The sequence below is a fragment of the Pelmatolapia mariae genome, linkage group LG4 (genome assembly GCF_036321145.2).
Source record: "Pelmatolapia mariae isolate MD_Pm_ZW linkage group LG4, Pm_UMD_F_2, whole genome shotgun sequence".
Lineage (NCBI taxonomy): Eukaryota > Metazoa > Chordata > Actinopteri > Cichliformes > Cichlidae > Pelmatolapia > Pelmatolapia mariae.
In genome coordinates, this window is record NC_086230.1 from 6,490,205 (window position 1) to 6,562,293 (window position 72,089).

General features: G+C 41.5%; 3 protein-coding genes and 1 long non-coding RNA gene across 6 annotated transcripts in view; 3 read left to right on the forward strand and 1 right to left on the reverse strand.

Moving 5' to 3' along the window:
* Positions 1-6,441: 6,441 nt before the first annotated feature.
* Positions 6,442-8,300, reverse strand: LOC134625251 (uncharacterized). The gene is made up of 3 exons (XM_063470455.1): positions 8,076-8,300; positions 7,649-7,931; positions 6,442-7,521 (listed from the first exon to the last, which is right to left on the reverse strand). The coding sequence occupies exons 1-3, from the start codon at positions 8,165-8,167 to the stop codon at positions 6,850-6,852; spliced, it is 1,047 nt and encodes a 348-aa protein (XP_063326525.1). The 5' UTR covers positions 8,168-8,300; the 3' UTR covers positions 6,442-6,849.
* A 15,236-nt stretch (positions 8,301-23,536) lies between these two features.
* On the forward strand, positions 23,537-24,370 carry LOC134625710 (uncharacterized). The gene is made up of 3 exons (XR_010093751.1): positions 23,537-23,632; positions 23,929-23,988; positions 24,311-24,370. It is a non-coding gene; the product is annotated as an uncharacterized LOC134625710 (long non-coding RNA).
* A 283-nt stretch (positions 24,371-24,653) lies between these two features.
* Positions 24,654-35,927, forward strand: LOC134625708 (mucin-2-like). Its single transcript, XM_063470961.1, has 10 exons — positions 24,654-24,762; positions 25,029-25,064; positions 25,325-25,357; positions 28,684-29,352; positions 31,213-31,230; positions 31,513-31,530; positions 31,878-31,975; positions 33,666-33,707; positions 33,903-33,950; positions 35,383-35,927. Exons 1-10 carry the CDS (start codon positions 24,654-24,656, stop codon positions 35,470-35,472), a joined length of 1,161 nt encoding a protein of 386 aa, XP_063327031.1. The 3' UTR covers positions 35,473-35,927.
* Positions 35,928-70,418: 34,491 nt separating this feature from the next.
* Positions 70,419-72,089, forward strand: part of pih1d1 (PIH1 domain containing 1) — a 23,617-nt gene continuing 21,946 nt past the window's right edge. The window contains exon 1 of one of the 3 annotated variants that reach the window (XM_063470457.1): positions 70,419-70,745. The gene's annotated coding sequence lies outside the window, so the exon portion shown is untranslated. Of the gene's footprint in view, positions 70,746-71,350; positions 71,421-71,458; positions 71,522-72,089 lie in introns of those variants that run through there. The other 2 variants (XM_063470456.1, XM_063470458.1) reach the window with 2 other exon arrangements.

The following is a 72,089-nucleotide window of genomic DNA, read 5'->3' on the forward strand; positions in this document are numbered from 1 at the left end:
GGTGTGAGTGAATGTGAGCGTGAATGGTTGTCTGTCCCTGTGTGTCAGCCCTGCGACAGACTGGTGACCTGTCCTGGGTGTACCCTGCCACTTGCCCTATGACAGCTGGGATAGGCTCCAGCGCCCCCCGCGACCCTGAAAAAGGATAAGTGGAAGCGAATGGATGGATAGAAATTTGAAACGTGGGAATAGTTGTTGTTGTTTCAAGACTAACTGCCACAGCTGCTCTGACTTGGTGAAATCATTCTTCAGAGTCTGTTTTAGTGACAAGGACACATGAACACAGTGATAAACACAGATACGTTAAAAAGATAGTGCAGAGAGCTGCATCTGGTCAGAAGGAAAAACACAAACTTGGAAGGGTTGATTTGTATAAAATGTCTAGTTGTGTTTGGGTCGTGATCTTATAGAGATGATGGAGCCAAGTAAGTATTTGGAAGTTCCATAACTTTCCAAAAGCGCATCCCAATTAATTGTTAAAAATAAATACATATGGGTAGTCTATTTAAATAGGTCCCGGGTAGTAGTGTGGAAACTCCGGAGGATGACGACATCTAAGACTATATAAGCTGAAAGTGAAAGTAAAGATGTCAGAATGGCTCGGCACCTCTCCAAGGCAAGGTAGGCTGCAGAGAGCATTCTGCATTCTGTGTGTTCAGTGTGTGTTGCTGAAATGTGCCGTCTTTAGCTTTTCTGCGAAATCGCTTTTGCCTGTCTTAGTTGGACTGTGGTGACAGAGGACAGAAATGTGCTTGAGCTGTGGTACAGAGGTGCTGTGAAGCCTGTCAAGTTATCTTGTGCGCAGCGTGACGGACCAAAGTAATGTGGAATTTGCGCAAAGGGGCGACTCAGACATACGTGTGCGCTGTGAGCAGAACAACTTTTTAGTCAGCAGACCATGCCTGTGTTCAAGGTCAGCTGTTTCTCATGTATGTTAACCCGTGGTAACTATCTGTCGATACACACACACACACACACGGGAGCGCCAGGAGCAGGAGGGGAAGGGGTAAATCCCGTTGCCTTTCACCGTTAACGATCGAATACACGTACAAAGGATATCGGTGGGTATCATAACTACCAGCATGATTATCGCTTCCCACGTGACGCACATACGTGGTGAACTTGGTCACCAGCAGTGTTCGAACAATCAGTTTGGGGTCAGGTCCAAGCGGTTAAAGCAGTAAAATCCTGGCACCTCAGCCACGTTTGTCCCGCGAGTTTCCCACATCCTTTACATTCTTGTTGTTTCAGTGGTCTCCCTAGAGGAATTTGCTGACCGCTTTGAGTCCTCATGTCAAGGCAATGATTAACAATCACTGAGTGATACATTAAATACGAGCAGGGAAAAGTACTTATCTCTTGTTGCCGAAACTTGGTCATCAGCCAAATTGGTGGCATTGGTGGTAAAACTGGGTGTGATGGAATTTGTCAAACACACGGTATCAACTCATTTTGAGCCAGAAAGAACATTTCTGTCACAGGTTAGCTGCAGTCCCATTGGCAATGAGAGTTGCGGAAAGGAGCTCAAATTGCTGGGAACAGTAATAAAAACATATTCTTAGTGACCAAACAGGATTGGGTTGATTACAGTGTAGCACATAGGACAGGTATAATAACACAGAACAAACAATTGCGTTATTATTTATTATAATATTTATTTAAAAGCTGATTTTTTTCTCTTTGTGAATGAAAATTTTCTTTAGACAGATATCTCGCATGTCCAGGGTAACGTCCCCCCGCCTTTCGTTATGGTGCGGTCTGTGTCACTCACAAACAGCACACTTACAGTTTTTCTTCCTGTTGCAGCCTTGTGGGAACTGATTACTGCTGTTTACAGAGTGCTCTGCTGTAATTAACGTGCTAAGCAGTAGCGGTTTTTGATACGGGCGACACGGGCGGTCGTGGTGGGGGCGGCATCACGGGCATCGGCAAAAAACAACAACAACAACAAAATTGCTGGTACTCATGCTGACCCGACATCAGCCAGCGCATATTGGGAATGGCATAGGCACCGATCGGTTTTCATTTGCTGGGAGTAAGGGCGCCTGCTACTTGCGGCACAGGGAGGAATGGTAAATGGTAAATTGAGTGATTCTTATATAGCGCTTTTCTACTCTCCCGGAGTAGCCTACTCAACATGCCTCATTCACCCATTCACACCCACTCATACAAGCACTTCTAAACTCAAGTGCAAATTAAACTACATTCACACACATTCATACTCCGATGAACGCATCGGAGGGCAACTTGGGGTTAGTATCTTGCCCAAGGATATTTGGCATGTAGACTGGGGAAGCCAAGGATCGAACCACCAACCTTCTGATCAGTAGCTGATCTGCTCTACCACCTGAGAGGGCGGGGCGGCGGGGGTTTCACTGGCTGGCTAGAGCAGCATCTAATAACCAACTCGCAAAATAAAACAAAATAAAAACAAACCAACAAACACGAAAACACCAGACATCATGATACTGACTTATAATTTGTTTTTTTGAAATTCTATACGCGAAAAGTGCGCCTGCTTGCTGCTGAAGTCAAAGTAAACTTTATTGTCATCTCCGCTACATACAGTCCAGTATATAGAGACACGAGACGACGAGGCTCCAGTTACAGCAGTGCAAGTAAACAAACAATAAATATAAGAAGAGTAAGAAAATAAATATACACTTTAGGACCAGGGGTAAAGGGATCAATAACAATTTAAAATATATAATTTATAGTTTGATGATTTAAAGTCTCACACACAACCCGCTGAAAGGGGAGGGAGACCTGCTGCTTCCAAATAGAGCACATTTCATTCATAATGCTGTAAATCCAAGCCCATTATGTATTCATGATTTGAATCCTGGGTTGTGTGAAATCCCAGATATAAACCCTAGACAAAGCGAGTCTGTGAACTAAGGTGTAGGTTTATTAGGTTATGTTGTGGTGATCCTCGAGTTGGGGGATTTGTGTTCATACTGGAGTGCAAAATTAAAACCAATGGAAGAAGGACAAGAAAAGTGTTCGCCCCGGGGCGGCAAACAGGCTAGGACCACCACTGGTGCTAAGCATTTGAAGGAAGACTCCTCAACTACTCTGCGTAGATTTATTCAATTATCTGTAGAAAAGCACAGTGAAGACCATTTTTAGTTATCAGCAAAAGGTCAAAATTCACCATATAGTGGAGCTGCAGGCTATGCTGGTGGGGAGGAAAAGGGATTTTTAGATTTCAGTCATTGCTTCTGAAATGTTTGTAAATGCAGTAACCAAGTAAGAAATTTCAAAATAAAGTACAGCTGTTGTGAAACAAGGTTTAATTTTAAAATTCTGTCCCAAGTAAATTTTATGTAGGTGTAAATGAGGATTCTTCAGCTGATCTTTGCTTGTTTAACCTCCTAAGACCCGAACTCTTCCACTGCATGCATTTTTAATTTCTCTTTGATATTTGGGCATATTGGGGCCCGATAAATGTATAAACAAAGAATTACCAGATTTATTTTTTTTTTACCTTATTTTTGTTTTTATGAAAAATCAGAGCCACATATGAGGATATTTGTTTAAAATTTTGATAGAACAGTAGCAGTATAATGTCCTCGTAAATGGATATCAGGCCCTTGAAGAGCAAAATTGAGTATTTTGGTCTAAATAACCCAAAATGTGATGTCCACATATGTGGACGCCAGGTCCTAGGAGGTTAAGAACAAAAGTTTATGTGATGGTCGATTAAAACCCCTCAAACCAAAGTTGGGACTGATCTTTGCCAGTTACTGATCTGATTTACACAACAGAACAAGGAAAAAAATGTTTAAACTGAGACATTTCACTCATTTTATTTATATAGAAAAAAGAGCTCATTTGGAAATTGATAACTACAGCGTGTCTCAAAATCGTTTGGACAGTGTCATGTTTACCACAGTATAACATCTGCTCCTCTTGTAACAACAGTCTGGGAACAGAGGAAGCAGATGCTGGAGATGAATGTTGTCCTGTAGGACACAAGAGTCCTGGAGGATTCTAGCTGCTCAGGAGTCCTGGGTCTTCTTTTATGCATTTTTGGTTTTATGATGCTTCAAATGTTTTGAGGTGGTAAAAAGTCTGGACTGCAGGCAGGCTGTTCTTCTATTATGATGCCATGCTGCAGTGTGTGTGGTCTAGCATTATCTTGCTGAAATATTCAAGGCGTTCCCTTAAAGAGGCGTCACTGATGGGAGGAGATGCTGCCCTCAAAACCTGCATATATAGCTTTCAGCATTTGTTTATTTATAAGGAACCCCCTTAGCTTCCACAACAGTGGTTGCTAGTCTTCCTGGGGCCCAAGCCATGAAATACAATCAAATAAAATATTACGCAATAAAGTGGATGCAAAATATCCACATAATTTGGCTCTTACATCCACAGTCAGGTTTTACAATTTGGAAAATATGAGCATATAAATAATAATAACTCTGATACAAAATACACAAATTTCTATTACAAATCACATTTCCCTCTTACAATATTTACAACAATTAAAAGCTGCCTAAATATGCTTTTAAGTGATTTTTGAAATTGTGAATAGAAGCCAATTCTCTAATTGCAGTTTTTCAAAAAAGTTGCTTTTAACTCGAGGAATTACTAAATTGCGGTTTGTTAATAATCAGTATGATTATGTATTTCATCTGGATGCTGCAACTGAGCAGAAAAAAATGTGGTGTGTTTAACAGTATTGCTTTCTTTAAAAATAAAACTAAGCCATAGTATAATTTAGCTTGTACTGGAAGCCAGGAAGTTTATCATGCATTTTATTGATATTTGTATAGTATGAACACCTTAACACTAATCTGGTTGCCTTGTTCTCGACTAACTGAGGTCTGTTCAGATCTGTCTTATTAGCTGCTGACCAAATGATGGAACAGCTATGGAAAGATTTAGTTGTAGGCTGCTGAATAAGCGTAATCTACTTCCAATTAACATAGATTTGGATTTAGATACGTTTAAAATCATGTTGTTTTTACTTATACAGCCAAACACGTTCAGCAAATCTTGCTGTGATACGTCTGTGGTGCCATTCAACCCCCACACCCCATTAGAGATGCAGACTCGTGATGTGTGGAGTGCAGAAACAACAAAAACAGCCTTTAGTCAAAACCCTGACAGGGAGGACATTTGTAGCACAAAAACACATCGATGCAAAGTAAAACAAACACATTAACATTTAGTGGCGTGTGGTGCTGTGGATCCCAATAATGAATGCCTTGATTTACTCTGTCATTAATTTATAAGCAGTGATTTACCAGCATAGAGACAGATGTTAGAGCTGTTCATGAACTAATTAACACTGATGAAGGGGGGGCATGGATCACTTTATTATACTGAGCACACGGGCGGTCCTAGCCTTCAGTGAGAGACTGAGATGACCAAAAAGCACCACTGAACGACACAGGAAGTCATTCCTGCCTGTGGCCATCTCCCCGTACAACTCTTCCATCTAACACACTGTAAACACTGCAATAGTTACATCATTTTTACACACGCTATTTTCTACTCTGTAATGTCATGTAGAATCATGTAGAGACATTAGTTAACTCACTGATGTTGTCTGCAGCTATATCTCCTTTTGCAGAGACATGATTATCCCTTCAAAGGTTGTGCATTTTTTCCCTAATAACAAACCATGGTCTTCAAAAGCTCTTATGAGGCTGATTCATGAAAGGAAAAAAGCTTTTATTGAAGGGAATATCTTGAAAGTTAGAGAAATTAGGAAGGAGATCAGATCAGAAATTAAAAAAGCCAAAATAAAATACAAGGATAAGGTAGCAATAACTTAAGGGTTGCCTGGGCAGGCATGAAACACATGACTGGTCACTGTTACAGTGACTGTAATAAGATAAGTCTCTCTGGTTTTAGTTCAGACTCTCAGTTAGCCAATGAGCTGAATAGATTTTATTTGAGATTTAATGATAATTATAATTCAAGGAATACACTTGATTTCTTAATAGAGAACACCAGAGCCCCCCCCCCCCCCCCCCCCCCAGCTTTGTTCTTTGATGAAAGAAGGGTGGGAAATCTTTTTAAAATGAGTAAGACTAATAAAAGTCCAGGTCCTGATAATATATGTGGCCAGGTGCTTAGAACATGCGCTGAGCAATTATGCAATATTTTTTATTACATCTTTCTTTTATCTCTTCAGCAACAGAAGGTTCCAGAGGTATGGAAAAAATCAATTATTTCTCCAGTTGCTAAGACCACAAAACCTACATCATTAAATGATTTTAGGCCTGTCGCTTTAACATCCTTAGTGATGAAGTCCTTTGAAAAACTTGTCAGGAAGGAGATCCTGCAGCAAGTAGAGAAGCTTATAGACCCACTACAATTTGCATACAGGCCTCGTAGAGGTGTTGATGATGCAGTGGTCACTCTGTTGAACTTCCTTTATCGCCATCTTGATGGCGCCAAAGCTCATGCTCGGCTCTTATTTATTGATTTTTCTTCAGCTTTTACAGTTTTTCTCGATTGCTAAAACACATTTCTTGAAACTACGCCTCATATCCGCACAACAGTAAACACAAATCCATAACATCTCACTCAATTCCCCAAACATCCTATTTCCAGGTCAAAATGAAGCTCTACACCCAAAACTATTCACTCCTGCTGAAAAACCGAACTTTGCCCTCAGACATCAAACACAAGCCCTCAAAAACACACACACTACAACAGAGTTTTGCACACTGGTACAATTAATTCAAAACAATAGTTCCAAAACAATTAGGTTGCTTATGGTTCTCCCCTTCAAAACCCTTGTCACATGATAAACACAAAAGACGCAACCAATGTATGTACAGTGGCACATTGTCATTCATGTACTATACAGTACAACACACACCAGAAACATTATCCCACCACAGCATCTTGTCTTTGGTCTGGGTCAGGCCAGAGAATCTCATCCACATCACAGGCTATATTGGCCCCAGCCAGGCAGCGGGGGTAAAATCCTCTTGCATGCCTGATCCACCCCTGGCATGCATCTACTGATATGTCTAGGCAGGCCTCTTCCATGGCCTGAAGGAGGTGAACACGGACATAAGGTTCTCGGTCATACACTTTCCACCGCCATGCCGAAAATAACTCCTCTATCGGGTTTAGAAAGGGGGAGTATGCAGGCAGAAAGATATTAGAAAACCTTGGGTTATTGGTAAACCAGTCACGAACCAGAGCAGCGCGATGGAAGCTGACGTTATCCCACACAACAACGTAGTGAGGCTGCTCTGGCTGTGCTGGTTCCCTGTAGTCCAGCTGGAACATATGTTGTCTTAAACCATCAAGAAAAGCAAGGAGAAGCATAGTGTTATAGGGTCCTAGTACGGCATGGCGGTGGAGTACCCCTCGTTGGCTGATGGCTGCGCACATAGTGACATTCCCCCCACGCTGACCAGGGACATTTACAATAGCCCGATGGCCAATTATGTTCCTCCCCCTTTTCCTTCTTTTGGTCAGGTTAAAACCTGCCTCATCCACAAAGATCATTTCATGGGGAACAGGCCGTCCTTCAATCTCAAAGATTCTCTGCAAAACACATAACACAGTAGCATCAATCGGTACCCTGAACCAAAGTTCAAGAGTGCTGAAATGGCAGCATAAACTGCCATGCTGTGATGGTACACAATACCTTATACAGTATCAAAACTCATACCTGAACATATTCCACACGTTGGTTTTTCACTCTGTCAGAGTTTCGTTCGAAAGGGACTCGGTATGCCTGTTTCATCCGGAATTGATTCTTTCGGAGGATGCGGTCAATTGTGGAGAGGCTGATGGCATTTATGCCTCGAAAAAGATGATCATCCTCAATCACTCTCCTTTGAATCTCTTGCAGGCGGATTACATTATTTGCAATTACCATGTTTACAAGTTCCCTCTCTTGCTCCTCCGACAAAAGCCTTAACCTGCCTCCACCAGGTGGTCGTCTCTGTGTCCTACAAAAATAGAAGCACTCATTACTGTAACTGTCACACATTCATTTTACAGGAAAATAATGGAAACATACTGAAACTCAAGACACATAAATTCAGTAACTTAAACGTTACTGTACAAAGCAGTCTTACTGCAAGTACACCTACCTGTTTTCCTCCCTGAAGGTTCTGATGATGGAGGCAACAGTGAAGCGACTCAAATTTGGTTGTACTCGTTGCCCAGCCTCCCTCATAGTCATCCCATGGACAAGGACATGGTCAACTAAAGTGGCTCGAATTTCATCCGAGACTGACTGTCTTCGTGCCCTTGCTCTTCCCCTTCCTTGTCGCCGTCGTTCTCCACCTCCACCTCCTTCACCACCTCCTCCTCCTCTTCCACCACGTCCTCCTCCTTCACCACGTCCTCTTTCTCCACCACGTCCTCCTCCTTCACCACGTCCTCTTTCTCCACCACGTCCTCCTCCTTCACCACGTCCTCTTTCTCCACCACGTCCTCCTCCTTCACCACGTCCTCTTTCTCCACCACGTCCTCCTCCTTCACCACGTCCTCTTTCTCCACCACGTCCTCCTCCTTCACCACGTCCTCTTTCTCCACCACGTCCTCCTCCTTCACCACGTCCTCTTTCTCCACCACGTCCTCCTCCTTCACCACGTCCTCTTTCTCCACCACGTCCTTCTCCTTCACCACGTCCTCTTTCTCCACCACGTCCTCTTCCTTTGCATCTCTTTGGATCCATTGTTTCAAACCTGAATGAGCTGACTTTGGCCCTTTTATCTATCCATCGCAGGTTCTGATTGGTGTGTGCTAAATTTTGACTCCTAGTGTTTCCACCTGGTTAATTGTGTGCTAATTGGGCTCAAGCTATGCTGACTTACGTTAACATTATTGCATGCTAGTGCTTTCTACATGACTACATGGTGTAAGCACTGTAAAATGTAGGGATTTGTGTGTAGAGTTTTGCAGTACCAGTTCACCAAATTTGAGTCATGTGTCAAAGCAGGGAATAGTGTTTATAGTTCAGGGAAATGGGTGAGCTTTTTGACCAATAGCGTTTATGGTTTTGAAATTTTAGTTTAGAGGCCTGGTTATAGTGTTTAAGCAATCGAGAAAAACTGTAATACTATCCAGCCACATCTTTTAGTTGATAGACTTCTTAACCAGTTTAAACTTGATTTTAATCTCGTTGGTTGGATTTTAGACTTTTTAACTGACAGATCTCAGTGTTTCAGAGTAAACGGTTGTTTTTCCAAACAGCTGAACTCTTCTACTGGCTCACCACAAGGTTGTTGTCTCTCTCCTCTACTGTATATTTTGTACACTAATGACTGTCGCAGTACACAGGCCAACAGGCATTTCATTAAATATGCAGATGACACAGTCATTGTAAGCCTCCTTCATGGTGAAGAGGATTCCCATGGGCCTGTTGTGGATGAGTTTGTTTCGTGGTGTGATCAGTCCTTCTTAATGATTAACACCTTGAAAACCAAGGACATGGTTATTGACTTCAGGAAGACATCCCCCCATCCTGCGCTAACAGTGGTAAATGGTGCAGCCATTGAACTGGTGGACAGTTATAAGTATTTGGGGGTTGTTCTTGATAAGACTCTGTCCTTTGAGTCACATCTTGCTGCTACAGTGAAAAAGGTTCAACAAAGACTGTACTTTTTAAGGAGATTGAGAGGTTTTAATGTTTCATCTGAAGTGATGACTCTTTTTTTATAAAAGTTTTATTGAATCTGTTTTAACTTTCTGTATCATTGCTTGGTACGGTAATATGTCCCTGAATAATAAGACCAGACTTAACAACCTGGTTAAAGTGGCTGGTAAGATTTCAGGGAGGTCTCAGGTCCAGCTTGTGGACTTTTATAACAGGCAGGTGCTGAGGGAGGCAACCTCTGTCCTGTTGTGTTCAGATCATCCTCTCTGTAATGATTTTCAACTGCTTCCATCAGGTGGTCATTATAAAGTGCCTGCAGTGAAGACAAAGAGACATAGATTGTCTTTTGTACCTAGTGCTATTATCATAGTTAATAACACTAAACCATAAGTGTTGTTGCCATTGCACATTGCACTTTTTTGATGAAAAATCTAGGTTGTTTTCTCAGGCTTATATTATATTATTTTGGTGTGTGTATGTGATGTGTTGGTTGTCTGTTTGTTTGTTTGTACGGACATACTGCAAATCAATTTCCCGTTAGGGACAATAAAGTTACCATTGACCATTGACCATATTCTCGTCAATTTTCTTGATATTTATTTATAATCACCTCTGTTAATCCTTCATATTTATAATTGAGTGATGTGCATATATTAGTGCTATTTCTCAAATGTGTAAAATCTGTAACATAATGTATTGTTTGGAGTTTAGTCTGTTACTGTTAATATTTTTAGAATTTCTTCTTGGAGCAACTGTAACCCACGTAATTTCCTTAGGGATTAATAAAGTATTCTGATTGTTTCAGGATACATGACCTGCCATTATCCAATGACACATCTGTTTACCTGTATCTTTTGCTCATTTCTCCTCCTTTTCTTTTCTCTTTTTTCTAAACTGAGCACCTGATGGCTTTGAACTTTTCTTGTCCATCTTTCATTGGTTTTAATTTTGCACTCCAGTATGAACACCCATCCCCCAGCCCCCCAACCCCACAACATAACCTAATAAACCTACACCTAGTTCACAGATTCACTTTGTCTTTATTTCTGGGATTTTGCACAAACCAGGATTCAAATCATGAATACATAATGGGCTTGGATTTACAACATTATAAATGAAATGCGCTCTATTTGGAAGCAGCATGTCTCCCTCCCGTTTCAACGGGTTGTGTGTGAGACTTTTAATCATCAATTTTTTTATATAATTTAATTAATAATTAATCATTTTATTAATTTTTATTAATAATAATTTTATTTAATTATAAATTTTAAATTGTTATTGATCCCTTTACCCCTGGTCCTAAAGTATATATTTATTTTCTTACTCTTCTTATATTTATTTGTTTGTTTACTTGCACTGCTGTAACTGGAGCCTCGCCGTCTCGTCTCTCTATATACTGGACTGTATGTAGCTTAGATGACAATAAAGTTTACTTTGACTTCAGCAGCAAGCAGGCGCACCGAGGGTTGCTGATACCTGTGATGCCGCCCTGGACAACCGCCCATGTCGCCCATATCAAAAAGCGCTGCTGATTGAGCAAACTACAAGTAACCACCAGAATGTTTCACATATCTGCTTTTTTATGTGTGTAAAAACAAAGATAAACTTTCATTCGAAAGTGTTGTGAAAGCAAGACTCCTGCCGGAGTGCATCGGCTGCTTGGCAAAGTACTTAGAAGCCAGTCCTGTCATGTGACATAAAACAATGATAATAATAATGTACAGTCATGGCCAGAAGTTTTGAGAATGACACAAATATTAGTTTTCACAAAGTTTGCTGCTAAACTGCTTTTAGATCTTTGTTTCAGTTGTTTCTGTGATGTAATATAATAACAAACACTTCATACGTTTCAAAGGCTTTTATCGACAATTACATGACATTTATGCAAAGAGTCAGTATTTGCAGTGTTGGCCCTTTTTTTTCAGGACCTCTGCAATTCGACTGGGCATGCTCTCAATCAACTTCTGGGCCAAATCCTGACTGATAGCAACCCATTCTGTCATAATCACTTCTTGGAGTTTCCCAGAATTAGTGGGTTTTTGTTTGTCCACCCACCTCTTGAGGATTGACCACAAGTTCTCAATGGGATTAAGATCTGGGGAGTTTCCAGGCCATGGAGCCACAATTTCAACGTTCTGTTCCCTGAGCCACTTAGTTATCACTTTTGCCTTATGGCACAGTGCTCCACCGTGCTGGAAAATGCTTTGTTCTTCACCAGACTGTTGTTGGATTGTTGGAAGAAGTTGCTGTTGGAGGGTGGTTTGGTACCATTCTTTATTCATGGCTGTGTTTTTGGGCAAAATTGTGAGTGAGCCCACTCCCTTGGATGAGAAGCAACCCCACACATGAATGGTCTCAGGATGCTTCAGTGTTGGCATGACACAGGACTGATGGTAGCGCTCACCTTTTTTTCTTCAGACAAGCCTTCTTCCAGATGCCCCAAACAATCAGAAGGAGGCTTCATCGGAGAATATGACTTTGCCCCAGTCCTCAGCAGTCCAATCACCATACTTTCTGCAGAAAATCAATCTGTCCCTGATGGGTTTTTTTTTTTTTTTTTTTGGAGAGAACTGGGTTCTTTGCTGCCCTTCTTGACACCAGGCCATCTTCCAAAAGTCTCCGCCTCACTGTGCATGCAGATGCACTCACACCTGCCTGCTGCCATTCCTGAGCAAGCTCTGCCCTGGTGGCACTCCAATCCTGCCGCTGAATCCTTTTTAGGAGACGATCCTGGTGCTTGCTGGACTTTCTTGGACACCCTGAAGCCTTCTTAACAAGAATTGAACCTCTTTCTTTGAAGTTCTTGATGATCCTATAAATTGTTGATTTAGGTGCAATCTTAGTAGCCACAATATCCTTGCCTGTGAAGCCATTTTTATGCAAAGCAATGATGGCTGTACGCGTTTCTTTGCAGGTCACTGTGAAATACACTCCACACACGTACACACACGCAGAGTACTTTGTCGCCAGCGGCCACGTTTATTTACAGATTTAGGTTTGTTATGACAGCACACAGTCTGACAGCTCCGGTCTCAGCTGAGTCCCGGCTTCCTTTCCGCTCCTCTCCCGTCTCACTAAAAAGGCAGGAAAACTGTCATTAGTCCAAACGCCATCAGCTGTTCTCACCTGCCTCTCCAGCACCGCCCCATCGAGCTCACTGCGCCACTCCTCCCCTGCAGCCGCGCCCGGGACCACACCTCCGCCACACACCCCCACCGCCCGACTGAGGCCGGGGAGCCGTCCGGCCGAACCTACTCCCCCCCCCGCGAGCGAGAGAGGAAATCGGCCACAGCCATCTGCGCCCCCGGCCTATGGACCACCTTGAACTTAAAGGGCTGTAAAGCCAGATACCACCGGGTGATCCGGGCGTTGGCATCCTTCATGCGGTGGAGCCACTGCAGCGGGGCATGGTCCGAGCAGAGGGTGAACGAGCGCCCCAGGAGGTAATAACGAAGGGAGTCGACCGCCCACCGGATAGCCAAGCACTCCTTCTCCACGGTGCTGTACCGGCTTTCACGCTCCGTCAGCTTCCGGCTGATGTAAAGGACGGGACGGTCGGCCCCCCTTACCTGCTGGGACAAAACAGCCCCCAGCCCTCTGTTCGAGGCGTCAGTCTGCAGAACAAAAGGGAGGGAAAAGTTAGGAGTGTGAAGCAGCGGCTCTCCACAGAGAGCTTTTTTTACCTGCACAAACGCCGCCTGGCACGGCCCCGTCCACTGAACCAGATCTGGAGCACCCTTCCGGGTGAGATCGGACAAGGGGCTGGTCAGCTGCGCAAACCCCGGCACGAAACGACGATAGTAACCTGCCAGCCCCAGAAACCGTCTCACCTCCTTTTTAGTCTTGGGGCGCGGGCAGGATGCGATAGCCGCCGTCTTCTCCACCTGTGGACGCACCTGCCCGCCCCCCAAGTGGTACCCCAGATACTGCACCTCCCTCCGTCCAACCGCACACTTCTTCGGGTTGGCCGTGAGCCCCGCCCTCCTCAGGGACTCCAGGACCGCGGCCACCCGCTGCACATGCTCCGCCCAGGTGTCGCTGTGGATGATCACGTCATCCAAGTAGGCGGCAGCATATGCAGCGTGCGGACGCAGCACCCGGTCCATGAGGCGTTGAAAGGTGGCCGGGGCTCCGAACAAGCCGAACGGAAGCGTAACGAATTGGTACAAACCGTACGGAGTGGAGAAGGCCGTTTTCTCCCTGGACTCGGCAGACAAGGGAATCTGCCAGTAGGCCTTGGTTAAATCCAGTGTCGTGAAAAAACGGGCCGTGCCCAACCGATCCAGGAGCTCGTCGACCCGGGGCATGGGATAAGCATCAAAGCGTGACACCTCATTCACCTTACGATAGTCGACACAGAACCGTATAGACCCATCCTTCTTTACCACAAGAACGATGGGGCTACACCAGGCGCTGTGCGACTCTTCTATCACTCCCATTTTCAGCATTTCTGCCAATTCCCTCTGAACAATTTGCCGCTTATGCTCTCTCCACGCTTTAAGGAGATTGAGGTGATAAATCTGCGTGGCCCCTCCCCTGTCCGACCGAGCGACCTCATAGTCAACGTCCCCAACTCGCCGTGTGACCACAAAGGGCCCTTGCCACTTGGCGAGCAACTTTGAGCTGGAAGAAGGGAGTAATACAAGCACTTTGTCTCCCGGTGAAAATTGCCTGAGCCTAGCCCCTCTGTCATACAGGCGTTGCTGACGCTGCTGAGCCTGGAGCAAATTCTCCCGTGACAACCTCCCCAAAGTGTGGAGTTTTGCTCTCAGGTCCAACACGTACTGAATCTCATTCTTAGCGGGGCTCAGACCTTCCACCCAGCTTTCTTTAATCAGGTCGAGCACCCCACGCGGCTTCCTGCCGAACAGCAGTTCAAAGGGAGAAAATCCCGTGGAGGCCTGGGGCACCTCCCGCACTGCAAATAACAGAGGGTCTAGCCAGTGATCCCAATTGCGTTCATCCTCAGTAATGAACTTACGAATCATGGACTTTAAAGTCTTATTCAGCCGCTCCACCAGCCCATCCGTCTGAGGGTGGTAGACGCTGGTCCGAATGGATTTAATGCCCAATAATTCGTACAGTTCCCGCAGTGTGCGAGACATGAACGACGTGCCCTGGTCAGTCAGTATCTCTTTCGGGATACCGACTCGAGAGATGACCTGAAACAGTGCCTGCGCCACACTCTTTGCAGAGATGTTGCGCAGCGGGACTGCTTCCGGGTACCGCGTTGCATAATCCACCAGGACTAATACAAAGCGGTAGCCGCGTGCGCTCCGGTGAAACGGCCCGATGAGGTCCATGCCAATGCACTCAAACGGGACCTCTATGAGTGGGAGCGGGCGCAAAGGCGCTTTTGGTATGGCCGGCTGATTAACCAGTTGGCAGTCCGGGCAGGACGCGCACCAGCGGCGCAATACCGCGCGGATGCCCGGCCAATAGAATCGGTCCGTTATTCGCTCCAGAGTTTTTTCATATCCCATATGCCCCGCCATAGGGTTATAGTGAGCCGCCTGGAAAATCGTTTCCCGGCGGCCCTGTGGCACTAACAACTGGGGGTGTGTTTCCTCCGTGCGAGCGTCACAACTCACTCGATACAACCTATCTTTTAATAAAATGAATCGCGGGTAGGTCCGCACGGCTTCAGGGCGCACCACGTGACCATCAATCTCAATCACTTGGTCAAAGGCTGAGCTTAGGGTGTCATCACGAGACTGCTCCAGTGGGAAATCACCCATGGGGGAAATTGCCGGAGCCGGCGGGGCCTCCCATGAAGGACCCGCCGTCTCCCCCTCCCCGGAGTCAGTGTCGGACGACCCCGCGTCACCACTGAGCGCCGCGCAGACGCTACATGCTACTAAAGGTCGTGATCGCATCCCCGCATACTGCCCTAACAGATGATGAAACCCCGGCCAATTCGTGCCCAGAATTAGGGGATGCGACAGCCGCGGGCTAACTGCAGCTGACACTCTATGCGTTTTGCCCTTATACTTTAATAACAGCGGCACTATGGGATACTTGTGCACGTCACCATGAACACACTTCACCTCCACCCAATCTGCCTCCAACAATGCCCCGGGGCGAACCAAGCTTTGGTGCACGAGGGTCTGCGTACAGCCCGTGTCCACCAAAGCATGGCGTATACCCCCTCGAGTCCTTACCGGAATGCTGTACGTCCCTCCTGGACCGGGAGAGGGCGCTGGGGCACCGGCAACGCGAAACACCTGCCCCACCTCCATCAGAGGACAGTCCCTCCTCAGGTGTCCCGGCTGCCCGCACTTCCAGCACTCCTGCCCCGGCGTCTGTGCCGCTCTCCGTGGCTCAGGGGCGGCACTGCTCATGTCTGATCCCTGGGAAGGCACAAACGAAGCAAAAGGATTAGTGGGGCTTAGCACAGGCGCCCGCTCTGCCTGCGCCAGCGCAGGTACCCGGCGCCTTGGTGCCGGTACTGGGGCATGTCTGCCCGGTTTCCGGCCGCCTTCCCCGGGCTCCCCCGCTCCGGCGGCAAGATGGTCCTCCGCTAATGTCACCGCGACCTCCAGACTCGCGGGACGGTGGCACCGGACCCATCTCGCGGTCTCCACCGGCAGCCCCTCCACGAACTGCTCCAGCACCACCTTATCCACCAGCAGCGTCTCTCCCTCCGATGAACCCGGCTGCAGCCAGCGCACCGCCGCGTCGTGTAGCTTCCGGGCTCAGGAAAACGGCCGATCCTCCGCTGTCAGCCGACAGGCTCGGAACCGCCGGCGATGATCCTCCGGGGTGAGCCCCATCCTGTCCACCACCGCCCGGCTCACATCCTGGAAGCTGCTCCGCGAGGTCGGCGGCAGACTCAGGGCCGCCGTCTGAGCCTCCCCTGACAGCAGAGGAAGCAAACGCAGAGCCCACTCCACCTGCGGCCACTGGCAGGCCTCCGCCGTGGCACGAAAAGTCTCCAGGAAAACCTGGGGGTCGTCCCCGTCGCCCATCCGGGGCACCGCCACCGACAGCGGGGGGGTTTTTGGCGGCGCGGCCGCGCCAACCAGCCGCTCCAGAACCTGGGTCTGCCGGTCTGCCTGCTCCTGCAGCTCGGCCAGGTGATCGCGCTGGGCCACCGCCTGATCCTGGCTCATTTTCGCCATCTCCGCCAGCATCTGCGCCAAGAACTGCAAAGGCTGGGCGGGCGGCGCAACATGTGGGTCAGACATCCCCACGTAAAGAGGGTTTCGGCACCACTGTGAAATACACTCCACACACGTACACACACGCAGAGTACTTTGTCGCCAGCGGCCACGTTTATTTACAGATTTAGGTTTGTTATGACAGCACACAGTCTGACAGCTCCGGTCTCAGCTGAGTCCCGGCTTCCTTTCCGCTCCTCTCCCGTCTCACTAAAAAGGCAGGAAAACTGTCATTAGTCCAAACGCCATCAGCTGTTCTCACCTGCCTCTCCAGCACCGCCCCATCGAGCTCACTGCGCCACTCCTCCCCTGCAGCCGCGCCCGGGACCACACCTCCGCCACAGTCACCATGGTTAACAATGGAAGAACAATGATTTCAAGCATCACCCTCCTCTTAACATGTCAAGTCTGTCATTCTAACCCAATCAGCCTGACATGATGATCTCCAGCCTTGTGCTCGTCAACATTCTCACCTGAGTTAACAAGACGATTACTGAAATGATCTCAGCAGGTCCTTTAATGACAGCAAAGAAATGCAGTGGAAAGGTTTTTTTGGGATTAAGTTAATTTTCATGGCAAAGAAGGACTATGCAATTCATCTGATCACTCTTCCTAACATTCTGGAGTATATTATAAAAACTTAAGCAGCAACTTTTCCAATTTCCAATATTTGTGTCATTCTCAAAACTTTTGGCCACGACTGTACACTTTATTGATCTCCGTGGGGAAATTCCTCTCTGCATTTAACCCATTTACTCAGTGAAGCAATGGGCAGCCATTGGGCGCCCGAGGAGCAGTGTGTTGGAGCCTCTCTGAGATGTGGTCTGTTTATCTTGGGGATATTAAAGGAAGAGAAGGGTTAGTCTGTACCAGGTAAGTCTGATATGTTTAGATTTTGTTATATGGCATCTGAAAAGTCTTAACTTTGCTATAATCAAAGAACAGCTCTAACTCACCTTGTTGATGTCACTTTAAAACAATACAGAGATATTTCAGACATGCAGCTACAGCAGTTGTTTGTTCAGATTCTGTTGATGGCTTTAATTCATTATTTTGAAGTTATTTTTAAACTGATCGTTTACAATAAATACCTTTTAAAAGATTTTGTAAGTAGGCAGTGCAGCTGTGTGAGTGCTGTGGACCTAAAAGTGGCAGGTGAAGTTGGTTATACACAATACTTTAAGATTTGCTTTCAGCCAGTTTACTGATAGCGATGCTGTCCCTGACCTGTATGATTTATTGATTAATTAAAGTCTCGGATGTAGATAACAAGGAGAACTATGCTGGAAAGATTCATTTTGTGTGTTTCATTAGCATAAACATCTTGGATCTGAGGTTTGGAAAACCTTTCAGGCAGGTGCGTGGGACTGCGTATAGTCCTAAAGGCTGAGAACTTAACGCTGTCGCATGTGTCAGTTGCTTGCTTACGAAGTGGTGTGTGTCCGCCCTAACCCCACAAAAACCAATCAAACAAATTAAAAACCCAGAATAATAAATAATAGAAAGCTTAAAAACAGGCATAAGTCCCATTTTCAATCTTATTTAAAGTAGGACTTGCATGTTTTATGTGGATTTCTACTCTGTTTAGTACCCAAAATGCATCATATGAGAAACCTGACAGTATTCAATCTAATCATCACTGAAAAAGGTTTGCGAGAGTTCTGGATTTTTTCCTTTAGTATGATCTTTGTAAACCTATAAAACAAAGGCCAGAATGATCTTTTAATGTTTGTTATTGGCCTTGTTGACGACAAGGTTTTACTTAATTAACTTAAAGCTTTGGCTGGTTTCTTTGGCTCTGAATTCAAATTTAAAACCAGCAAGAATTCTGAGCTCAAAAACTCAAACAAGATCATGACACCACAAGGTTTAATCCTGGGTGCGTTCTTTTTTGTCAACGTTATTTCTTCTGCTGTGATCCTTCAATCTTTTAATGACATTTTCTCATCATTTTTATGCAGATGACACTTAGTTACACATGTCTTTTAAGCTTTGCCGGCTGGATTGGCTGTCCATCCTTGTCCACTTTTGCTGTGTTTTAAACTCCAACAAGGCCGTGATTGTCAATCCTCCTGAATTACATACTAAAATCAATTTAGCACTTGCTTCTGCTTAGTCTACTGTTTAACATCTTTAATAATATTTGAGTCCTCTGAGGCTCTGACTTGCATTTAAATTCTAAATGTCTTTCATATAAGGAAGGAGTGTAGACTTATTGGATAGTCTGTCCTCGGTCACTGTTCATCGCAAATGACTTTTGATTATCCTTTCAGGAGAAAAGGGCCTTTCATAAGATGCACTGCTGACAGGCAATGCCACAGTTAGAGAGCTTGAACAGTTCGAACAACATGATCTGAAAAACTCCCACACTGTGGGAGAGCGGTAGGAACCATCACTCTTTGCAAGTCTGAGACTTGTCAACTCTGAGGTATTTCAGACATCAAGTTATGAATAATTCACATCATCAGAGCTGCAGTAATGCATGTCTGACAATAGGAGGTCAGGCTAGAAAGGTGTTTTTTCCATTGTGCCCATCATGCAGTCTGTTGCTGGGGTGAATACTTTGATTCTGAACATTTGCTTGCTGCTTGGGGATTCATGCTGTCCAAGAGTAGAAATACGTTTTGTTGCTTCCTGCATGGACTGTTTTCAGATGTGTTGGGATGAGATGCCACTGTTTTCGCTTCTGCACAATATCAGTCGGCAGGTCATCGAAACAATGATCATTGCGCTAATGAACCGTAGGTGATTCAGCCTTAGATCAACAGTTTTGCCCCAGTATTGCCCTACAGCATTGAGCATTGCTTTCTGATGAGATATCTCTCAGCACACACCAAATACCAGCCCACCTATCTGTGATATATGTCTACAAGACCAATGTGGCACTGCAGTTCACTTGGTCCCCCATTAAACATTTGTAAAGAGAAGAAATTTGGATTTTGCTAAACATCAACACTTCACCGAGTTCTTTTGATTCCTCAGAGGCATCCGATGGAAGACAAAACACTGCTCAGTAGACCATTTAACACTTTATTTCTCGAGATGCGTCCTGCATGACACATTGCCGCAGATCTCAAAATGGTGGTGTGCCCCTGACAGTTTTATTACAGAAGCTCTCTCATTCTAATCTAAACAACAGTGTCTCGGTAACTTTCTACTAGAGAAAGTCCCCTCTTATCTACATTTTCCCAGGCAAGCGTGAGCGAGAGTCTCCAGCTTTCTACTCTCCATGCCTTTTATTTTCAGGGCTGTGTCCACTTAATACTACACTATATACCTTTTTAACACTTATTAATAAAAAAGCATAGCATTATTGAGTAGGGATGGTTCTTGTTGAGAACCGGTTCCCACTGTTTCAATTCCTTGGAATTGTTTGCCATTTTTGCAAACGATTCTCTTATCGATTTCAGTCGCCCCGAATGACGTCACCACGTTGCGGAGCGTCATTTACCTGGCAGGAAACATGGCGCCTAACGCTCAAAAGTTTGGTTATACTTTACGAGAACGGATGACAACTGGGCAAGTTGCAATACTTGCAAAGTAGATATTTCATTTAAGGGAGCAAACACTACGCATATGCAAAAGCATTTGCTCACAAAACGCGCGATGACCTTAAATGAATGTCATGTTTTTAATTCCGCTCCGGACTCGTGAATCTCAACCCAGCAGCAGCGGTAACATTTGCACGTCCTCTCCCGTTAATGCGGCAGGTAAATAATCAACTAACAGTGCATATTATGTTAGCGCGATCTGCCTTATTACAAAACCTGCCATTACTGTGCGCTGCATTTAGGTGACCATGATGAGAGAGACAGAGTCTGGCTGGCTCAGATGCTGGCAGTTGTCGCTGCAGTCTACCGGTAGCGTCTCCTTTCAGGCCAGGATAGACGAATGTCACCGAGCAGTGACTAAGTTTGTGGTAAAAGGCTTGCACCCATTTACCACAGCAGATGCCCCCGATTTTCGGTAAGTGAATGTGTTTAATTGTAGGCAGGGACATTACTGGATATTCTTGTGTAATTGCTACAGAATAATTTATGTTATACTTTGTTATTGCTACAGAAGAATATTTATTTTATTATTTTACATTTACAATTTTTTCCCCGGGGACCCTGTGACACCCCATTGAAGAGCCATAGGCTGTGGATCTCTTAAGATCTCACTGTTGGGTTTGTAAGGCCATGTTACTCCTAAATGTATCTAAATTTATCTTAACTAATCTAAATATATCTTGTTCAAAGAGAAGATATAAAACAAAGTTCTAAGCTAATCAACCTTAGTGTTGTCCTTTTTTAAAAATAAGAATCTATAAAGAATCGAATCGTTAAACAGAATCGAAAATGGAATCGGAATCGTGAAAATCTTATCAATTCCCATCCCTATTATTGAGGCACTGCAAAGTATTTAATCCCAGCAGTCCCTCAACAGTATCAACAGTAGTGTTGATCAGATCAGGTCGACACTACTAAAAGTCATGAAGCATCATCATGTTGTCTTCAGATCCCCAACAGCCCTGTTAACCAACCTTACTAATTATCCTCGGATAGAAGACACACCACCACAAATTACACAACTAGCTGTAAAACGGATAAGGAAACCCTTATGGACATAATACACCCCTTCCATTGCCCAAGGACAGATGCCATCCACTCCTCCAACGGATTATCAGTTCCAAATATTCATGCATCTATTCTATTAATTTTCTTAAATGATGTTCTGAGTCTTCCCAGGGCTCTAGTTACAGAACCATCTGGGGTCGTGTTGTTGGGAATGAAAGTGCAGCACATCTCTCCAGACATTACACGCACCCCCTTTTTACCCACTAGGTGTCAGTTCTCTATGCTTTTCCCTCTTTGGCCCTCGGTCCCCCTTTAACTGCTGGACCATATATGGGATGACTGCTGTGTTTGGGCAGTTTTCATAACATGTTTATTTCCTGCTTCACCTCTGTAGTCTCAGATATTTTTGCACATGCGGCTACATTTTCCTGAGCGTGTACTATATTTATGTGTTATTGTAATTAGTCTGTGGAACTAACTGCAGTTTTAAGATTCTGAGCTCTGACATTAAAAACAGAACTCATTGTGTTTTAACTGGGATTTCTTCCAATTGTAATATCCTCATGAAAACTGAGGAAAAAGAATCCTCCCACATCAAATCCTCCTTCAACTTTTTGTGATTTCCTTCATTTTCAGAGCAGAAAGAAGTCACCCAAACACCAAAGATATCAACTGAAAGCCCAGGATGTCCTCTGTTTATTACATCAGGATTTAGTAGGGTAGCACAGATAAGTCAAAAGATGTAGGCCAAAAACAAACACCCATTACAGAGGACATAAATGAATTGGCTGGTTTTCAGGAGGCTATCCCACAAATCAAGTCAAAATAACTTTGAAGGCATCAAAGAAAAAAACACAAAAAAAGTCTTTATTCTGGTAATATTCATTCTGTGTGAACGCCGCTCATGCAGCTGTGCTGAATTTGTCTAAATGCACATACAAAAAAATTGCATGAACTTCAACAGTGCACTGGAAAAAATCCTCTTTGCTAAATTAAATCTGATAAGCACAAGTTTGTTCATTGCATTTTTAAAGCGACATTGCTCAATACTCATTACACATAATTCAAAATATTATTATCATTTTTATATGACACAGCATTTTCTTTTCCAACTTTTATTGAACTTCTGACATTTTAATATGGGGACAACTGGGAATAATCTCAGGGAAGTGTGTCTCCTCCCCTCTCTGTTCCTGGCTGTATCATCTCTTTGGCTCAGGATTTTACGCCTGTTTCTTCTTCTTCCGCTTGCCTCGGTTCAACTTGGACTCTTTCTTTTGCCTTATCACCTCTTCCTGTTACACCATCCATACTCACTCATCTGTTCAGCCTCCCTGATCCCTCGTCCTTGGATGAATTCAGATTGAACATGTGTTTTATGTCTTATATGATTAAATGATTATATGATTTAGTTTTGGATGTTAACCACAGGTTTCAGCCTATACTACAGCCCGATACAACGTGAAATGATACACATGAACTGATTGTTTCTCTCCCCTTCTTGCAGATAAATGTAAATGCTATTTTTCATGATTTGTGGAGCTGACTACACTTACCTTTAAGCCATTCTCAGAGTGTGACAGTCAGCTGTCTGCGCTAAAACAAGAAATGCCTGCAGTGCATAGCTATCACAGTGTATACTTAAAAGATGCTCTTGCAGAGCACTCAGAGTCACTTGCTGTTCACAAAAAGAGAAAGCAATTTGGAGAAAAGCTGTGGTGATAACATCATGGGACATATTTAGAGATCATATTCAGTGTTATTGTAGCTCCTTGGTCAAAGCGCTAAACTTTAGCTTATTTTTAATAAACAATATTTATCATGTACAAGACCAGTGGAGCTCCCCCCTGCGATGGGATGGTGGGAGAGGGAAAAGGTCTCAGATATTGTTGACCTGCCTGTTGATCGTGTCATCTGAGCTTTTGTCTATTAACTGCTGATATTTTACTTTCATGAAATCAGCATCCTCAAAGACAACTGGTTTTCATAATGGCCTTCGTATGGCACATCAAATCCTACTTCTTCTCTCAACGACTTTCGAAATGGAAGTCGTTACAACACTGATCTAACCCTACAGCCTTAACATGTCATCAAGATGATGTTTAAAATGTGAACACGTGTGCATTTGCAAACCACTGGCCAGGGAAACAAGTTTTATGGGTTTTGTTTTGTTATTATTTATTATTATTTAAATATTTTTAAATCTTCTGTGTCTATGTGTCCATAGACACACCTTTCTCCTTTTTTTTATTTCACTGTAGTTTGCAAAGATCACAGAGGGCATCATGATGTCACACGGCTGTTATCTCTGCCTGTTGCTTTTAAGTGTGAGTGTTCTCTTTGCAGTTTTACTCAAATTGTTTTTATATAAGTGTTGTAAAATGTGCTCTTAGTGATCCGCTCATAATAGTTTCAAGAGGAGCTCGAATATTTTTAGATGTAATGTTTTGTTGATTACTGTAACTTCTGATTTTATTAAAAAGCTATGAGACCTAAAGTACTCATTTTTAATTTTTTGTGTAGACTGTCCTTCTTAAGTGTAGTTTATATAGTATTATACATGTTATGTTCATTATATGGTGGTAATTCTGTCCGTCTAATTCAACAACCTTTTGTCTACCAGGTAATCCTGATCGAGCCATCACAAGCAGGCTGTATGGAGCACTTCGAAAAAGAAGGATTGGTAAGAAAAAAAAAAAAAGTTCTTTTCCCTGATTATTTAATTTCTTAATAGGCCGATCTCTAATGCTGGGTGACAAGGCTGCTAAGATAAAAGGTAATATGAGGCATGATATAAATCAGATTTGGATGTTGGGATCAGGCTTTAGACAACCAGCAGCCCTCTAGGAGCCTCCAACCCCAGCAGATTTGTGTTCTAGCAGCCAGCATATGTGACACTCTTTGGACATGTTGCAGTTTTAGTTGTGATGATCACTGACTAATAATAAACAAATATATAACTAATGATGTCTTTTGCTTCTTTACCATCTCTCTGTACTTGGAAGCGAAAGGCATTAAGTACGCTCCCAAAGAATATTCCTGTCAAAATAATGAACAACCCCGAGGTAACTTTGTGAAACTTTGTTTAAAAACTAGAAAACTAGAAAATGTATTTAAATTTATGTTGCAGTGACTTATATTTGGTAAATGGTAAATGTGCCCTTGTTTCATTGCAGGACATCATTGTATGTAGTTTCATGAAACCCGAAGACTGTAAAAACGAAGAAGAAACCTGTTTTCTTCATGAGAATTGTTTTAAGGCAAGGAAACAAAAATCTCATCTCCTCCAAGTTTTGTTTGTTGTTTTCTACTCCTGGTCAGGTTAAACAAGGATTATATCTGATAAACATGTCGTTTGTTCTGCAGGGCTATAAACCGCCATGTAACAAGGATCAGAACATCAGTGTCCCTAACTTCCACTTCATGTGCTTGACAGATATAACCAAGCATCTACATGGTATCACCTCATTTTGATACTTGTCTAACATTCAGCTGTGGTTAGTTTAAAGACTTGCTGCTTGAATGTCTTTGTGAGAAGCAACACTGTGACACCGACTGTTGTAACGAGCTAAGACATTTTAGAAATTCAGAGAAAGTAAAGGAGCAGGTTTTTCTCAAACCGTAAAACATTCTGATGATGTTCTCAAATGTGGATCTCCTACAATAAACCTAAAATTAACTTCTGGTTCTTACTGCTAATGTTTTTCTTCTTTTTCACCAAAGATGAAACAAAGCCACCAGAAGTTTGTCAAGTGTACAGTAAGTACACACACACACACACACACACACACACACACACACACACACACACACACACACACACACTCTCACAAGACATTCAAAACAGCAAGAATTTGTGTGTGTGTGATGTGTATCCATGCTGCCATTGTGTCTGTCAGTGTGGATGTGTGTACAGGTACTGAAACCTACATCCACATTTTCTCTTGTTTTGTTTCGGTGTGCTGATTTTAAAATTCACAACTTTGCTTGTATTTTTCTTTCTTTTTTTTTTTGTTTAGAAAAATTATGTGGGGAAGATTCTGCCACCACAGGTAGGAAACACATTTTATTTATAGTTTTGTCATAGTTATACTTTTCTCATAGTTTTTACTGGAAAGCACTTTGGTCAAAGTTGATTTTAAAGTGCTCTATACTTAAAGTTGGATTGGACTGGATTGGATATTAATGCTGAAAGAGTGCATGTTTGTGTTTTGCTTCTATCTGATGTTAGGTCTTATAAATCACGCTGACTGCTGCACTACTGCTGTTCTCCGTCTTAAAATATACTCCAGCTCTTTTTGTGTAATTACTTTTGCATCTTATTTATTTCCCCACTTTCTTGAATCAGGCTTTCACTAAATATTTTTTTGCTACTTCATGCATTCTCTCTGACTTCCACGTTGTGGACAGACTGCTGTTCTTAGTTCAGCTTTTCAAGTAAATATCACTTTAAAGGTACAGGATAGAAGATATACAGATATACAGAGAGACGTTTTCTCAAAGGAGCCAGGACAATTTACTTTACAAAAACAAAAAACACCCAAATGACCCCCATATGGCCAAAAACTTTATATTTGACTTCATTAAACAAGAAATTTCTTTACACATCTAAAAGAGGACACACATACACGTACAGTGCTACTGACTGTTAGGTTGAAATTGTTAAATGTTGTCATTGTGTTACTTAAATTTGTAAGTCTTAGTTCAAACTATATGATCCTTTGTTTCTGAGTCCCTCCCCAGCCTGTTGAATGGTGGGGGAGGCTGTAGTGTTTTATTCACATCCTATGTGAAGGTTCTGTTTTCTTGTTTAGTAAACTTCCTGCCTTTATGACCCTTTTGGTGAGCAGGAGGTCACACAAACGCACCCCCAAACACAAACACACACACACATGCTCGCTCACACACACAGTGTTTTAACCTTTTGTGACCATTAGGGGGTTTTACAATGGGTGTTTGTGTAAACTGTGTGTAACAGAATATAAGGCTGCTGTGGGGTGATGGTTCTTCGAGGTGGTCTGAGACCGAGGGCAGAAGGGCTGCTCTGAGATCCTTCCCTTGCTAGCATGTGAAAAACCGGTTGAACTGTTCGTCTTGCTTCCTTGCTTCGTTAACAGGAATAAGTTTCAAAACCAGCGGGGCCTGTGGAAGCGCAGACCCAACACTGACATTTTACATTTTATTGCAAAAGACGAATATTTCACCTTTTTTTCAGTGCTTGACAGCTGCTGTTGTCTTTCTATTCTTTGCCCAAAAATGAGATTAAAAGCAGTCAGACTCCATCCAAGGACACACCTGAAGGTATATTCAAGAAAAAATGTTTAAAGAAACCTCCAAGGGTTTTTTTTTTTCGTAAAAAATTCTGACTTTAAAGAAGCTTTGAGTTTCACACATTGACAAAATACATATTTGAAATGAAATGAAATGAAATTTATTTTTTGGTCAACAACAACAACAACAGATTATAATTTTACATAAAAGTACTCAATCAAACAGTAACCGAAAAAGGAATAGGCTGAAGCCTTGTGGCTTATAATTATCCTATCCCTTACCCCCATACAAATAATCAAATCCTTAGCCAAGAAAATAAATGGCATTGATAAATAAGTTACATAACAGTTTAAAAAGAAATCAATGATAAATCAATAAATTAAATCAACACAAAATTATTCATCAAACCAAATTTCTATAACCTTGTGTGATACAAATGTTTTAATTCTTCCTGAAAAATGACAAAGAAAAACACATCTTCAGTTCATCATTAAGTCCATTCCATAATTTCACTCCCAAAACTGACACACATCTATACTTAACATTGGTTCTCACTTTAGGTATTTCAAACTTATAAGACCCACTCAAATCATATTTTCCATCTCTTAGTTGAAACATACTTAAAATACAAATTGGAACATTCTTTTTCATCACTCGATATATCATTTCTAAAGTTTTAGAATATATAATGTCCATGAATTTTAACATAGATGATCCTACAAAAAACTGGTTGGTGGACTCCCTATATCCAACTTTATTTATTATTCTAATAGCTCTTTTTTGCAGTTTAAATATTGAATCCAAATATGTTTTGTATGTGTTCCCCCATATTTCCGCACAATAGGTCATATAAGGCAAACAAAGGGAAGCATACAATAAATATAGGCAGTTCTTATTCAAAGAATCTCTTGTTTTATAAAGAATAGAAATAGACTTGGATAATTTCCGTTTCACATGTTCTATTTGGGGCTTCCAACAAAGTTTATCATCAATAATTACTCCTAAAAATTTTGTCACATATACTCTTTCAATTTCAACATTATTTAAATTCAATTTTACTTTAATATTACTTTTACTACCTCCAAATAACATACATTTTGTTTTACTTTCATTCAATGATAGTTTATTAAATACAAACCATCTATTTAACTTCATGAGTTCTGTTTCCACTGTTTTCAGTAATTTCTCTATGTCTTTTCCAGAGCAAAATAAGTTTGTATCATCAGCAAACATCACATATAAGTATCACTGGCTGTACAAATATCATCTATATAAAGTAAAAAATAACTTAGGTCCCAAAACAGATCCTTGCGGAACTCCACAAGTTACTTTTCTAAGTTTAGATTTCATGTTATTAATACTCACATATTGGAACCTATTATTCAAGTAACTATTTAACCAAAATTGTACAACACCTCTTAAACCATACCTTTCACACTTCTGTAAAAGTAAAGAATGATCTATCGTATCAAAGACTTTACGTAAATCAATGAACACACCTATTCCAAACTGTTTTTCATCCACAGCCATTGCAATATTTTCAATAAATTACATCACAGCTAGAGATGTTGAACGATTTCTTGATCATATTTGATCAAGAAATTTGATCATATTTACTAAGTATTATCTGTTCAGATTAACATTTCAATGACAATTCAAGTTTTGTAAGTAAGCTTTTCTTTGTTTTGTGCTAGAGAACACCAAACTGTTGTAAAATAGCTAAATAAACATTTTGTAACAGAAAGTTCTAGTTTTTTAAGGATCTGGTCTCTTCGAGTGGACAACAGTCATTTGTAAAACAGTGTCATGTTTTAAATGTACTGGTCAGTGTGCAGCCCTTCACAGAAGGGTCCTCTCTGTGATCCCTACAGACAGTTATAGAGGCAAATCCCAGGAGATCAGCAGGTTCTGTAGTACTTACACCAGCCTTTTAAATTACCCTTCTATTCAAACTAAATATAAGTAGTGATATTGAATTTTAAATAATTAATTTGGAAACAGTCTGGAATTTTCCCAAAAATGTAATTTTATGACCGCTAACATAATTAACACATGAAAAAAAAAATAGCTACAAACTCTTGTTTACTCAATCCACCACCACCAACAGCACCACCAAAAACTTCACCAACAACACCAACCATCGAAGCAACGCCATCAACACCACTGTCAACAACACCAACCATTGAAGCAACACCATCAACACCACTGCCAACAACACCAACGGCACTGCCAACAACGCCAACCATTGAAGCAACACCATCAACAGCACCAACCATTGAAGCAACACCATCAACACCACTGCCAACAACACCAACCATCGAAGCAACACCACTAACAGCACCAACCATTGAAGCAACACCATCAACAGCACCAGCCATCGAAGCAACACCATCAACAGCACCAGCCATCGAAGCAACACCATCAACAGCACCAGCCATCGAAGCAACACCATCAACAGCACCAACCATTGAAGCAACACCATCAACAGCACCAGCCATCGAAGCAACACCATCAACAGCACCAACCATTGAAGCAACACCATCAACAGCACCAGCCATCGAAGCAACACCATCAACAGCACCAGCCATCGAAGCAACACCATCAACACCACTGCCAACAGCACCAACCATCGAAGCAACACCCTCAACAGCACCAGCCATCGAAGCAATACCAACCATTGAAGCAACAACAAAAAACCCAAGCACAGCATCAACAACATCGTCAACAACAAGTACAACAGCAGCATCATCCCTGGTGAATTCACAGCTGAAGAGTTGTAAGTTATATTAATAGAACTTTATTTGATATGTCATGGAAAATATATTGTAATAGGTTATTTATTTGAACTAAAACTAAGTTTAACGATGATTCTGAAAAACTTTCCACATGGACGAGTAGAGAGTACAATCTGATAGGCCAGCCAGCTTTGGAGCAAGCTCATTACCACTGCTTGTATTCGGAGTCTCGATCTTCCAGTCACAATCCAAAGCTCATGACTGTAGGTGAGGGTAGGGACTTAGATTCGCTTTTGTGTTCAAGTCCCGGTCCAGGTTCTGGGTGCAAACTACACAGTGTTCATTAAGGCTATTTTCTTTTTAACAGACCTTGAAAAATAGTCAGTAATCACTGTTGGCCTCTGAGGTTTTGTTACAACTATTCATCTGCAGCATGTTTTGAACACTCCATTTTTGAAACCTTAACGGCAGCCCATCGGCTGACGGTTTGCCAGACGGCAAATATTTGAACGTGTCATAAAATAATCACTCTGAGGCTAATAAAGGTTTGAATAGGTATGAAACTGAGGATCAGGAATTATATTAGGAGTAATCCAAACCATGCAGCAGTATATTAATGACTAACCTCGTATTGTGGATAAATTATATCAGGTATTCTCCTGACTGAAGTTTGGTCCGTTTTCATCTTTTTTCTGTTATGTGATTGGGATCAGGGACCCGATGTTTTGTTTTGTTTTTTTCACTTTTATTGTGGGGGAAAAATTGTTCATCCTCCAGCATTACTGTGGTAATGTGTTTATATTATGCTATCCATAAGCTCGCTGGCATATAATGGTGGCTGGCTACAAAGCTAACTTCAGTAACCCTACAAACTTTACTGCTGTTTATTTTACTGTCTTTATGCATGTCTGAAGCGATAGCAGAGCTGTACATTTTAAATTTTCAAAAATCCCTCAGTAAGAACATGGTGTATCATCTTTAGATGGAAACTAACCATCTACCCTAACCCTAACTCCCTGCTAACTTCTAACTATGTTAAACTTCATAAATCCTGTTTTTAATGGATGCCTGAATGTTAAACTTTATTGTTACATCTAGTAGAGCAGCCACACTGATCATTTTATTGAAGATGAAATAAGTTAGACAGATTTAACTCATTTTTAACCCCGCAGTATTTGTTTGAGTTTGGGAGCTGAAGAGAAGTTTGGACCTGGAAACATCTAATGATGTGAAATGTTATAGGCAGAAATGATAATTAGTCTCCGGAGTGTCGGCCAGTGAGCACAGCGCCCACTAGAGAACTTCAAGCCACCCTCATGAAGTCTGTTCCTGATTTTGTGGTCAGAGACATTCACACCAGTGACCTGCTGGAGGTCATTTTGTAGCTCTGGCAGTGCTCATCTTGTTCTGCCTGGCACAAAGAAGCAGATACCTGCCCTGCTGATGAGTTAAGGATCTTCTCTGTCCCTGTCCAGCTCTTCTAGAGTAACAACCTATATCCTGGATTCTCTTCCATGCTCTTGAGATTGTGCTGGGACACAGCAAACCTTCTGACAATAACACGTATCCTGGATGAGATGGACTGCCTGTGCAACCTCTGTATCCATATCGCCTCATGCTACCAGCAGCCAAATGCAAAACTAGTGAACAAACAGTAAGAAAAGATGAGAAGGGAAAAGTGTCCCCCACATGTAAAACCATTATCTCTCATTGCTGCCCTTGTAGTGCACCTGTCGTTAATTTCATTAACACTAAAGCAGATGAAACTGATCAACATCCCCCCCTCTGGTACTTACAACTGAGCAGATCAGTGACCTACAAGTTTAACTGACTTGATGCTGTACTCTGATTTAAAAACTGTTCCTTGCGGTTGTACTCATAGTCTTTCTTTTCTCCCATAGGTTCACAGGAAGAAATATGTAAGTTTTTTTTAATATACTTTTGATACTGAAATTAAGAGTTACTTTAATTTGCAGTTGTACTTGTATAGTTTTAGTTTAGATTTTTTTGTTTATTAATATTTATTTTAGTGTTTATTTGGGTTGATACAATTATATATATTAACAAGACTGAATTGTAATGATATTTAACATTCTATAACAAGCTATGTACTGAAAGAAACAAACCGCAATACTCTCGACACACATTTAGTTTGCATGTTCTGTATGATGTTCTCATACAGTCTTTCCTTTTTTTCATAGGTTCTGAAAAAGAAACAGGTAAGCTTGTGTTATTTGTTTATTTATTCTTTGCTTCAGTAAAATGTATATTGACAAGTTTGTTGTAGTACCGAACACTCCAAAAGAGCCCAAGTCCCCATTTTCTTTTTCAGGTTCCAACAACTGATAAAACAAATACAGAATTTAACATCATTGTTTTAAAACAACCATATAGCATGTACGATATTTATTAAATGTGTGAATCTTACAGATTGGCCACACTATAGAAAACAAAACAAAAAAATTAATAGTTCATGCACTTTAAAAACTTTATTCATGCATAAATATGTGTTATTAAGGGAGTGTTACTTAGAAAATTAATACATGTTCAACCTCTTCTTAAACAGGAAATGACATCCAAAAGATTGTAATAGGATTTCTTATCATGACGAACATCATCGTCCCCATGGCTATTTATCTGTACATGCGTAACCAGATTCAACAGGTGAGTGGGAGCGCAGATGTGAATGTTGCTTAATGCAGGGATGTAAGGATGTTCAACTACACATTTAATTTAATTTAATACCATAAAGCAGGACAGCAAATACTGATATAAATAAATAAATAAATAAATGTGTAAAATTCCAGATAAAAGAGGGTAATTTAAATTTACCAACAATTCCTGTTAACACCCCCCCCCCCCCCCCCCCAAAAAAAAAAACAAAAAAACAAAACAAAACAAAAAACCACTGAAAAACAAAATGATTGAAGACTCCGGTTAGAGTCTTTGCCAGACTGATTCTGGGCCCTGGGCCGTGTGTGTGATACATGTGGCTTAAAGAATACAAGAGTGTAGCAGCATGTACCCAGACATATATGGGCTCACATTGTGGTCATAAATATTTTGTACTTGTAAATCACAATGTGTAGTTGTGGACTGAGTACTTTGTAAACCAAAATATCTGAAAATTTAATGTTTGTGATGGATGAGAATTTATGAGTTTGTAAAAAAATATTTACACAAGTTACAAATATTTTTGTTGAGGTCTGGCTACAGATACAAAGCAAAAAAACTATGTGTAAAACACTGCTCTCAAGGCTGTGTGTGACTTTCAACTTGCAGTTATGAAGTTTGGCCCGGTTCCTTTCAGCTGATTGCTCAATGTCATGTCACAAATTTAACAATCCAATCAGAGAACAGATGGGTGGGCTTTACTTAGCCTCAGGCCCTTGAAGGGTAAATGCCCTTTCATGTGCCAGTGTTTTCCTTCATCACCACGAAGGAAAACATTTTGTGCGTGTCTGAGTTCGGTAAATTTTTTGTGTCACAGGTTTATGTGTTTATACAGACCCAGAGCCTTTTCAACTGCTCTACGGACTTCAGGGGGAAAGCAGTGTTGTGGAAACGACAGACTCCTCACTAGTCTGGATAGTTACAAAGCTTTCTTCATTATGAATGAGCGATACATGTTTTATTGAACATTTGAATATAATACAACACAAATTCTTGTAGAGGATATAAAGTCACAGAGGTACATGTTTTGAAACGACAAGGAGCAGGCGCATCTAGTACACGAAGAGCTGCTGCAAAAAAAATGACAGCGGCCAGCGCAACAAATTTTGGATCCTTCGCTCTTGGTTAGCGATGAGTGCAGCGCATGCCGCATCTGTTGTAAAAGGGCCTTTATGCTGCACCGTGTGACTCACAGCAAAGGTCCCGGGTCAGCCCTGACTTTGTGTTAACATAATACTAAAGTAATAATGGCATTTCTGACTGGTATAGCACAACTTTATCTTTCCAACAGCTACCGAAGGTTAAGGGACCTAGCTTGTATGAGCCTCATGGGATATTCATATAGAGATCCTCCAGCTTCAAACTGTATCACCCTTCCAGGACCTGAAGCTCAGTAAAGCTGAGTAAGCCAAACCCATCCGATTTCTAATTGGATTGTTAAATTTGTGGTTGTCATGACAAAGACCAATCGGCTGAAACGAATTCGTACTTGCAAGTTGAAAGTCACACGCAAGCGTGGGAACTTGAGAGTTTTACACGTAGATTTTTTTATTTGTATCAGTTTCTGTGAGAACATGAGTATGACAGAGTATGTGTTAAACCTTTTATGTAATAGCACAAATTTGTCACATTGATGAGGAAATGAACGTTGACTATGGCTTCTGTTTCATTTCTGCTTCAGATTCCAAACTTGAGGGAAGAAGTAAGAATGACAGAGATACAGGTATTTTTGTAGAATGTGGATGCTAACTCACTGTAACTGAAGCACAGAGGATTAGGATACAACTAAATTTGCAGTTATTTGATAGTCTTACAGAAGTGATTTGTCTATTTCTTAACATTTGTGGAGAGTCCATTTTGTGTTAAACCCTGGTCAGGGTGTTTTTGCTTTAACAGTATTATTTTCTTCTCTTTTTAGCAAAACACATTTCCCAGGGATGTTGAAGAGGGTTCCATTTTATTAACGGTAATTTTTACTGTACTACTACTACTTTCATAAACGGTGCCTTTAAAAGACTTAATGTTTCAAACATGTGGTTTCCTTGACTGATGAGACCAGACAAGACCCGAATGGAAACACAGCCTTGACTGATTTGATATTTGTTCCCACTAAGTGTGCTTTTTTTTTTTTTTGTCACCAGAGGTCCAGCTGTAACTACAAAAATCTATTTTTCCAACAACTGTAGGTTAAAAAAAAAAAAAACTGGGTCTGCTTATGTGCTCGATACTGGACTTCTCTCTGCTGGGAAGAAACGCACAGATCACTGGGTTAAGTTTCCTTTGTGAGGAGCTGATTAAAAAAACGATGAAAGTTAGACAAAAGTAGCATTTTCTTATTTTTTGTGACTAACAATTTCATGTTGAAAAATAATCTACCTGTTTTATTTTGCATTACTGTGAAATTCAGTAATACACCATTCAGAAATTATCACCAGCTGACTTTTGCAAGTTTTTTTTTTATTGTGTCTGTTCAAATATGGGTCTCTGCAGGAGTCCCCAAATTTCCACAACATCTTTGCCTACGATGTGAAAAAAGATTTAGGCCACATGACACAACACAGATATTTTGTTTGATGCATGTCTTTTGGATGTCTTTTTTTTTTTTTCATATTTTCAACTAGCAAGCACGCAGACATTTTTTTAATGTACCGGTCCCAAATTACAGATCCAGGTTTATTTTGATGGCAAGAAAGGCCACTGAAAATGTCAGTATGTAGTATGTAAAGTATGTGTGATATTTAAAGCTAAAATTCTACAGAATTTGAGACGAATGACTCTCTACCAGTTTGGTCAAGAAGAGGGTTCAAATATCCAGCCAAGACGGTTCTTGGCTATGGAAAGCACCTGGTTTATGTGGCTAAAGGACATTTACATTAATATTAATAGGGGTGGTTGATCTATATATTGGAGCATGCATGTATAATTCTGACACAGTGTGGATTAGAGAAAGTCCAAAATAAATTCAAACTTGTGCACCAAATACTTGTTTTCATAAAGTTATAAAAGATGCTTTTATAACAGTCCAAAGAAGTCACGATGTGAAAAATGACTTTCAACACAGTCATTTTGTTTGAAGCATGTCTTTTGGACTTTTTATTTTAAATGTACTTTCACTTACTGACTACCTCTATTTCTATTGTATTGTCTGATACATGGAGGTCTAAGCAAGAAAACTACTCAGGTTTTGGGAAAAGATCACAGTTGAAATACACAGCCCAGGATGCTCCATTTGAAAGCTTACCCAAAGATATGGACTACTCAGTCAGATCTTTGGGACTGATAAGAGCTGACTACAGTCACTCTGCCACAGAAACCTCCATTAAAAATGATCAGCCAGGCACACACTTGACTTGGTAATGCACAGACTAAATGCTTTTCTCTTTCTCTTTGTCATACAGACGCCCGAGAGTTCCATCATCATAAATTCACCTGAAACCACCATAATTCAAAGCCCTTGCCCAAATAGAACACACCATTTGAAGTTCTGAGCTGCTGAGAATCTGGATAAATCTGGATACGAGGATCTGCCTTACACAGCTTCGTAACAGTCCAGGTGAAGTAAAGGTAGTCTGTGAATGCCTCTGCGCCCAAAGGTGGATAAGCTTCCAATGTGAAGACGAGTGAGACCAAACAAGCCGCAGCATGCCTGTTCATGTAACTGCTCTGCATTCGCACATCAAGATGGTTTTCTGTCCGCCTCATGCAAAAAGTTTTACTGCTGTGCTGGTTTTAAGTGACCAAGGTCTTGCCAGAAGAAGTGCACTGCAGAAAGTCCGTTTTAACACAAGCAATAACGAGTTGGTTTTTGGTCATATTTAGAATAATTTTAAACACAAAGACCCAGATTATGCATGTAGTCAGTGAACATAAATATATGTGTGTGTGTGTGTGTGTGTGTGTGTGTGTGTGTGTGTGTGTGTGTGTGTGTGTGTGTGTGTGTGTGTGTGTGTGTGTGTGTGTGTGTGTGTTAAAGCGTTCAACTGTGCAAAAAAGAAAAAAAGTTACGTTTTTATGGCTAATGGACTAATTGCCTATGTTCATGTGTGCATATTTGGGAAAAGGTTTGGTGGCTTTTTTTCTATTCCTTGTATGTATTAAGTATGTTGTGATAAAACTTCAGCTGAAAAGCAAAAAGGTGCCTAAAAAAAATTGAATATTATTATTTTTTTATTGCACAATGCACATTAAGCTAAGCCACCATAAGAAAATTGAACTTTTACCTTTTTTCCAAATTAAAGCAAGCTGTGCTAGCTTTACCCCTAAAATGTGATCTTATCTGTTAACAGTTGTTCTAGATAAGTACAGTCTTCACACATGCATTTGTGTTTGTGTTTCATGGAAGTATAAATAGAAAATTCCCTACCACAATGCTTTTATTATTTTCATAAATCACTGCAAAAACAAACACATGTGAAAAAAGCTGTCTTCTCTGCACTTTCTCATTTTCATACTGTCACGTTATTTCACTCTTATATATGTGTAATTATCCCAAAATAACATCTTGTCTGTCCCTCACATATGAAAGACTGTAGACATGGTTCTGTGTTTTCAGTGTTTGGCTTTTGATGCATTTGTGGAATATATTTTAGTTTTTGTTTATGTAAAAAATTATATTTTTATATATTTTTTAAGCCAACAAGCTTATTTATTGTGTTTGTAATAGAGACCGAGTAGGAGTATTTTTTTTTTTTTTTTTTTTTTTGAATGTGTAGATGTGAGTTTAGACAAGCATCTATGATTCCCATACATACTCCTTGGTGTGGAACAAAAATGTCCAGACTGAAAAGAGAAAAATGTAAGCAGATAATAGAGTCATTGGTTGGCACAACTGTTAGAAAAGACCCGGTGAACATATCTGAGCACAGGAGCCAGACTTGTAAAGTGTATAAAAGCTATATTTAAAACCAACAAATAAGAAATGAATAAAAAAGAAAAATCAAACAAAAATATTTCTTTAAAACAGTCACATTAAGCAATCATCTACACAGTTTTACCATCTGCATGTCACATTTTCATTTGACTGTACTGGACTCTTTGACAAACTGGTTTTGTCTGTTTGGCACCAATTCGTTTGAAGGTGACGTGTATAGGTGTATATATGTCTGACATACAAAATATATATAACTTTGCTCCATTATAATACCAGCGTTGGATACTGGGAGTACCCGCTTGTGGAAGGAAGATATTGTGGCAATATTTCATGTTAACAGGAGCCTGAGCAGCTGAGCTAATGCTGACCTCTGCTTGTCTACTTCAGTCCTTGTTTTTGGTATTGTCTGTATTTTGTATAATATGAAACAAATATATACATTTGCCGGATAAAAACACTGTGTTGAATTGCTGAGGTAAATATACAGTTTGTTTTCATGGTATTTGTGGAAGAACGCTCCAGCGAAATGTTAATGTAAATTAACCTACAATGTATCCCTATCCCAGTGTTCCCAGGTCATCTGGATTTTTCTTTCCAGATGTTTATTTCACAGATATCTTTTTTGGTGCCTGGTTTTTGTAAATAAATGACCTTTTCTGCTTTAAAAACTTTCCTTTTGTGTTGTACTGGAGGAGAATGGTGGAGCGGTGCAGCGATGCAGCTTTTCAGGAGTGGAGACATCGTTACAGTTATTTTTATGGTACAAAACGGCGAGAGCACAATGGCACAGTGGAAACTGTCCGGTACAGAAACAACCACATTATAACTGCTAACAAAACTCCTTGCAAAGGATCTGCACTGACCGCAGGTTAACACAAAGTTAGATAAGAACCCAGAGTAATGATAACACTGAATAACCCCAGCCCCACAGCCAGATACTGTTGTTTACTGGTGATTTAATGAGCTCGACTCCCACCACATTCTAGAACACAAATATGGCCTTCATCAAATCAGGGAAGATGCACAGAAAGAAGATCAGGCGTCAACTAGGAAGAATAAAAGCAACATTGGCTTTCCTTCTGTAGTAGGTTTGTCCGACAATCTCCTAAATATGTTTTACAAGCATGGCATTCCAGTGCACTTCAAACCCAACGACAGCTGCAGGACAAGGTTCACCCAAGGACAAGGAGTGGTGAAACTGAACTCAGCTTTCCAGCTTTCCAAAAATGTGATTAATCACAATTCGTATTAATTTGGGATTTAAGAAGATGGAAATTTATTTTTCACATAGTGCTAAATACATTAGGACTATTTCCTCTTTTAGGTGTCATTCTTCAGTTATCTGCACTCCGAGCGGATAGAAAGGAGGAAAAAAGAGAAATGTTTTCTGTTTTTATGTGCAGGGAGGAAGAAATGGTTCAGTTTCAGCTTCAGAAGGACGAAACAAGAAAACATGAAGGATCTAAACTTTAAATGAACCAGGAACTAAGACCAGACCAAACACAGCAAAGAAAATGCATATAAACACTAAGCAAGCCAAGAATCATCAGAAGATATAAAAAAAATTACTTGATAGGCTATGACACAAAAACACGGGGTAAAAGATCCAAGAGCATGAGAGAATGATATATTATGTTGGTGTGTGGAAGTATCCTATAGGTTTATGTTGTTAACTATAATGATGAGACAGTGCATTCAAGTCAGTTTAGCATTACAGTAATGCACCAAATTACTTTCTTAGTGCAATAATTAACAGAGTAACAAGCTTAGACAATATTAAAATTTGCTTAATGATTCAAAATATTTGATGATCTGAAACATGTCACACACACACACAACTCTGCAGGTCTACTAGAAGCTGCAAGCAGAGGTACCCTCCATGAAGTATCAATATCAAGGCAGCGCGGAGTTTAGTTAGCCAGCTATTGGAGGTGTGATGAATAAAGATATGCCTAAGAAGTACAGCAAGCTGGCAATACTTGAGGCCTTGGAAACTGCCAAGCAGTGTTGGGGAGTAATATAGAGCATTTACAGGCATTAGACATTTGAAATACAAAATATGTGCTGTTACCATTACCGTTTAAAAAGGTGGTATTCATAATTGCTATGGCGAGTATCCTTCAGTAAAAGTAATAAATCACACAGCAATAGTACATTCATGTAGTTGTAAAAAGCTTGATAATATATTAAGTAATCCAAAGTATTCAGAATACGTTACTCTCATTGAGTAATGTAACGGAATACGTTACAAAATACATTTTGGAGCATGTAATCTGTAGTGGAATACATTTTAAAAGTAACCTTCACAACAATGGTTACGTTGTTATACGAGTTGCATTAGTTTAAAAGTTTTATGTCATGAATAAATTGATTAAAACAAACAGTAATTGTCACTGGACTGCACTGGAAAGGTGGAGAACAACATAAACAGTTTTAATAGAGAGGAATTCTTTCATTTATTTTAAGAGATCAAAGCATTATTATGATTATTAAGCTTAAGTAAAATATGCTAATACGCTGTGAAAAGACTTACATTCAGTGTTGGGTAAGTTACTTTAAATTAGTAACTTAGTTACATTACTAGTTACTTCTATCAAAAGTAACTCAGTTACTTCAAGTTGCTCGTTACTTTCAAAGTAACTAGTTACTAGGGAAAGTAACTTTGGTTTTACTCAGAATTCTCTTGTTAATGTGTTGCTTCCATAACTGGATACCCAGCAAGATTCCCAGTCTTCTAGCTTGCTTACTTGCCACAAGTGCACTGTGCCACCTACCAATAGAAAGGAAAAGATAATGTGCATATTTCCACGAGAGAAATCCCACGCCTGGACCGTCGTTGACCGCCGCCATGATTCTAGCCTACGTCATAGCATCATGTGCGCTTCTTACATTCAACACAAAAACTGCAGTCGTGGTGTTTTTGATTGTACTCAGAACTCAGAAATTCTGACTTCTGAGTAGGAATATGTAGGCAACACCAGACTGCAGATGAGCTGCATACAGGGCTGGACTGGGACAAAAAAATCAGCCCGGGCATTTTGACTAGAGACCGGCCCGCCATTATAGGAAAAATCATAAAGCCTTTGAATGAAAGCAAATGTTGTGACAGCTAGATATTTTAAATGAGAATAAGAATGAAAAGTATTTCTTTGTGCCCCCCTTTCCCTGTTAATGCCCTACCTGGCCCCCTGACAACACTTTACTAGACCCGCCCCTGCACAGTTACCAGCTGTCAGCTACTTAGAAAAGGATCCTGGTGTTATTTGTCTCTCAGAAACAGTTCATGACTTCCCTTCAACTCATTCATGCCACCTAAAAGGTAAACCTGTTTCTACATCACCTGTTCAGCTCTGATGATTCAGTAAGGACATCTCCTGGTTTCATCTGCATGTTTCCCTCTCACCAGATATTTAAACCGATATCATGATGTTGTGGAAGTTTTTCCACTTAAATAAAGCCTGCAGACGAGCGGTGAGCGGTAGCCAACATTCTTTAATCCGGACACACAAAGACAACGGACAACCAAGCTTGATGGAGAGCCTGCATGACCACGGGGCAGGGTCAGCAGAGTCTCACTGAGAGTAGTGTGTCTCTCAGTTAAATACTTTCTCCATGAACAAAAGGCAGTACACAGCTGTTTCACACCTTCCCAGAGTCCTTGCAGAGACAAAAGACTCTTCCTGTGAAGTGGTCTGCCTCCCCCAACTTCCTAACTAGACCCCCACCATTTGTCTTACAGTATGGGTGTCAGACATGTTAAAATCCAGTGGCACCAAGGCATTACAATAAAATAATGTGATTAATACATAAGTGAAAGAAATTCCTATACAATCCCACCCTTTGATTCTCAAATCAAGAATCACATTAAAACCAGAATTTCTTTCCCGACATTCTGTATATCACATCAACATTATTTTACACTTAAAGGAGTTTCACACTGTGTATCCTAACTTCACTGGTCTCCCACCACCCTTTGTTCATCTTTAAACTTCCCCCCAATCTAAGCTCTCACATGCTAATGGCAACAACAATGATACAGAGGAAAGGTCTTTTCCAGAGTGTCAAAGTACTTTGCATGGCAAAGTGAAAAAGCATTAGATGGTCATTCTCAGTTCCCGATCATGGCTCCTGGTGTCTGTGCCATTTACAGAGTTGTAATTCCAACGCTGATCTCCCTCTGCGCTGTCACCTTTGGAGCTTGGCACGCTCTCTCCATCCCTCGATTTCCATTCCAACGCGGCTGTAGATTTAAGGCAGAGCACGTCGTACACCTTAGTTGTCTTCCTCAACGTCAACGTAGAAACTTTTCATTTTATTTTAAGATTTTGCTGTTCAAAATCTCCTCGTGACAATCTTTTGGAAGCCCAGTGGTGCAGCCCACTGTCGTTTGTCTGCTGTCCTGCAGATGATCCCTGCTTCTCACTGGTCCTGTTGAAAGCGTTCTCTCCCGGTCGTGGTCTGTATCTGCGTCAATCCTTCCATATCCCTCATGTCACGGTCTCTGTAATTTAAAAATGAAAGCTTCCACGGAAAACCCTCTTTTGCCCTATGTCAGCTTAGCACAATTAGACATGCACAATGAAGTTGTGCATTGTCTCTTAAAAATTCCCCAGGGATTCTCCCCTGAAGTAGCTTCACTCCAGGCCCTGTCGTAAGAAAACATTAGCCAGTGGTGTGTCCTGCTGTAAATCATGTGATTGGATCATATGATTAACCCTTTGCTGTGGAAAAATAGATGTTAGCGCAGCGCATCTGTATGCACACTTTCCCACAGTGACCTCTGCACTGTAAACAATACAAGGTCATGAATAACACACCGCTGGTAAATTCACAAAGGCACAGAAAGTGGCGATTAAAGGTTAAGTCAGCACGGCCCAAAAGCCCATGCAACCTGTTGCTGTCACCTTTCTGCTGCTGTAAAAAGAAACATACATACATCCACCCTTTTGTCAGGTCAAGGCGGAGGTGCAATCTTGCATACTGGTGTCAAGTCAGTCAAGCTTTTGTCAGTCCAGTTAGTCCCCATTTTTTATTTGCTGACAGTAGAACCTTTCGTGACGCAATAAGTTTCCACTGCCAGCAATGACGTCATTTCACAAAAAGAAAAAATAATTTAGACTGGATTACATCGCTGAATCCTTTTTGGCAGGGACTTGTTTTCTGATTGTCCCAAATAAGTGGCTTTCTCCTGAGCCCATTTTAATTTTTTGGAGAAACTCACTTGCGATTGTTCAACATGTTGTGTAGCGCTTTCGATCCCGATTTTGCAGGCCTGCTTCAAAAGAGAAAACTGCTAAACAAAAAATCACAGTGCACTGTTAAAATCAAAAAAATAAGCATACTCTCTTAGAATGATAGATAAAAACAAAACTAATTGGCAGTTTCAAAGTGGTACCAAAAGAAAATGCATCAGCCAAGTAAATCCCCAAAACTTTCATCCACTAGTCACACACCTCACACAACAATATTCTATTAGATAATGAGTTTTGTTTTCTCCCATGTGCCCAGATGTGTGTTATGATAAGACCTCCCCCACACATCAGAAACAAGAAACTCAATAATCTATTAGTCCCCACTCATCTGACCCCCCTGCATCATTCTGTTCACCCCTGCAATGATTCAATCATCCTTCCCCAAAATAATACTAGTTCACTAGTCTATGTATCACTTCTTAACCCACTAAGTGAACCGGACAAGATGATGGTAACAGCAATGCATGCTTAAAATGCTATTTGGTCTTCATGAGCTTCATTGCATGTGTGTTTGTGTTAGTAGGATTAATGCATTTTTCTGTTTGTGTAATTTTTGTGTACCTCTCCTCTTTGCGGTGCTCCAGACACTTTTCAATTCTCCACGCAAGGCAGTCATTTTCTTCCCAGTTTCCTAAACCCAAATTTCATTCCCACACTAAAACAGCCATGTTCTCCCTGCTACTTCCACTGTGGTCTCATCTCATCTCTCCCCCCTTGCAGCAGTCCAGTGAGAGTCAGTTGTCTTTCAGCTTTGTCCTGTGTTTTCCACTGTCTCATCTTGCCATTTTGCTCCAAAGGTGGCAAATGTCCAACTCCGGCAGTCTTTTCAAAAGTCCATTCACACACAGTGAAGTTGCAGCTCGTTGGAAATGCACATCCATCCATCCAGTCATGATGATGCCATTTTTCTCCTTGCTGTCGCTGTCTTGCACAGCTGTTTGCTGCTGCTGCTGCTGGACCTTTTCTTCACTGCTCAGGGTGCTGCTGTGAGCTCTTGAGATCCATCTCGTTGTTCTGGAACTGCATTTCTTGTCTTCAGGGAGAGATTCTTGGAGCTTGTGTTCTCAGGGTGACAAAGACATGGAAGTTAAGCTGTAAAACAATTCAGCCAGAACTTGGCTTGAGTGTTTCTAATGGTGTTGACCTATAATTTTTCCCGACTGCTGAACGTGGAAAATTGATCCGGGTCTGCTCTTCACCTGCAAGTGACACACTGAGACATTTTGATCATTCTTCTCATTGCTTAAAACAACACGTCTCCCCTCTCTGGTTCTGAAGTCCCCTTTCTTAAAAACCCAGAGAGATTGTAGTTGTTCTACACTGAAAATCACTAAACCCTCTTCCTATTTTTGCTTATTTTCATCAAGTCTGCTAAAAAATACATTTTTGTGTGTCCATCCTAGGGGAGCTGGTGGCCTGCAGTACCACCCTCTCCCACTAATTGGAAACAACTTTTGCACACATTTCTACACTCCTCTCTTTTTTTTCTTTTTTTTTCTTGTTCCCCATTTTCAACATTTTGAACCCCATTTTTCACAGTTTTTTTACACACACATCAACTTTTTTTTTTTCACACAACCACTCTCTTTCATCTCACACCATACTTTTACTCAGTTCTTAACATACAATCACACATTGAGTTTTGTCCCTGGCCGCCCGGTGGAGCGCTTGCCGCAGTCGCCTCTCGAGCCACTAATCCGGCTCCGCTGACTGCCCCTGGAATCTAGATTCTCTATTACTGCACGAGGCGTCCCCCGTGAGGTTCCTTGCCTTCTACGGACCAAGGAACGAACACCGCCACCCCCAGTCTCCTTTGAAGAAGTTAGGATCTTTTAGAAGACGCTAGAGATGTCACTCCGTGATTCTACACGAAGACTCCCTCGGAGCTCTTGCCCTGGAAGGTCGTAACACTTTCACCTTCTTGAGCTCCCCGAAGGCTGCAAAACACTCACCTCCTCGGCCATACACAAAACTCTCGTGACTTGTTACAAGTTAGCTATCACTCACCCATCTGCAGGAGTCCCCTTAAAGTCGATGGTCTCGGTGGTTGCTGAAACACACGGCTCCGTGACTCCTCCATTTCCTTTGCTTCAACAGCTGGTAGGACAAAGGTACCTTCTTCCTCAGGGGTGATCAGCCCATCCACGGAACCGTTGTTCAGCGACCACACGGACCACCCTGCTCAGAGCGCCATTCTGTTGTGGAAGTTTTTCCACTTAAATAAAGCCTGCAGACGAGCGGTGAGAGGTAGCCAACATTCTTTAATCCGGACACACAAAGACAACGGACAACCAAGCTTGATGGAGAGCCTGCATGACCACGGGGCAGGGTCAGCAGAGTCTCACTGAGAGTAGTGTGTCTCTCAGTTAAATACTTTCTCCATGAACAAAAGGCAGTACACAGCTGTTTCACACCTTCCCAGAGTCCTTGCAGAGACAAAAGACTCTTCCTGTAAAGTGGTCTGCCTCCCCCAACTTCCTAACTAGACCCCCACCATTTGTCTTACAGTATGGGTGTCAGACATGTTAAAATCCAGTGGCACCAAGGCATTACAATAAAATAATGTGATTAATACATAAGTGAAAGAAATTCCTATACACATGACCAGCAGCTTTTACAGCTGTGGCTCCAGCAAACATCAGCTGATACTAGAAAGTAATATTAAATAAATTCTAACAACAGCGGATCAAGCTTAAACGTGCTGCTGTTGTTTAGCGCGACATCCGCTGGTTTCCTCTTTCTGGCGCAGAGAGAAAAGCTGATCAGCTGATCATTGATCAGTTTCATGATTGAAGTAGCAACTTTGTAGCAGACGTAGAACGGGACAAATCGCGTTTCTTTTCACCTCAACTTTAAAGTTCGACCTCCTCGGCTGTAATTGGTCCAGCCCAGAGTCGATCATGACCAACTGGTCAATCTACCACCATTCATTTATACCATTAAAAAAAGAAAAGAAATAAAACCCAATCGGCCCATAAAAACCAAAAGCCTAAGGTACAAAACATGCTGGCAAATTCTAGCTGAAGTACGGGACAAACTGTGTTCCTTTTCACCTCAATACGAAACGCGTAATATTTTGTCTGAATACGGGACGATTCTGTTTTTTACAGGACGGTTGGCAACTCTAATAACTAACCTATGAATAAAATAAAGTTCACTATCAGTAACATCATAGCACCCGCCCAGCTGTATAGAAACATGCTAGCTACTATGCAGTACAAGTTATTGTAACTGACTGTAAAAAGTCAGCATAACAAAAATAAACTCCACCTAAACTTGGTTTATATCTGACCCAGATAGACTGCAGGTCATAAGTTCTCACCTGAAGTTCACCTGACACTCAGACCGGCGGCCGCCTCGGGTCTCTCCTCCTCCTGCCTCCCCTTTCCCTCATCCACCTGCTGGCCTCTGTGGAAGCTCTGCCATTGCTACCACCATACAACAGAGTTATTTTTACAATCTGCCAGCATCTGGCCAATCCACCACCTTTCATTGTTTATACCGTTAGAAAAAACAAACAAACGGCACCACTCCGTGGTTATATTGACTGCACTCCAGATAAGAACCCGCTACACTCTTTTCTTATTCACTCACACTCTCTTCTTTAACATGTGTTTAACCTAGTAATATCAGTATGATGTCATAGCAGATATAACACCGTCACCCTCCGTCATTGCTTTAATTGGAATGTTTCCGTTTCTTTTCTTTTTTTTGTTGTCGCTCACAGTTCACGTGGTTTCTTTCTTTCTCTTTTCTTTCACTGCTGTGATCACCTACTTCCCCACTCACCTACAAACAACACCCTCTATTTCTACATATTCACACACCACGATCATGCAAACACATGCGCTCAACGGCAGCACATTTACAACAGCCTCACAGCGCGCACAGACTTACAGGACACATAAGCAAGCCACGCCTGTTCATATTAGTGAATATTCACACACATAGTCAGACTTATGGAGCCTCTCACCACACTTTTTTTCTCTTTCTATTTACAAACAAGTGATGTTTCCACATTCTCTTCACCCGTCTAAAGGAAACACCCAGCGCACATCATTAGACATACACACACAATTATGGGCACGCTGAGGTTTATCACATGGAATGTAAATGGAGCTGGCACCAGAGGAAAGAGGTTAAAGATATTTAACCAGCTTAAAAAACTACAGGCAGATGTTGTTTTATTACAAGAAACTCACAGACCTGTCACAGGTTTAAATGAACTTAAAACACCTGAGTTTCCTACTGTGTTTGCAGCCTGTTATAATTCTAGACAAAGGGGAGTAGCAATTTTAATACATAAAAATGTTAATTTTACAGTACTCGATACAGTTATAGATCCAGAGGGTAGATTCCTAATTATTAAATTATCAATATTGAACAAAAAGCTATGTATTGTAAGTATATACGGCCCAAATGTTGATGATCCCTCATTCTTCCACGGTTTTTTTAGTGCACTCTCTGAACATCTTGATTGCACACTTATTCTTGGAGGCAACCTCAACCTTGGACTAAATGAAGAAATGGATAGGCTCAATACAGCAGGAACTCAGCGTAATTGGCAGTCCACAAATATAATCAAACAGTATATGAGCGACTATGGCCTTTGCGATGCATGGCGCTCCCTCCACCCCAACAGTAAGGAATATTCTTTCTTCTTACATGTTCATCACTCCTACTCTCGTCTGGATTATTTTTTGGTCAGCAGCTCACTGCTGAGTGACATTTCAGACACTGAGATCCACCCTATAGTGGTCAGCGATCATGCTCCTGTATCTTTAACACTAATGCACAAGAATAATACTACGCCAAGTAAAAACTGGAGATTTAACACATCACTGCTCAAAGATGAAGAGTTTATCAAATACTTTAAAAAAGAGTGGACTTCATATTTAGACTTTAATGACACTCCCGGAACATCAGCTTCTGTTCTATGGGAAGCAGGGAAAGCTGTGATGAGAGGTAAAATAATTTCTTTCTCATCACATAAAAAGAAAGAAGAAAACAAAAATATTCAGGAATTAGAAAAAACCATCAAATCCTTAGAAGAAGCCTACGCGTCCGACCAAGATCAAGAAATAATGAACAAAATATGCAAAACAAAACTAGCATTAAATGAAATTATTAATAAAAAAACAGAATTCCTAGTACAAAGACTACGCTTGCAGAATTTTGAACACAGTAACAAATCCGGTCGACTTCTAGCTAACCAGTTAAAAATAAATAAAGAAAAAACAACTATATGTGCTGTTAAAGATCTATCGGGGAACACAATATATGACCCTGGAAGAATAAACAACATTTTTAGGGATTTCTATGAAACTTTATACTCACCACAAATAAACCCGTCTAAAAATGAAATTGATCAGTTTCTTGACAACATAACTCTTCCAAAATTACTAGACAGTCAAGCAATGGCACTGGATTCGCCACTGATGCCAGGTGAACTCCAGGAAGCCCTGACAAGTATGCCCAATAATAAGGCTCCAGGTCCAGACGGCTTTCCTGCAGAATTCTACAAAGAATTCTGGACAATTTTGGCACCAGTATTCCACAGAATGTTGCAGGAAATCAAGGAAAATGGCAGACTACCACCAAATATGAATTCTGCCAACATTAGTCTCCTACTAAAACCAGGCAAGGACCCTTTATTTCCCTCAAGCTATCGTCCAATATCTCTTATAAATGTAGACCTCAAAATAATCTGCAAAGCTCTCTCAAAAAGATTAGAGAAAATAACCCCCCTCTTAATTCATCCTGACCAAACTGGTTTCATAAAAGGTAGGCACTCATCAACAAACACTCGTAGACTACTTAATTTAATAGACTACTCATGCAGTAAAAACATTGAAACCATAATATTATCTCTAGATGCAGAAAAAGCGTTTGACAGAGTTAACTGGAAATTTTTATTTGCAACTTTACACAAATTTGGTTTTGGAAACTCTTTCATAAACTGGATAAGAATATTATACAATTCCCCAACAGCTTGTATCAGGACAAATGACCAGACATCCTCCAGCTTCTGTCTCCTGAGGGGCACCAGACAGGGATGCCCACTCTCCCCTTCACTTTTTGCAATTTTTATCGAACCACTAGCGGCAGCATTTAGACAGGCTACAACAATTAAGGGCATAAAATGTAAGAACATAGAACATAAAATCAGTCTCTATGCGGATGATGTGTTGCTTTTTCCGCAAAACTCACAAACCAACCTTTCTGAGGTAATTACTCTAATAAACTGGTTTTCAAGAGTTTCAGATTATTCAATTAACTGGCCAAAATCTACAGTTCTTCCCATTAACTGCTCCTTCCATAATTCTTCTTCTGCCCCACTACAATCTGGAAATATTAAATATTTAGGTATTAATGTTTCTCCGAAGCTTTCAGACTTAACTAAATTAAACCACATCCCACTTCTAAAGAAAGTAGAAGGCGATCTGACTACATGGAAATCTTTACCCATATCACTCATGGGAAGGGTCGCCACTATAAAAATGATGATCTTGCCAAAAATAAATTACTTATTTTTAATGATCCCTAACAAACCATCACAAGATTGGTTCAGATCTCTGGATTCATATATTTCTAAATTCCTTTGGAAAGATAAACCCCCGCGTATCAGCTTAAAAACGCTACAAAGAACCAAGGATAGAGGAGGATTAGATCTGCCTAACTTTCAACAATACTTCTTAGCCAACAGGCTTCAGTTCATTTCAGAATGGTTAAAACATACCTTCTTAGATGAACCTTGGCTAGATGTTGAACAGGCACTATGCAATGATCTAGAGATTTCAGACCTACCATTTATCAGCTCAAACATCAAAAGACATGAATGCTTTAAAAGCATCAACATCAGCTCTTCTCTGACAGCATGGTGGGAGTTTCTAAAAATAACGGAGTCTTCATTAATCCCATGCAAACGTACACCTATCTGGAATAACCCTGACACATTACAAAACAATAATATGATTAATTTTCCAGAATGGAGTTGTAAAGGAATTAAATACTTAGAACATATATTAGAGGGAACAGAATTTATTCCATTTGACAGACTAGTTACACAATATGGGATCAACAAGAAAAGATTTTTAGAATATCAACAAATTAAATCCATAGTAAAAAAGAAATTTTACCTCAGTCAAGCTGAATTACAAACACCACCAAGTGCGGTACACTTTCTTACTCTTAAATCCCCCAAATTATTATCTAAAATATACAGAACACTTTCTAAAATAGATGAATCAATATCCCTTCCTATTGCAAAGTGGGAAGCAGATTTATCAGTAAGCTTAGACCAAAACTTCTGGTCTCAGGTGTGCTTAAAAACCTTTAAACTGATTAAAAATCCCAGTCTGCAATTAATACAATACAAAATACTACATAGAGTGCACTATACTGGTCATCGGATGTTCAAGATGGGCTTTACATCTTCCAACAACTGCTCACACTGTCAAGGCAATACACCAGACAATTACATCCACGCTCTTTGGTTCTGTCCACCAGTGCAGAAGTTTTGGCGTGAGATATGTGAAGACTTATCAAAGTGTCTGAAATGTAACATTCCAGCCTCCCCTTTAGTATGCTTGTTGGGAAAATTGGATGATGTCACTACAGAAACTAATACAGTCCACATGGTTTTTACAGCCCTATGCATTGCCAAGAAAACGGTCCTCATGAACTGGAAAAATAAAAATAATCTTAATCCTAATCAATATAAAAACCATCTAATAGATCACATTAGTCTCGATACAACCTCTGCCACCACATTAGATCAATCCCTCTGGGCTCCTTTGATCGGCTCCATCACCTAGCGGGGGTGGGGGGTCGTGGTTTGGTCCCGCCTTAGCTATTGTGGTTGATGTGGAGGTTGGGACGGGCTTGGGGCGCCTGGAGAACCCCTAGAGACGTTATCCCTGGAGGGCTCAACCCGGGGGGTTGTGGTCATAACCTGGTTAGTGGCTCTGGTCGCTCTTAGAGGGTGTTCTCCTCGTGGCTGCGTGCAGCGGGGCTGGGGGATGGTCTGTACTGGCGGACGTAGGTTACTGGCCTGGTAGCCTGGCTGCCCCTGAGTGGATCCGGGGCAGGCGGGGGGGCTTGGGGTTCGGGGGTGCTTCGTCTCCGTGATGGGGCTCTGGCTGGGCCTTGGGGGCTTCGGTCCTCGTCGGTGTGTCGCCGAGGTTGTGGGCGGGTGGGTGCACAGGGGCTCAGCCCTGGCGCAGGGGGCCTCTGGTGCATCGGCCTAACTGGGGGGCTCTTCAACTGGCAGGGAGGTTGTTCCATCCTTGCAGAAGTCCACTCTGCAGGTGGGGGAGAGACATAGGAGAGGTGGAGAATAAACCTAACCTGGGTGTCTGTTGTCTTGTGTAGTCTGGGAGATGATTGAATGTTGGGGTGGGTACACTTTCCTCTGCGGTGGGGTAGGGTGGGCTTCCCCGGGTCCTGTGGGGCTTGGCGGTGCTGCTGCCGTAGGCCCCGGTCTGGATGGGCCTGGGCTCCCTTGCCTTGGTGGGTACCAGAGGACGGGGGTGCCTACTGGGGTCAGCGGGGGAGCTGGCCCTAGGGAGGGGCAAGATGCCCCTCCCTTCTTTTCCTCCCCATCCCCGGCTGCCTCCCTCTTTCCGCTCCACCACACCCACCCACACAGGTAGGGCCTTGGGGTGCGGGTGTGTCACCAGGGTGCAGGGGAGGCATTCCCCCCCCCCCCCTCTGTCCCCTTCTGGCCACCTGTGCCTCAATTTTATTCCACAACTTAGACATCCACATTCCTCACACTCTCATAACACACACATATATATAGGGCCTTGAGGGTGACCACGTTAACGGCGTCCAGTGGACGGTCTGTGTATTCAACCCTACCTCTGGCGCCGGTGCCCACCTCTCAATTTTAAATCCATGTAGACATTGAGGGTTCTCGGGAGGGGCCGTGCTAACACCTGCTGCTCTCTGGCAGCAGCACCATACCCTCCCTTGTTTTAAATGCACTTTAGAACAACACGCAGCAACACTACACATGAGCGGGAGGAGGGAGGTATGGGGTCTTCACACACCCCCGTTCTCTACTAGCCATCGGGGCAGGGGGCTGGGAGGAGGTGTTGGCTGTCCGATGGGCCTCCCTGCTGCCGCGGAGCCTGGGGCGGTCTGCTTGCCTCCACCCCGGGGGAAAGGGTCACATCTCTTGGGTCTGGGTGCCGTTTCCCCCTCTGGGGGTGAGGGTACCTGGACCCGGGATATAGAGTATGTTTGGGGAGTGTGATTATGTGTACATGTCCATGTATGTCTATTACTACGTTGGGTGAGTGCTGAGTGTTTGTATATGTGTGCATGAGGGTGGGAACGCATGTTTGTGTCTGTGTGTGCCTGTTTGTCTGTGTCTATATGTCAGGTTGGGTCTTAGACTCCACCTCTCTGGGAACACCCAGGCCCTCCAAAGTGTGGAGGTCTATCTCCCCTCACCACACTCCCTGCCAGTGACTGATGCCCTCAGGGGTTGGTGCATTGGTGGTTCTTGGTGTCCGGGGCTGGGCGCTCAGGTATGCACCAGCTCACTCCCGGTGGCTACTTGGCGGGGCCTGGTGCCTGTCGCTCGGTCAGGCCTCTTCCGGGGCAAAGGGGACCCCCCGGGCCTCCGGCCTCGGGGTCTGCGGCTCGGTTCGCTCTGGCACAGCTGGCTGCCGGCAGAGCCGGCGGGCACGCCAGTGCAGCCCCCTCTGGCTTCTGCTCCGTGGCTACTGGGTGACCCCTCGTCTGGGGATCTCCTCAGCCCTTCCCAGGAGGGTGGCACGGATGCCCCTCCGGTGGTCCACCTTGGGCTCTCGCACTCTGGGGCCTCTGGATGTCTGAAGCCTGGATCTTCTCCATGCCTTCTTCATGCCCTGGGGTACGGGGCTATGGCCCCCCACACCCTCTAGCAGACCGTTACATGGAGAAACCTTTTGTATACAAGCGCGCTGATCCACACAGGTGTGCACACGGGTGTTCACTGTTCGTAGACATAAACTACACCTTTCTTAGCTGCTACTTCAAAGCACATTGTGCGCTGTCTGTCCTGTGTGCTGCACAACAACATTCAATATTTAGTATTTACTGCTGTTCACACTTAGCTAGATTAACGGGATGGTGTTGTGTTTAGTATGTTGCTTTGTTTTTTTTTTTTGCTTGTTTTCTCTTCTTTTTCTCTCAACAGGTGATCCAGGAGATTTTTTTTTTCCTTTTTCTCTTTGTCTTTGTAAGTGCCCTTTCTCACTGTCCCTCTTCCCTTCTGTTTTTCTTTTCCTTCCTCTCTTTCCTATCCCCCAGTCATGTCTGTCCCATCTGTAACAACTGAAAATAAAATAAATAATAACAACAAAGGTTGATCAAATGGACCAATACGGCAATGCCATGATGATCCATTTGGCAAAATAAATCCATTTGGTATCCTTGTTGGTCTTCAGACAACAATTCTGACAGCTAAAGAACCAAATGGGACAGACAAAAAAAACAACAAACAAACAACAAACAAACAAACAAATAAAAAAACATCAGCCCATAAATGCCTGGTATGCATGATGGCCAGTCCAGCTATGACAATAATGCTCAGTGGCTAGTGGAGCTAAAAGCAGATCATAGCATCTCCCTGTGTAAAAAGAATTGGACCGCACCAGGCCCTGATATGATTCATATCAACTTGATTCATACCAAAACGCTAAGTGTATTTCATAAGGGTCTGGCAGATCAAACAAACCATCTGTTATTGGCTCAATAATTGAGTGGGGTCTAGCTACTGCTAGATAGAGCAGTCACCAGAGATTGCAATCACATGACCCCCTATGAGCAAGCACTTTGATGACAGTGGGAAGGAAAAACTCCCTTTTAACAGGAAGAAACCTCCGGCAGAACCAAGCTCAGGGAGGGGTGGGGCCATCTGCTGCAACAAGTTGGGGAAAAAGAAGAAAAACACGATAAAGACATGCTGTGGAAGAGAGACAGAGACTAATAACAGATATGATTCAATCCAGAGATGTCTATTAACACATGGTGAGTGAGAAACGTGACTGGAAAGGAAAAACTCAATGCATCATGGGAATCGCCCAGCAGCCTACGTCTATTACAGCATAACTAAGGGAGGATTCAGGGTCATCTGGTCCAGCCCGAACTATATACTTTAGCAAAAAGGAAAGGATGATGTTTGTCATTTGGCTTAATACAGCTTTGGGAGTGGTGGTAATGATGTAGACATAGTGACTGCTGATGATGAAACAGATAGCAAAACAAATCTGCACTCCATTATTGCTGTGAAATTTGAGCTGTGCCAATCATTTCCTGTTGGTAATGCCTCTTAAACTTAGCAAGAGATAAGGATTTCAGGCTAACACAACACACTGGAGCATATGATCCCGTAATTGGGATTTCCTGAAATCTATTTTTTGATCCTGTGCCTTAAGTGTGTTTGTTTGTATTTTAAACAAATACTGACTAAATGTGAGGTTTGGTTTATATGCTGCGACAACACTCATCGCTGTTGCCTCTGAAAGTTGTCTGTCTCTCTCCAGGTGCCAACATTTGGTACATTTGCATTGGTTAAACAGCATTTTTGACTTCCTTGTTGGTTCAAACTAGCCAATCAAGCAAAGGTAGAAAAGCCTGACAACCCTCAAATAGCATCACATTGGAAGGTCTTTTAGGCTTGGAGCCAGACCCAACCCTCAGGATGTTTTCTGTAATACTAAGTTCCTTATCAAATCCTAATATCCTGTATAGCTGGCAAATAAAAAGTGGAGGGTCAACACCTTCAGTCGAGGGTGGTCAGAATCAGCTAGTTAAGGTTACATTTAAATACTGACTTGAACTTTGACCTTAAACAGATGAACTGGCATTTAAGCATCAAGAAGGCTTAAATGCCAGGCTTTCCATACTCTTCAATTAGTGTTTTGTCAGACAGTAATGTTGCCTTCTAAATTTGACCCATGTAATGACAGCCTTAAAAAAAACAAGTGAAAAGAATTTTTTGTTAAAGCCTTTGTGTAGAATTTAAATCTCTGACTTTTGTAACACTGGCTGCAATAAAAATGTCTTTGTATCTTACACACAGTCTTTTGTGCTGGTAAGCCATAGGCTATGCCACCAACCAAGTGTGTGTGTTGTATGATTGCTCTTTTGTGTCGTGGTCCTGTTCTTGCCGGTCTATTGCCATATCTGCCTTTCTCTCCTCCTCAAGCTCATTCTCCCTCAACTATCTCTCTCTCTCTCTCTTTCACTCTCTCTCTCTGTGTGTGTGCATATTCTGGCGCTCTTATCTTTCGGGACCATGATGAGAGTTTCCACTTTGTAAATATTTAGAGAGAAGCTGTGGAGGGAGTAATCAGTATTGGGATCAGTGTGCCAGGAGTCTGAAATACTCTGCTGTGGATGTCACGTTTTGGAACTGTAGTTTGTTCACTTGTAAATAAATTCACTGTCTCTGCTAAAGGAAGCTCTGCGGATGGGTGTTGGTTTTTTTTTTTTAGCCTAATGGAAAACCTGATATTTTGTCCGTGTGTTGTGTGATTACTCAGGGGATTCTATGCTTAAAACTTATCTGCATTTACATCATTTCCCCCCAATATACAGCAGGTATTTGGGTCAATAATTCCTGTTGAGTCCAAGAGCAAGGACATGAACTTGGATCACAGAGGAACTCAAGATCAGTGGGGGTTTTCTTCCCAGTGTATTGCTTGATAAACCTTTTTAAACTTTTAAAGTTTTATTTTGTTTTGAGCTTGTGTCCACTTTACTCAATTTATCAAACCTTCGAGAAAATGATCCAATTCCTGGGACACTATTGTCCTCATCTCCTGTGGTGCTCAGATTCCGATAGTCCATTTGAGTATGGACAAGGCATTGAGTCTCAGGATTCTGATAGTCCATATATCCTGAGACTCAATGCCTTGTCCATACTCAAATTAAAACCTTAAGACCTGAAGTTGTTTGATCAGTGGCATATGTCCAAAGCTGAATTCAAAAGTATCATAAAATGACACTGTGAGAAAATTCTTATGTTAGAGAAGGAAGCAAGGCTGAAACATGAGCCGGATATCAAAATGTAAGTAAATAGGAGACCCTCCCTAAAAAATATCTTGCTTTGACCAGCTATCTATCCATAGGTATCAAACGGAGGCAACTTTGGTTTTGGAAGCATGATATTGGTGCTAAAATGTGGCTTGACAAAAAAAACTGAGCTGAACAAAAACTGGATTTTAGTTTTAGATTGTGACTGTTGATGAATTTGGAGGCAGTTTTTAAGCAGAACCTCAAGGTGTTTTTCAACTATAAAAATGTAATGTGGCTGTGCTGATGATAATATGTGTATTCAGGAAATTCTTGATAAAGTGATGCCAGTTTTTAAAAAAAGACACTTTTATAAACTTCAAAAGTGTGCATCTCTAAAAAAAAAATACTGAGTTTTTCACCTTCAACAAATATATCACAGTTATTGTTATTACCCATAACCTGAGCAGAGAGCATAGCCCCTGAACACTTTAGAATTCATTCTGCTACTTCAATTAGCAGCCACATGATCCCCAGAGCCTGGTGTGAGGCATTGGCATGTGGGCCAAAGGCATCAGATTATCTTAGATAAGCAACTGTTGTCGGCCATCAGTTTGGAAAAAGATCTTCAGGCCATTTTCAAACACTATGAACTCTACACTGAGAACACTTTTACATGTTGAAAGAATTAAAAACAGCTGCAAGTTTCTCAAACAATGGTCGCCCCAGCAAATTCTCCCCAGGGTCAGACAGCAATGCTCAAACTTGACCAAAGGTTTGTAGATTTGTGGTCATAAACATGTCCTATATGTACAGCAGTCGAACTTTGTCATAAGGTGAAGCCCACCTGGAAATGCAGACATCCAGAGTAAATGTACAGCACATTTATTTGAGTTTACACTAATGTTTCAGAGTCACTAAAGTCTGCATTATTTTTTATTTATTTTATTATTATTTTTTACTGTGAAAAGCAGCCTTTATTTGTAAAGACGGTTTTCTATCCACAGACCTGTGTTGAGAGGCAGAGACCCAAAAAGGAAAGTGTATCAAGAAAGATGAGAGGAAAGGAAAGTCTGAAATAAGACAAATTTCTTGACTGTAATAAATGACTCAATACAGAAATATGTGTGTGAAATCCTGCACCTCATCTGTCAGAGAAAGAAGAGTTTTTATGCAGTTTTGCTGAGAATGTTGATTTCCTGAAGCTGGGTTGTGACAGCTGGGTTTAATCAGTCCCTGACAGAAAGCACAGTGTTCAGTGCCAGCTCTTCATCACTGACTCAAACATGTTGCTCGCTCATTCTTTGCTGTGCGTGTCTGTGTGGGCGTTTGCGTTTATATTTCTGCTTGCATCAGTCAGAGATCATTCAGCGTTCTCTGATGCAAGATTTATCCTTCTTGCATGCCTCTAGGCAGTTTAGTAATTACTTGTGTTTGTTTTTTATTTTGCTTTATTTGTATTTATTCTATTTTATTTTTTTTTGCTATGAAAAGCAGCCTTTATTTGTAAAGACAGGTTTCTATCCACAGACCTGTGTGGAGAGGCAGACACCCAAAAAGGAAAGTTATTTTGAAGTAGACCAGTGTTTTATTCATCTGTCTGCCATGCTGCTCTCTGCCAAGAAAGAAGCTATCAAAACAATCATCTTGTTACAATCCTTTAAATATCACGGTAGTTGCGGGCAAATCACAGCCTGCCTGCAGCTACTGTGATTGGCCTGTTCAGTACTTTTGGTTCCTTTCATGCTTTTCTCCTACTTCTTTGCTGCATATTTGTAATTTATCAGGGAGAGAATAACAATCATCACCTCAACACAAGGAATATACTGGCCACTTACATCACAGGCCCTCTTTGTAGAAGTCTAAATCAGTTGTAAGATTTATTACAGTCAGGAAATTTGTCTTATTTCAGACTTCCTTTCCTCTTGTCTTGATCATCACTTATACAGTGAATGCATGCAGCCTCAGCCTGACAGCCCCACTGCTGTGATGATTCATCACAAGAGAAGTCAATTCAGAAAATTTTCTTTTGATGTGTGAGAAAGTTTCAAAAGATTGCGTTTCCACAAATCATTCTTTTTCTTTCAGACAATCTAAATCAGATTTTTAGATGTTCCTTTAAAGGAAGTTAATGAGTTTTCTTGCTCATCTGTGTGTGTGGGTTTTTTTTTTTTTTTTTTTACTTATGTAAGAATATGAAACTTATGAAACTGAGTATGTGCCATGATCACAATTTCACACAGCTGAATACTGAAACTTCCTTTGTGCACGAATTGAAACCCGAGAATGTGCAGAAAGCTTGGCTGCTATAATCTTGTGCCACAGACTAGTAGTGTCAAACACAAAGACACATGTATGCTGTCCTGTGAAGTCTACTCCATGCAGAATTCAGTCATTCGGGGGACTTCAGTATCAGTGCCAAGGAATTAGTTTGATCTTTAAAGAGAGACAGAAAGTGGCACAGAAGTCTGAAGACTGATTAAAATGCGCAATTGGAGCATTATATAGGGTGATATCAGAGTTGGCCACTGAGTCAAGTGCCTTAAGCAAGCCGAGGTCAGACAAGTAATGAGGCTGTCATATGCAGAAAGTAAATGCTAGAGGTGCTGGGACATTAGTAGGGTACTCGTGTCGTGAGAATAAATGACAAAAACACAAATCTGGCTGCAGTTGCTTCATTGAATCTTTCTGTTCATGTTTAGAGAGGGCCTTGGGCAAAACATGAAACCATGACCTTCATCAAGTTAATGAAAGGGCTTTTGGACAAAATGTATTAAAGTGGCAGACTGCTAGTGTGGCTGGTTAAAAAAAATGTATCCTGTTTTTCTTCCTGACTGTGAGACCACACACACACAATAATGGAAATACTGCAGTCATGCAAAACTCATGGGGAAGTATAAAAGAGTTGCTCAGCAGTTTTAACAGAGGTCAACACTTCCAAATTGTAATGTAACATGTTCAATTTGTCTATGTCTTCCCACTATTCATATATCAGATACTGTTCGCATCTTTGCTTTCACAATGAAAGGCAAAACAAAACTTTATTCTTGGACAGAGTCACTTCTAAAGTGTTGTTGTTTTTGTTATTGTCACCCTTCTCTAAGAACTACGTACAGTTTTTGTCCCAGCACTGACTTTTTAAAGTTCAGCTAATTAAGAAAGAGTTTCAACATAACTGACCAAATAAGTTCCTGGGCGTGTCAGCAGGATAGTTCCTGGGTGGATAGACTTTTTATGCTATAATTAGGTGTACATTTCATTTTTACAGCTATTATTTAGCAATTTCAGCACTGACCACTTTCATACACTGCCACATTTCCTTTTAATTTATGCAAAACAGTCACCAGGCTCTATGATTTATTTTGCAGAAGCTGTGGTAGATTTAGATTTTTTTTGTGCTGTCCAATTAAATGTCAGGTTTTGCTATTCATACCAACACTGGGATGTGTCTTTTCATGTATAAGTTTCAGCATTATTTGTTCAATAATCATTAAAACATTAAAAGCATTTCACCCATTAATATACATTATTCACTTTGTGTGTGAGAAGCCTCTGCCAGCATGTTACCCACTGGCAAAAACCCCTGTAACACAGTAACAGTTTGCCCCTGAGCTGCATAACCAATACCAACTTATTTTAATTCTTTCAGTGGAGGGAATTTTAAATACAGAATTATTGTATTCAAGAATTATTGCCTAGAGAGGGTTAATTGCTCATCACCTGATTCTGATTGTCAGAGTTAATTCTTCATTACTAGCATGTCCATGTAAACTTACTTTAGACCTTAAAAAAATACAGACAAGGTTTATATCATAAAATGACATATTAGCAACTAGAATATTAGCACCAGGGCCAGAGAGCAAGAAATGTCAACACGGTTACCTTTGAGTAACGCATCTGATGAGTAACAGTTGACAGTGTATCAGGGTTTGTGCCTATTGTCATAATATATACTTACTTTGAGCATAACCCCCCCTGAAAAACCATTATTATGACGATTATCATACAGAAATTATACTGTAAACTATGAAAAAGTGTATTTAGATAATAAAGGATTAATGTAGCTGATTTAAACACTACTGCAGTGTAACTTACACTAAATAATTTCACGCTGAGTAGACTTCATTACTATATTAAAGGAGCCTTTGCTTTTCAGCATCTTCTATATCATTGCCAGTAGGAATTGTGTCAAAGTTTGTAGTGATTTCAGGAAGTGATTTCAGGCAGGAAGGATGGATTATTTTTGTATGTGGTTAAGTGGTTTCCTGCTGACATTTATGTAATTTGATCCTGAGTGATTAAGGCTGTAAAACTGCAAAGTGCCTCTTTTAAATCTCTACACTCATGGTGATACTGCTGCAGTCTTACATACACTATTTTCTGGTGCTGCTGATTCTGAGAGAAGGGCTTCTTATTTTATATTCAATATATATGCTTCTATAGACGCAAAAAGAGAGAATAAAATGCCTTTAACAAAGATCTTTTCTCCTAATGTATCATCCCGAAACCTGTTGGCTGAACTTAAATTTCAATGATTGGAACTTTATCATCAACTACTACCTTATAAAAGATACTTGTTAATATCTACAAAACTCTTAATTACGCTAAAGTCATTGCAGTTCACGCCACATCTATCATGGTCCTGGGTTAGGTGACCCAGTGTTTATGTTTGGTTTTCCTTTGATTTTGTGTTTTCCAGAGTTTAGTCTTTTGTGTTTCTAGCTTTGTGATTCTCAGTGATTTGATAAGTGATCTGATTGCCCCAGCTGTGTCTCCATCTGTTCCCAATTCTCTTGTTATCCTGCCTGTGTCTCCATCTGTTTGTTGCTGGTTCGTCATCCTCCATGTTGCCACTGCATTTCCTCCTCAATGTTTCATGGCTCAGGCTCCTTGCTCCTGGTTTCAGGTTTTTGTTAGGGTTAGGGTTTTCATTGTTCGTCATGTTCTTTTGTGTAGCTTCACCCAGTTTAGTTTTGTTAGTGTTTTCAGTTCATCCCTTCATTCGTTGCTTTGAAGTGTTTTTTGTACAGCCACCAAAATAAAGGCTCACTTTCAGTTAAAAATCCATCCTGCATCTGGATGAGGCTGGTGGGTGGTTGTTACATTCTACTAAAGTATGGAGGACCACAACAGCCACGCGCATCGAAATAAAGAATTCTGTGCTTAAATAATGAATTGTAGAATAAATTCTCCATTTGTAAATTCATTTTTGAATTCCAATTTAATAAACTGATTTTTAAAATGCTTTTTAAAAACTTAATTTCAAAAAACATTTTTGAATTCCAGATTAATAAACTTCATTTCAAACCCCTTTTTCCAATTGCACTTTAATAAACTGCATTTCAAATTCCATTTCTTTTTCCTTTTGGATTAGCTGTTGGATCCAACCAATCAGAGAGCTCCTTACATCCCACGGTGTGGCTAATTTGAATAGCTGCAATATTTTTAAAATAAGGTTGTTAATCCAACAGCTAATCCAGCAGCTAATCCAAAAGTTAATCCCTGAAAGAGAGAAATCTCTCTGCAACTGGATATTAGATTTCCTATCAGAGAGGCCTCAGTCCATCCGAGTTGGCAACAACATCTCCAGCACCATCAGGCTGAGCACAGGAGCTCCTCAGGGCTGTGTTCTCAGCCCTCTGTTGTTCACCCTCCTGACACACAACTGCACTGCCCTACACAGCTCTAACCACATCATCAAGTTTGCTGACGACACAACCGTAGTTGGACTCATCAGCAGCAACGACGAGTCAGCATACAGAGATGAGGTTCAGCAGCTGGCGTTCTGGTGCAGCGAAAACAATCTGTCACTGAATGTGGACAAAACCAAGGAGATGATCGTTGACTTCAGGAAGACTTGCTCCACCCACAGACCACTCAGCATCCACGGTTCCATGGTAGAGACTGTTAACAGCATCAAGTTCCTGGGAATTCACATCTCAGACGTCCTCACCTGGACCACCAACACCACCTCCATCACCAAAAAGGCCCAGCAGTGCCTCCACTTCCTGTGACCCCTGAAGCGGGCCAACCTTCCTCCTCCCATCCTCACCACGTTCTACAGAGGCACCATAGAGAGCGTTCTGACCAGCTGCATTTCCGTGTGGTTGGGCAACTGCAATCTTGGTGATCTCAGCAAACTACAACGGATTGTTAAAGCAGCTGCCAAGATCATTGGTACGTTTCTACAGGACATCTTCCACAACCACTGCATCGTGCTTGACCCGTCACACCCCTCACATGGATTATTTTCTCTCCTCCCATCCGGCAGACGCTACCGCAGCATCGGGGCCAGATCCTCCAGACTGCGGAACAGCTTTTTCCCACAAGCCATCAGACTCCTGAACTCACTACCAGCCCTCCCTCTCCCCTCCACCACACACACCCACACAATCTGTTATCCGACTTTTTTTGCACTTTACACACCACTGCCTCTGTAAGACATGCTGACCTATGGACAATTTATGCTGCTCTATGGACAGTCTTCTTTACTCCAGGTTTACAAGCTGCTACACCGGTCACCTTAAACCACACCAAAGTGTAAATTCTAATTGTAACTCTTAAGCATAAATTTATTTATTTTCTTCTCCTTTTTATATCGATTTATTAGCTTGTTTTTTCACTGATGTAAACTGAGCCTCATTGTCTCTCTGTATGCTGCACTGGATATAGCAGAGACAATAAAGTTTACTTTGACTTTTGAAAAGCCACTATCACCTTTAAAAGAAAGGAAATAACAAAACCCAGAAGTTGGTCACTAAACTTAAAAGTTTGTCAGTAAGGCAAAAAAACCAAACACACACACACACACACACACAAACTTCTCCACAGAGAAGGAGCATGCAGTAGTGATGTGCGATACCACTGATTTCCTTTCCAATCTGATGCCAAGTACAATTCAGGGTGGTATCGACGATACTGATACTGTACAAAAACGTAATGTTTTTGCGACACATTTACACTGCTGTAAGGTGGAAGACGATGTAGTTCCTTTAAGGTTAGACAATCCGAATGATATAGTTTCTTTCCACTGTGATCCTGTTAATGATAAACTACAAATTTACCCCAAATTACTAAAATATCGATATTTTAATATGAGAATCGATTCTAGAACATAAATAACTTGTTTTGGAAGAATCGATATTTCAATATTGAGCAGCACACCACATACAGCTCTGCAAACTAACAAGGCTCTCTGGCACTAGAGCTCACCTTTCTCTGGCCTTAAGTACTTAATTGCTGAGTAGAGTCAGCAGTAAAAAGTGTCAGCCATAACCTTTATGTTTTCTCTGAAAACAGTGAAATTCGTTCAATTTCACAGCACATATTTTCTCTGGCACTGTTATATTTGTTTCCTTTCAGCTCTCCTTCAAATATGAGCAACTTTAAGCTTGGTACCCTTAATATTAGTAGAGCAAGAGATGTTTTAAAACAAGCACCTCTTTTTAGTCTGGTGGATCTTAAAAAAATGAATGCCACCTTTGTCCGGGAACCACACAGTACTGAGGGTAATGCTGCTGACTGCAAGAGAGGGGTTCGTGTCAGGGAGTTAGTGGAGCTCCAGTTTTTTAGCAGATTCTACAGGATAACGAGGGCATATTGAGGTCCTTAAAAATAAAAAGTCCGCCTTAGTGAATCTGCTGGTCATGTCTGCTAGGGTCGCTGCGGTACGCAGTAGGTTTCAGAATGTCACCATGATGGATGCTCCTTCTCATCTTTTCTTTTTTTTGAATTAGAGAGGAGAATTGGGCAGAGGAAGATAATTGATTCCCTACTTGCTGCTGGTTTCTGTAAAACTTTCTTCCAATCTGAGTATACAGGGGACACAGATTTCCTAAATTCTTTTCTCACTGAATTGCCAAAAGTGTCACCAGGTATGGCTGCTGAGCTGGAAAGTCTTGCAGTATGAACTGCTTATTGCCCTACAATCCATGCAGAATGGAAAGACTCCACTCCAGACTGTTTTGCAAGAAAAACAGGAGCCATATGTTTCTTGATTTACATACAAGGCGAAGAAAAAACCTAGACTAGGTTCACATAACTGCTGTCCTTTTTCAGGAAGGAAATCACCTGACTGCTCTTCCTGAAGAGATTTTTTCAAGTTGCTTCCTGAGTGACGTTGCTTACTTTTGGCCAGGTTTGTCTCTCACTGCAATATTCAAATGAGACTGTGAACTCAACTCTTCACCTTTTGGATGTAAAAAAATCATTGCGTCAACATTTCATCCTGTTAGACATTTCTATTATTTTTTGACAGCTTGTGAATTCTTGAGCTACTGCCAACAACTCATTTTCTGTGTTTTTAGTGATCCTTGAACTTTTGTCATCCACAGCACGTAGGCATGAAAAGAAGCACATTACTTTCAATAGTGACTGTCACACATGGCTACACACAACAGGAATGAACCACAACATGAATTTAATGCTATTTTAATAATTAGCAATTAAAGTGGAAATAAATTTATTAAACAGTGAAGCAGTGCATATTTGAAAACGTTAACACATATTATTAGTATGAAATAATATTGTAAGAAATGACATCATGCAGTACTGAATTTTAAATACACTGGGTTTATGTTTTGCTATTACTTGTTTCATCGAGCTTATTACTTGAAATCATGCATGTGAAGTGAATATGAAATGCAGGTAAAATAGATATTCTGTATTATGAAATTTGAATATACTTAAAAATAAAAATATTTAGTTTTTAGTTGAATATCCTGAGTATATACAGTATATCTGGTACTTTTGCTTGTTCATCCTAGGCCAGCCCCTGTCTCGTCCTAGTACGTGTGTCATGTGTGTCATACGAGTATTTTGGTCTTCAGTGTGAATTTATACAAACTGTAGGGGAGAGTGGGGTGAGTTTTTACTTAAAGTGACTTTAAAGTGAGGCCATGACAATAAAGCTTCCAACCAAAACTTCCCGGGAAACAATCACTGTGGATCTGAAATATAGTTTTTAAGAAATATAGCTTTCTGAAAAAAAGTGGTCTTGCGGCACAACTTGCCCCCGGTCGGGGTAAGTTGTGCCTTTGGAGAGAATACCTTGGGGTAAATTGTTGCATTGATTATGAAAGTAAAACTCTTTTTCATCTCAGAAATTGTAATGCTATATGAAAGGCTAGACAAATTCAACACAAAATTGCTTATCTAAGGTTTATTTACAGTTATTTTACAACATCAAAGGCCATTGCGCCACATGAACACATCAAAAGTCAATTTTCCTAAACAAGGTGTAGCGCCACATGAACACATGTACAGAACAAAATGAAATTCAAATGAAGATGAAATTAACTGCAATTGTCTTCACATATCTGGCCTACTCCATAACACTTGTTGATGCTACCCGATGCTCCCTTCTTGCTGTACCACCAAGTTTTTGTGGTGTGGGAAGTGTTTTTAGGCATGTCTTCTATTTTTGGTCTGAAATTAAGAATGTCACAGTAAAAACAGTAAAAATACAATCACAATCACAATAAACTAATATGTATCTATAAGCTTAACCCAGGCCTCTTGACACAAATCACCCCAACCCCACCGTTTTGAAAAAAATGCATTATCCAGCAGTTTTTAGCTAAAATCATGCTAGGTGTATAGACTGTAGCTTACCAAAGCACTAAAACATTTGTGAAATGTTTTCAAACTTATCTATAACTGTTCGGGCAAAACAATAAAAAAAACTTGATCATAGAAATTTTACTTTAAAAGCAAAAAGTAGTTTTTGAACTTAAATGTGCTTAATTTTTATGCAATAAAGCTCTCTTCTTTGCTGGATGAGTAAAATGATTGACGCTTCAAAAATGTGTGGTCACATGACCAATTTCTTCTATGGTTCCCTAGAAACAAGGGGTGGCACAAACCACCCCACTGTCCCCTAATTATTTCTGGTAGAGGATCCATTATTTCATGTTGCTTTATCCTGACATCATGGAGAATAAAACCTTGAGTAAAAATATGAGTATTACTAATTTTAATTTAGACAATAAGGGTATTGCGGATTGGAAGACCTACTCGTTTTTTAGACTGTGACCTGAATGCTAAAATTAACTATTAGAAGCAGCTTTTGAAACAGGAAAATGCTTTTGAAAAGGAAAATGACCCTTAAACTAATTGAAAGCAAGGACATAGCCCTGCTGATGGGGTAATAAAACAAGAGCATGTGGTTTCAGCATGATTATATGTGCAGCAGGATATTTTATACATTTGAAAGACTCCTTGTTATTGATCTCATTGTCTCTCTCTGGATTACAAGCCAGTGGTAGAGCATGTGACATACTAACCGACAGGTTGGTGGTTTGATCCCCGTCTGCTCCAGTCTGCATGTCAAATATCCTCTGGCAGGATATCAACACCACTGGAGTATGAATGTGGTTGAATAGGTAGATAGAAGCACTTAGAGCAGAGAGGAAAAAGTGCTTGTGAGTGAGGTAGATTGTGTAGAACACTTTGAATGCTCACAGTGGGAAAGCGCTATATAAAAACCAGTACTGTAATTGAGGGTGAAACGTAAGCCTGCAAAAACTGTATAGAATTTGTTCTTCCAGGGGACCAACAAAAAGGCACCTGTTGGTTGCCTGCAAGAACAATTTCTATATAATCTTTGCAGGCTTACGTTTCACCCTGCAAAATGTACATTAAGGAATTCTAAGAACTGTAGTAATATAAAGACCGGTCCTTTCCAGAGTAAAAACACATCATCTATATACCGTTTCCAAGACACATCCATCTTCATCCGCTTTATCCGGGGCCGGATCGCGGCGTGTCGTGTTCCAACACACAATGAATGATAAATAAGGCTTATTTTAGTGATTATATAGAATTTGTTCTTCCAGGCGAACAACAGGCACATGTATCATATTGCTAACAACAATGTTGACATTTGTAAATAAAAAATATTACATTTATTAGTTATGTAAATTTCCTACACCTGTCATTGATGTTCACAAAAAACAATTACCCAATCCAAAGTTCAAAGGTCTAACGTCATATTGATGTCCAAACTGGGTCATGGTTGGACGTCCAAATTGTGGACCTAGTTTGCCCATCTGCCACTGAAGGTGCTTAAAAACTTTTACTCCTGCACCATCGAGAGCGTCCTGACGGGAAACATCTGCACCTGGTTTGGGAACAGCACCAAGCAGGACAGACAAGATCTGCAAAGAGTGGTGCGTTCGGCCGAACGCATCATTCAATCAGAGCTTCCTGACCTGCTGTCCATCTACACAAAGCGGTGCAAGACTAAAGGCAGGAAGATCATGATGGACCTCTCCCATCCCTACAATGGACTCTTCTCACTGTTGATGTCTGAGAAGAGCTTCCGCTCCCTTAAGGCCAAAACAGAGAGAATGAGGAGGAGCTCCTTCCACCAGACTATTCGGGCCCTAAACCAGGTGTAGGACAGAACTCTCCCACACACACCACATCTCTATACGCACTCTGGTTTTTTCTTATAATTTATAATTTCTTTTAATTAATAATTTCTTACATCAACTGTTATTTGCACATTTTACTGTAACTTTCTAAGTTAAATCTATGAATCTGTAAATATTACTGTCAATTCTTACTGTCATTTAATGGTCAGGCATTGCACAGCAATAAGCATTTGACCTCATGTCATACTGTGTATGGTTGTGTGTGTGACAAATAAAATTTGAATTTGAATTTAGTTTGGACCTTGTATCCAATGTGTTATGGACCAACTGACCAAATATAGACATGACCTGCATGTAGTGGTGTGCGATACTGCATATTTTGGTATCGATCCGTTACCAAGTAAATACGGCCGGTATCGGCGATACCAATACCAATACTTTTCAATAATAATAATGGATTGCATTTATATAGCACTTTTCGGGGCCCTCGAAGCACTTTACAATTCCACTATTCATTCACTCTCACATTCACACACTGATGGAGGCAAGCTACAGTTGTAGCCACAGCTGCCCTGGGGCAGACTGACAGAAGCGAGGCTGCCATATCGCGCCATCGGCCCCTCTGGCCATCACCAGTAGGCAAGGGTGAAGTGTCTTGCCCAAGGACACAACGACCGAGACTGTCTGAGCCAGGGCTCGAACCGGCAACCTTACAATTACAAGACAAACTGCCAACTCTTGAGCCACGATCGCCCTATCGTATAAGGTGGATGCGTGATTGAATTGCTAAATCGCAATTAATTTTCATGACCTTAAGTGTTTTTTGTGATGTTTCCTTTTTTATTATTAAATAGTTAAAATCCAGTACATAATTAGGAGAAATTATTTATTTATAATTTAAAAAAAAAGCTTTATTATTGTGGCAGGTTGTGGTCTGCAATCATGTCTCGCCGGCTTAAAACCTGTGCGCTGCTTGTGCTGTTGTTGTTTTTGGTGTTGATGTGTACCGCTGGCAGCAGGAGAGCTGCAGCTTTACTGTTATAGCAACCGTGTGATTACTGTAAGGGTAGACAGCGTGCGGCTTGGGGTGAGCCGGAGGCTGGCGTGCCAGCCAGGGCTGGATTGGGACAAAAAATCAGCCCAGGCATTTTGACTAGTGACCGGCCCACCATGGTATTATAGGGAAAGCCATAAAGCCTTTATAATAAACTTAAACCTACACCATCCTCCCTATTCTGGTATTCTAAACAGTACTTAGCAAAAATATAAAACAGCCTAATTTAGAATTATATATACCTAACTAATAGGGTTGTCAACTCCCAGCAAAAAAAGAAAAGAAAAAAATAGGGAACAACTCCCATACCCTCTGCCTCAAGATGCTTAATTGACAAAACCGATTTTAATTTAATGCACGTATAAAACAAATACACAGAAATCTATTATTTTTCTCCAGTAATTAAATAGATTCAACATCTTTCTTCAACAGAATTGCAGACTGCACAGATGGTACCTTCCCAAAGGAAAGAATACTATAACTTACTAGGGTATATACTAGACTTGATATTTACTGAATACAATAATGGATTTCTATACATTTTACATCAGATGAAAACTTTGGTTGTAAGATTCAGATAATTATTTATTAAAAGCAAGACATTTTAAATAAGAATAAGAAAGAAAAGTATTTCTTTGTGCCCCCCTTTCCCTGTTAATGCCCTACCTGGCCCCCTGGCAAAACTTTGCTAGACCCGCCCCTGCGCACGTAGTTGTCAGCTATGTAGAAAAGGATCCTGGTGTTATTTGTCTCTCAGAAACAGTTCATAACTTCCCTTCAACTCATTCTTGTCACCTAAAAGGTAAACCTGTTTCTTCATCACCTGTTCAGCTCTGATGATTCAGTAAGGACATCTCCTGGTTTCATCTTCATGTTTCCCTCTCACCACATATCCAAACCGACATCATGGCCAGCAGCTTTTACAGCTGTGGCTCCAGCAAACATCAGCTGATACTAGAAATTAATATTAAATGAATTCTAACAACCAGTAGCGGTTTTAGATACGGGCGACACGGGCGGTTGCCCGGGGCGGCATCGTGGTGGGGGGCGGCAAAAAAAATAAATAAATAAAATTGCTGCCCCGACATCATGCCAGCGCATATTGGGGATGGCATAGGCACCGATCGGTTTTCTATCGCCCATTTGCTGGGAGTAAGGGCGCCCTCCGTTTGCGGGGTGCGCCTGCTGCTTGCGGCACAGGGAGGAGAGGGCGGGGCGGCGGGGGATTCTCTGGCTGGCTGGAGCGGCATCTAATAACCAACTCGCAAAATAAAAGAAAATTAAAACAAACCAACAAACACGAAAACACCAGACATTATGATACAGACTTATAATTTGCGCCGATGTTTTTCTATACACGAAAAGTGAGCGCAAGAGCCCTCGGTGCGCCTGCTCGCTGCTGAAGTCAAAGTAAACTTTATTGTCATCTCCGCCACATACAGTCCAGTATAGAGAGAGACGATACGACGAGGCTCCAGTTACAGCAGTGCAAGTAAACAAACAATAAATATTTAAGAGTAAAAAAAATAATATACACTTTAGGACCAGGGGTAAAGGGATCAATAACAATTTAAAATGTATATTTTATATTTTGTTGCTTTAAAGTCTCACACACAACCCGTTTTTAAAGTTTAAAAAAAAAAGAGAAAAGAAGAGGAGGAGTGTAGCGACTTCCACAGTCGCTAGAGGCCGGGGATGGAGCCTGCCTATTTGCCTGACGCGCTGTCAACTGTACGCAATAATGCGAGAGGTGGAATTGTTTGCTTGTTTATTAAAGTGCTTGAAAAGTTTACAGAGCAATGTGATCGGCTCGCGATTCAAACTCTTAAAACATCACAGCTCTAATGCAACAAGGGGAAACTCGTTGTGCTGCGGTCAACAAAAACTACGGCTACCCAGCCCTCCTCTCTGTCAAAATCAAACCAGTGAAAGACAGACTGACAATGCCCTCTTAATGTCACCGCTAGCACCCACGTGACTCCCGTTACACATCACCATAGCAACCAAACAAATGAAAACCCAGTGATCATTAAAATTCAATACATTTAATTATGGCTCCTACAAGGAGAAACGAGCAAAAGAAACAGGTAAGCAGATGTGTCATTGGATAATGGCAGGTCATGTATCCTAAAACATTAAGAATCAGAATACTTTATTAATCCCTAAGGAAATTATGTGGGTTACAGTTCCTCCAAGAAGAAATGGTAAAAATAGTAACAGTAACAGACTAAACTCCAAACAATATATACAATAATATAATATTAATTAGTCAGTGTCAATTGTTGATTTGTCCTGTTCTCATTGTATGACGAATTATGATGTCTGTTTAGTAGCCGTTTGCATACTATGCATACTTTCTCTCTCTTCATATGTGTGTGTCGGGGGGGGGGGGGCGGGCGCCCAGGGCGCCAAACAGGCTAGGACCGCCACTGCTAACAACAGCTGATCAAGTTTAAACGTGCTTGCTATTGTTTAGCGCGACATCCGCTGGTTTCCTCTTTCTGGCGCAGAGAGAAAAGCTGATCATTGATCAGTTTCATGATTTAATTAGGAACTTTCTAGCAGACGTAGACAAATCGCGTTTCTTTTCACCTCAAATTTAAAGTTCGACCTCCTCGGCTGTAATTGGTCCAGCCCAGAGTCGATCATGACCAACTGGCCAATCCACCACCATTCATTTATACTGTTAAAAAAACAGAAAAGAAATAAAACCCCATCGGCCCATAAAAACCAAAAGTCACGAGCGGCCCGGTATGCCCGATGGCCAGTCCAGCCCTGGCGCCAGCGGGGCCTCCTCCAACACAGGCCGGCACGCTGCATGGTCCTGCGTGCCGGCCGTCTGACCAGCTGCCTGTGGGCCCCGGCTCATTTCCACGCCTGCTGCGCCGCCGCTGCTTGCCACATGGGTGGCCACCAGGTCAGCTCCGGGGCTTCCGCTGGAGGCGCGGGCGACCGCTAGAGTGGACACTTCCCTGTCGCTGGGCCGGGGCATTGGGTGCCGATGGTCCGGGCCGGTTCCCTCGCTTGCTCGCGGCGTGGGGAGTAGGTTCGAAACATAAGAGTGGGCGAGGGGGAGCAAAGTGTGCCTGCTCTTCACTGACACAGGAGCGGCGAGTCCAGCGACCTGGCTGTTTCGTCTTTGCCGAAAGCACAGCGTTGTAAACAAGCAGAACTCGAAGTAAAGAGTCGATCTCACCAGGCTAGTATTGATCAGATACCGATGCCGACTTGGTATCGATACTATCGATATTTGGATTGATCTGCCCACCACTACCTGCATGTCTATCTGACGCCCAATGTTTAGTGGGTCATGTATGTGAGGAAGTGCATGTTCCCCGTACTTGCCAATAGTGAGGTACTGACCTGTGTTTCTCTATATAATGTAGGTGTTTAATTCTACATGCTACATATTATTTAACTCCCATTGATTCTGTTTGGCATATGTTATGCATATGGAATACAATAAATTACAGTGAGAAAACCCAGTTGCTAAGACGACACCAACAACCATGTCACGATTAGAAAGTTTCATTCTAGAGCAGTTATAGGTAAAGCTAATATAGTGGCTGGTGAGTGCATATGATTAGTTTGCCATATATTTTGTGCTGGAACAGTGAAAATAATACAGCAAATATTTATGATGAATGGCTGAATTTCGACCTCTCTACCTAAGAAATTTCTCAATTTACATAGTAGCAGCAAGGCTATGTTAACAAATGAATCGCTTCAGCCGATTTGTAGGAAGTCGTTTTCGCTAAGTTCAGTTTATGGATGATTTTATTCTGAAATTTCTTGGTCGGAAGTTGTCATTGGAACGCTGTGACGTCTAACAACTGCGCGACATCTAATAGCGATTACCGGTACGAGAAACAAGGTAAACAGACATTTATTTACGCACCTTGTAAACATAATACATTGCATAACAGAAGTTAAAATGACAGGAAACGGAAAGCTAAAAGGAGAGGTTGTCGGCTGGTAAGCTAGTAAACTAAGGCTAAGCTAACGTGTTTATACGGGTAGCAACATGGACAAACATGTGCATAAACAAGTAGTTAAGATCTAGCCAGTAGTTTCATATTGCGCTTTGGGAACATGAAAGAGTTCATATTCGCCAGTTTGGCTGTACACCTAATAGTGTCAGTTTTGCTAAAATATGGACTAATATTATTATTGTGTTCACTTTAATTCTCTGATATGAAAGCAAAAACTGGCAGCATTTTTCCATTTTTGAAAGTGTGTGTGACAGACAATATATTGCTACCATAAGGATATGAAATGTAGTGTTATACCTTGGCGTGCTGCCTAGTTATATTCATGGCCATCCTAATACATGCTCATCTGATGTTTTATTTGGTATAAATTGCTAACATTCTGGAGACATTCTTCAAAGATTTTGCTACATATTGGCATGATATATACTTGTAAATGCACCATGGGGGGCTTGGGGTGAAACAGAATTCCGGTACACTGTATACTGTGTATATTACTGTATTGAGAACAAAGCTCTTGAAGCTTGAATAACATCATGCAATGCTTTTTCACA

Coding starts and splice junctions, on each gene's coding strand:
- LOC134625251 (XM_063470455.1), bottom strand. CDS start 8,167: ATGACTATGAGGGAGGCTGGGCAACGAGTACAACCAAATTTGAGTCGC. Junction 7,932..8,075: donor ACCTTCAGGGAGGAAAACAG/GTAGGTGTACTT, acceptor CTATTTTTGTAG/GACACAGAGACGACCACCTG. Junction 7,522..7,648: donor AACGTGTGGAATATGTTCAG/GTATGAGTTTTG, acceptor TGTGTTTTGCAG/AGAATCTTTGAGATTGAAGG.
- LOC134625708 (XM_063470961.1), top strand. CDS start 24,654: ATGTCGTTTGTTCTGCAGGGCTATAAACCGCCATGTAACAAGGATCAG. Junction 24,763..25,028: donor TATAACCAAGCATCTACATG/GTATCACCTCAT, acceptor TTTTCACCAAAG/ATGAAACAAAGCCACCAGAA. Junction 33,951..35,382: donor AGGGTTCCATTTTATTAACG/GTAATTTTTACT, acceptor TTTGTCATACAG/ACGCCCGAGAGTTCCATCAT.